The sequence below is a fragment of the Phyllobates terribilis genome, unplaced genomic scaffold, assembly GCF_046119375.1.
Source record: "Phyllobates terribilis strain yellow unplaced genomic scaffold, ASM4611937v1 Scaffold_11__3_contigs__length_659146591, whole genome shotgun sequence".
Taxonomy (NCBI): Eukaryota; Metazoa; Chordata; class Amphibia; order Anura; family Dendrobatidae; genus Phyllobates; species Phyllobates terribilis.
This window is the reverse complement of record NW_027362771.1, coordinates 153797508-153866348: the sequence shown is the minus strand read 5'-3', so window position 1 is coordinate 153866348 and position 68841 is coordinate 153797508. Positions and strand designations below refer to the sequence as shown.

The 68841-nt window shown below is 46.2% G+C and overlaps 1 protein-coding gene across 1 annotated transcript; it reads right to left on the bottom strand.

Annotated features, from left to right (window-relative positions):
- Positions 1-29954: 29954 nt before the first annotated feature.
- On the bottom strand, positions 29955-46647 carry MRPL42 (mitochondrial ribosomal protein L42). The gene is made up of 5 exons (XM_073651699.1): positions 46475-46647; positions 41285-41342; positions 34690-34774; positions 33445-33602; positions 29955-30691 (listed from the first exon to the last, which is right to left on the bottom strand). The coding sequence occupies exons 1-5, from the start codon at positions 46584-46586 to the stop codon at positions 30646-30648; spliced, it is 459 nt and encodes a 152-aa protein (XP_073507800.1). The 5' UTR covers positions 46587-46647; the 3' UTR covers positions 29955-30645.
- Between the last annotated feature and the right edge of the window lie 22194 nt (positions 46648-68841).

Here is a 68841-nt window from a genome sequence, read left to right as displayed (position 1 = left end):
GAAGATGGTGTACACAGTGGCATAGTATGAGGGGGCCACATGGACAGTTGCATACAGGGCCGGCATGACCACCCGAACAAGTGCTCGGACCCTGGGCAAACGGGGGGGGGGGGGGGTGGGCACTCGCCGTTGGGTACATCACGCCACTTGCTGGTCGCTGCACGCTGGCATCCATTTTCCGATGGGTCCTGTCCATGGGCCGTGGGAAGGGGGCCCAGGCTGCTCCCCCCAGCAGCTCTGCAGGGCCACCTGTTTCTTCTTCGGCGCTGTTTGATGGCTGTCACTTTCACAGACAGGGACGCACATAGTGCACTGTGCGGCCATGCCTGCTAGTAGTGAGTAGTGATCCGGCCGGGCCGACATACGAGCAAAATCAAAAGGTGCAGTGCCCGCCACGTCACTACTAGCAGAAACAGCCACACAATGCGCTGTGCGCGGCCATGTCTGTGCAGATCATCTCTAAATCATTCAAATTTTAAGGCAGCCGCTTGACAACTCTGAGCTTCAACTCCCTCCTTAAGTTTTCTGCGGAATTAAGGTCTGGAGACTGGCTAGGCCACTCCATGACCTTACTGTGCTTCTCTTTGAGCCACTCCTTTGTTGCCTTGGCTGTATGTTTTGGGTCATTATCTTGCTAGAAGACCCAGCCACAACCCATCTTCAACGCTCTTACTGAGGGAAGGAGGTTGTTGGCCAAAATCTCATGATAAATGACCCCCTCCATCTTCCCTTCAGTACGGTGCAGTCATCATGTCCCCTTTGCACCCCAAAGTATAATATTTCCCCCTCCATGCTTCACGGTTGGGACAATGTTCTTAGGGTTGTACTCATCCTTCTTCTTCCTCCAAACACAGCGAGTTGAGTTAATGCCAAAGAGCTCAATTTTTTTCTCATCTGACCAGAGCAACTTCTCCCAAAAACTCACAGAATCATCCAGGTGTTCATTGGCTAACTTCAGACGGGCCTGCACATGTGCCTTCTTGAGCAGGGGGACCTTGCAGGCACTGCAGGATTTTAAACCTTTAAGGAGTAATGTGTTACCAATAGTTTTCTTGGTGACTGTGGTCCCAGCTGCCTGGAGATTGTTAACAAGTTCCTCCCGTGTAGTTTTAGGCTGATCTCTCACCTTCCTCATGATCAAGGATACCCCGCGAGGTGAGATTTTGCATGGTGCCCCAGATCGATGTCGATCGACAGTCATTTTGTATTTCTTCCATTTTCTTACTATTGCACCAACAGTTGTCTCCTTCTCACCCAGCGTCTTACTTATGGTTTTGTAGCCCATTCCAGCTTTGTGCAGGTCTATGATCTTGTCCCTGACATCCTTAGAAAGCTCTTTGGTCTTGCCCATGTTGTAGAGGTTAGAGTCTGGCTGATTAATTGAGTCTGTGGACAGGAGTCTTTTATACAGGTGACTGTGAGACAGCTGTCTTTAGTGCAGGTAACAAGTTGATGATTAGGAGCGTGTAACTGGTCTGTAGAAGCCAGAATTCGTAATGGTTTGTAGGGGATCAAACACTTATTTCTCACTGCAAAAATGCAAAAAAATGTATCTAATTTATACAATGTGATTTGCTTGATTTTTCTGAGATATTCTATCAATGTTAAAATTAACCTACCCTTATGTAGGGATCTGAGGTTGTGGGTTGTAAGTTGTATTTTATTAATCACATCCATGGTAATAAAGCAATTCCAAGTAAATGGCCAAAATACAGTTCACTCAGTCCTCAAGTTCCCAATCTGGGATCAGTAGTTCCACTGACTTTGTGCCAGGTGATACTCACTGTCTCCCAACTTTTGGTTGGCCCACAGATTTCGTATCTCCAGCCAGTATAGTCTGCAGTCATTGTCCACAATCCTCTAGACGGCAGATAAAACGATGAAAGCACAAGTATCCAGTAGCAACAGTCCTTATAAGAAAGTTTAAATCCAAACGACATAATCCATAATGTTTATCCATCCATCCAAGTCCACGGTCTCCATCCTCTTCCTTCAATGTCCCGGCGTAAAAAATAAACGCTAGGGCTGGGGTTGGGGTTAGGGTTGTGCTAATGTTAGGGTTGGGGTCAGGGTTGGGCTAGGATAGAGTTAGGGTTGGGGTTGTTTACTTTTTTCAAAAGTTAAAAAAAAATAAAAAATAGATGACGATATGGCAACTAGTGTTGAACGCAAGTGCTCGCTAGTTGAGTTTGCATCGGGTGCTCGGGTATGCATTGAGTATCGCGGGTGCTCGAGTCTCCGCCCCATATGCTTCGCGGCCAAAAAAACCTCGCGGGGATTGCCTGCCATGCACGAGCGATCCCCGCATTGGTTTTTTTGGGGTGTCTAATAACCGTGAAACATGCGGGCGGGGACTCGAGCATTTCACTTGAGCACCCGTGATACATGGTGCATACCTGAGTACCCGATGTAAACTCAAGTAGCGAGCACTTGCGCTCAAGACTAATGACCACTTATTCAATATGATGACCTAATGTCATCAAATTCTGTGTCGTACCTCTGGGTTCAAAATGTTCACTATACCCCTTGATAAAATCCTTGAGGGGTGTAGTTTCCAAAATGGGGTCACTTGTGGGGGGTTTCCACTGTTTAGGCACATCAGGGGCTCCCCAAATGCAACATGGCGTCCGCTAATTATTCATGCAAATTTTACATTCAAAAAGTCAAATGGCGCTCCTTCCCTTCCGAACCCTGCCGCGCGCCCAAACAATGGTTTTCCCCCACATATGGGGTATCTGCTTACTCAGGAGAAATTGCACAACAAACTGCATGGTGCAATTTCTCCTGTTACCCTTATGAAAATGCAAAAGTGGGGGCTGAAAAACATTTTTGTGGGAAAAATGGGAAAATTTTATTTTTACGTCTCAATGTTATAAACTTCTGTGAAGCACCTGGGGGTTCAAGGTGCTCACCACACATCTAGATAAGTTCCCTGAGGGGTCTAGTTTCCAAAATGGTGTCACTTGTAGGGGGTTTCCACTGTTTAGGCACATCAAGGGCTCCCCAAATGCAACATGGCGTCCGCTAATTATTCAAGCAAATTTTACATTCAAAAAGTCAAATGGCGCTCCTTCCCTTCCGAACCCTGCCGTGCGCCCAAACAGTGGTTTTCCCCCACATATGGGGTATCTGCTTACTCAGGAGAAATTGCACAACAAATTGTGGGGTCCATTTTTTCCTGTTACCCCTGAAAAAATAAAAAAAATTGGGTCTAAAGTAACATTTTTGTGAAAAAAGTTAAATGTTAATTTTTTTCTTCCACATTCCAAAAATTCCTGTGAAGCACCTGAAGTTAATAAAGTTCTTGAATGTGGTTTTGAGCACCTTGAGGGGTGTAGTTTTTAGAATGGTGTCACTTTTGGGAATTTTCTGTCATAAAGACCCATCAAAGTGACTTTAAATATGATGTGGTCCCTAAAAAAATGGTTTTGTAAATTTTGTTGGAAAAATGAGAAATCGCTGGTCAACTTTTAACCCTTTTAGCTCCCCAATAAAAAAAAATTTTGGTTCCAAAATTGTGCTGATGTAAAGTAGACATGTGGGAAATGTTATTTATTAACTATTTTGTGTGACATATCTCTCTGATTTAAGGGCATAAAAATTCAAATTTTGAAAATTGCAAAATTTTCAAAATTTTCGCCAAATTTCCATTTTTTTCACAAATAAACGCAAGTGATATCGAAGAAATTTTACCACAATCATGAAGTACAATATGTCATGAAAAAACATTCTCAGAATCAGGGGGATCCGTTGAAGCGTTCCAGAGTAATTACCTCATAAAGTGACAGTGGTCAGAATTGTAAAAATTGGCCTGGTCATTAACGTGCAAACCAGCTTGGGTTGTAAAGGGGTTAAGAAATTAAGGTCAGTCAGTCCGAAAAATTGGGCAAACTTTGAATGTGTCCCCAAGTGCAGTTGCAAAAACCATCAAGCGCTACAAAGAAACTGGCTCACATGAGGACCGCCCCAGGAAAGGAAGACCAAGAGTCACCTCTGCTTCTGAGGATAAGTTTATCCGAGTCACCAGCCTCAGAAATCGCAGGTTAACAGCAGCTCAGATTAGAGACCAGGTCAATGCCACACAGAGTTCTAGCAGCAGACACATCTCTTCAACAACTGTTAAGAGGAGACTTTGTGCAGCAGGCCTTCATGGTAAAATACAGTTATATGAAAAATTTGGGCACCCCTATTAATCTTAAGCTTAATGTTTTATAAAAATTGGTGTTTTTGCAACAGCTATTTCAGTTTGATATATGTAATAACTGTTGGACACAGTAATATTTCTGCCTTGAAATGAGGTTTATTGTACTAACAGAAAATGTGCAATCTGCATTCAAACAAAATTTGACAGGTGCATAAGTATGGGCACCTTATCATTTTCTTGTTTTAAATACTCTTACCTACTTTTTACTGACTTACTAAAGCACTTTCTTTGGTTTTGTAACCTCATTGAGCTTTGACCTTCATAGCCAGGTGTATGCAATCATGAGAAAAGCTACTTAAAGTGGCCACTTGCAAGTTGTTCTCCTGTTTGAACCTCCTCTGAAGAGTGGCATCATGGGCTCCTCCAAACAACTGTCAAATGATCTGAAAACAAAGATTATTCAACATAGTTGTTCAGGGGAAGGATACAAAAAGCTGTCTCAGAGATTTAACCTGTCAGTTTCCACTGTGAGGAACATAGTAAGGAAATGGAAGAACACAGGGACAGTTCTTGTTAAGGCCAGAAGTGGCAGGTCAAGAAAAACATCAGAAAGGCAGAGAAGAAGAATGGTGAGATCAGTCAAGGACAATCCTCAGACCACCTCCAGAGAGCTGCAGCATCAACTTGCTGCAGATGGTGTCACTGTGCATCGGTCAACTATACAACGCACTTTGCACAAGGAGAAGCTGTATGGGAGAGTGATGCGAAAGAAGCCGTTTCTGCAAGCACGCCACAAACAGAGTCGGCTGAGGTATGCAAAAGCACATTTGGAGAAGCCAATTTCTTTTTGGAAGAAGGTCCTGTGGACTGATGAAACCAAGATTGAGTTGTTTGGTCATACAAAAAGGCGTTATGCATGGCGGCAAAAAAACACAGCATTCCAAGAAAAACACTTGCTACCCACAGTAAAATTTGGTGGAGGTTCCATCATGCTTTGGGGCTGTGTGGCCAATGCCGGCACCGGGAATCTTGTTAAAGTTGAGGGACGCATGGATTCCACTCAGTATCAGCAGATTCTTGACAATAATGTTCAAGAATCAGTGACAAAGTTGAAGTTATGCAGGGGATGGATCTTTCAGCAAGACAATGATCCAAAATACCGCTCCAAATCTACTCAGGCATTCATGCAGAGGAACAATTACAATGTTCTGGAATGGCCATCCCAGTCCCCAGACCTGAATATCATTGAACATCTGTGGGATCATTTGAAGAGGGCTGTCCATGCTCGGCGACCATCAAACTTAACTGAACTGGAATTGTTTTGTAAAGAGGAATGGTCAAAAATACCTTCATCCAGGATCCAGGAAATCATTAAAAGCTACAGGAAACGACTAGAGGCTGTTATTTTTGCAAAAGGAGGATCTACTAAATATTAATGTCACTTTTCTGGTGAGGTGCCCATACTTATGCACCTGTCAAATTTTGTTTGAATGCAGATTGCACATTTTCTGTTAGTACAATAAACCTCATTTCCAGGCAGAAACATTACTGTGTCCAACAGTTATTACATATATCAAACTGAAATAGCTGTTGCAAAAACACCAATTTTTATAAAACATTAAGCTTAAGATTAATAGGGGTGCCCAAACTTTTTCATATAACTGTAGCTGCTAGGAAACCACTGCTAAGGACAGACAACAAGCAGAAGAGACTTGTTTGGGTTAAGTAACACAAGGAATGGACATTAGACCAGTGGAAATCTGTGCTTTGGTCTGATGAGTCCAAATTTGAGATCTTTGGTTCCAACCACCGTGTCTTTGTGCGACGCAGAAAAGGTGAACGGATGGACTCTACGTGCCTGGTTATCTCCGTGAAGCATGGAGGAAGAGGTGTGATGGTGTGGGGGTGCTTTGCTGGTGACACTGTTGGGGATTTATTCAAAGTTGAAGGCATACTGAACCAGCATGGCTACCACAGCATCTTGCAGCGGCATGCTATTCCATCCGGTTTGCGTTTAGTTGGACCATTATTTATTTTTCAACAGGACAATGACCCCAAACACACCTCCAGGCTGTGTAAGGGCTATTTGACCAAGAAGGAGAGTGATGGGGTGCTACGCCAGATGACCTGGCCTCCACAGTCACCAGACCTGAACCCAATCGAGATGGTTTGGGGTGAGCTGGACCGCAGAGTGAAGGCAAAAGGGCCAACAAGTGCTAAGCATCTCTGGGAACTCCTTCAAGATTGTTGGAAGACCATTTCCGGTGACTACCTCTTGAAGCTCATCAAGAGAATGCCAAGAGTGTGCAAAGCAGTCATCAAAGCAAAAGGTGGCTACTTTGAAGAACCTAGAATATAAGACATATTTTCAGTTGTTTCACACTTTTTTGTTAAGTATATAATTCCACATGTGTTAATTCATAGTTTTGATGCCTTCAGTGTAAATGTACAATTTTCCTAGTCATGAAAATACAGAAAAATCTTTAAATGAGAAGGTGTGTCCAAACTTTTGGTCTGTACTGTATATACATATATATACCTCCGTATGGTCTCTGCAAGCTCCACAATAACAAAAAAAGGAACCACTACTATCTGCCACCCCCAATCATTTATACAGGCCGATTGGACACCCATTACAGGTAGAGTGTGGCTTCAGGGGTACAGTTTACAAAGCAAGAGGAACAGAGCTATTACATTTTATATATTTAATCCAGAAAGGTAGGCAGTGCATAACATACCTGGCGGCGTCCCTGCATAGTGGTCCATCTCCCACTGTGCAAGAGCGTGCACTTGATCTCCAGTCCAGTCTGCTAGCCTGGCTTCCCTCCATGCTGTCTGCTTGCCTCTGTTTCTGCTGCTTAAGGGCGGCGCCCGATCCCTTCCTGCTTCTTGTAGCTGCTGCAGGCACACCCCTTGTGCGTCCTCAGCCTATTGCTGTCTGTCACCTGGTATTTAACCCAGCTCCTCCCTGGAATCCATGCCTGAGCATTGTGTTCTGTCATTTGGCTTCTGTCACTGATGTGCCAGGTCCTGTCTATGTTTCCTGCCTTGCTGTATCAGTTCCCGTGTTTGAATTGTGTCCTGTCTGAACTATCTTCTAGCCTGTTGTCTTCTGCCTATCCTAGAGGCTGTATTTCCAGGCCAGTGTGAACACGCTCCTAGCCTGTTCTTTCCGCCTTCTAGGGGCCGCATACCTAGACCCGTTCCTGTATCTTGCCTGTTCCTGTCTGAACACGCTCCTAGCCTTTTCGTTCCACCTTCTAGGGGCCGCATACCTAGACCCGCTCCTGTATCTTGCTGCTGTGTCTGTTCTTGTCTGAATTCTCTCCTAGCCTGTCACCTGTTTTTCTCTATGTCCGTACCTTTTCTTTTCCTGCAGAATCTGATCCCGTACCTTACTCCTACTCGTTGTCCCTGTATTCCCGTTTGTGAGTTTAGAGTCCACTCGCTACTTCATTGCAAGTATCCTGTGTGTACCTGGTTCTGCCTTTCCCTTCTAGTCTGTTCCGTGTGAACAGAGCCCTGTTCTCTCTGCTCTGACCCTTTGCTCGCTGCTCCGGCAGTCTCGCTCTGCTCTGACCCTTTGCTCGCTGCTCCGGCAGTCTCGCTCTGCTCTGACCCTTTGCTCGCTGCTCCGGCAGTCTCGCTCTGCTCTGACCCTTTGCTCGCTGCTCCGGCAGTCTCGCTCTGCTCTGACCCTTTGCTCGCTGCTCCGGCAGTCTCGCTCTGCTCTGACCCTTTGCTCGCTGCTCCGGCAGTCTCGCTCTGCTCTGACCCTTTGCTCGCTGCTCCGGCAGTCTCGCTCTGCTCTGACCCTTTGCTCGCTGCTCCGGCAGTCTCACTCTGCTCCTCTCTCGCTCACCGCTCCAGGCGGCCTTGTCCTGCTCTTCTCTCGCTCACCGCTCCAGGCGGTCTCGTCCTGCTCTTCTCTCGCTCACCGCTCCAGGCGGTCTCGTCTTGTTCTGCTCTTGCTCGCCACTCTGGGCGGCCTCACTCTGCTGTTTGTCCACCGCATCTGCGGTTCTGTACCTGAGTCCCAGTCTGTACTGGGTCCTATCCACTCGGTGCTCCAACCTGTCGTACCTGCCAGTACCTCCCTGCCTGCATACCAGTCGTGCTTACCAGCATCCGCCAGTCTGCATACCAGCCGTGTCTGCCTATACCCAGCAGTCTGTGTGCCAGCCTAACCTGCCTGTTCCTGTATTCCCCTGTGTGGGTCAACAGCCTTGTCCGGGGTCTGTCCTGGAGTAGCACCTGGTCCCTTTGCTCGGTTCCTCCTTGGTGCACTGGCGTTGTATGCCGTCGTGCGACCCTGGTCGGATCGGGTGGATACTTAGTTACGCCCCTCCCGGCATTCACTCTCCGGCACGGTCCAGTGGAATCACTACATATACACGCACACGCCTCTCAGCCCGGGCATGTGCATTACAGCGTGTTTATAAAAATATACAAAGATGATACCAAAATGGGAACAAAACAATACTTATATACAGTTACTTAAAAAGGAATAACAAAAGAGAATTACTAAACCTGATATCGCGGAAATGGCTCAGAGCTTAGCGGACAGAAGCACTCCGATTGGGAACATGGAACACTCTCCCAGCGAACTTATGTTGTCTAGAACAAACAAAGACAGAGACCAAAAAACTAATTTTTATTAGCTCAATGCTATCCCCCTTTGATGATCTCACATGGGGCCTGGTTGTGGGATGTGCTAGGTCCTTCAAACTTCCACGAGATCCCCAACTTACAGGATATTTTTGCCCCTGGAGATCCCAGGTGGTGCACATCGTCTTGTTTCCTTTCGTAATTTTATCTTTTTATAGAAATGACACATGACATGTATAGCACCTTCCATTGGACCAATATTAAGTTGGAGAAGTTCTAATGGCCCTATGGTGATGTGAGTGAATGCGTAATGTTCGTCCCTTCGCTATGAAGCCAAAAATATATCTCAAATATCGGATCGATGCAAAACCCCAATGTTCACATCTGGACACAGGAGACAAAAAGTCCCAGAGCAGTTCCTTGATCAGAGGAAGCTCGTTCCTTGGAAAGGTTATTTCCCGGCCCCTGCTTAAATTAATCTCAGACTTACTGATTTTTTCTTCAAGTATGTTTCTGCTGTAATTACCTGAACACTGCTGGAGGTGCCTACTTCAATGGAGATGGAAGTGTCAGCTCTCTCTACTTTCTCAGTTATAATTAGTTTCTCTCTTCCCAGCTATAATTAATCCCCTATGTTCAATGTGAGGCCTTCTTCAACGGAGGTTGAAGTGTTAGTAATTAATCCCATATGTTCAATGTGAGGGTGATATATCCCCTCTTCGGAAATGTCTTATGGATTTAAATTTTTCTCTATGACACCCGAGTTTCAGGATATCTTTGCCCTGGAGGTTCCAGGTGGGAGATATTGTTGTCATGTTTTCTATCACAATTTTACCTTTCTATAGAGCTGAAACATGTCATGGATAGCATCATCCATCTGACCATTATTAAGTTTCACGGGTTCAGCTGGCTTTACGGTGATGTGAGTGAATACGTTATGTTCGTGCCTTTGCTATAAAGCCAGAAATATATCTCTCAAATATTGGATCAATGCAAAACCCCAATGTTCATATCTGGACACCGAAGACAAAAAAGTCTCAGAGTAGTTCTTTGATCAGAGGAAGCTCTTTCCTTGGGAAAGGGTATTTCTTTTTCTACACGTATATCTCTGATGCAATTACCTAGACACTGCAGGAGATGCCTACATCAATGGAGGTGGAAGTGTCAGCTTCCTCGGTTATAATTAGTTTCTCTCTTCACACTATATTTAATTCCATATATTCAATGTGAGGCCTAATTCAATGGAGGTTGAAGTGTTAGTAATCAATCCCATATGTTCAATGTGAGGGTGATATGTCCCCTTTCCGGAGATGTCTTATGGATTTTAATTTTTCGCTATGACTCCCACCTTTCAGGATATCTTCGCCCTTGAGGACCCAAGCAGGAAATATTGTTGTCTTGTTTTTTATCACGATTTTACCCTTCTATAGAGCTGAAACATGGCATGGATAGCATTATCCATCTGACCAATAATAAGTTGGAGGGGTGCAGCCAGCCTTACGGTGATGTGAGTGAATATGTTATGTTCGTGCCTTCGCTATGATGCCGAAAATATATCTCCCATAAATATGTGGCCGATGCAAACCCCAATATTCATCACTGACCAATGGTTCCAGAGAGTCTAAGATAATTCCTTTTGAACAGAGGAAGCCCTTGTACTTCTCCGCCTTTGAGTATACAAATCCTAGACTTGTTGGCTGGTTCTCAGTAGATCTCTGCTGTAATTGCCTGTTCACGGCAGGAGGTCCTACTTCAATGGAGGTTGAAGTGTCAGCTCTTTCTTACTTCCCCAGTGATAATTAATCCCATATGTTCACTGTGAAGGTGATATGTCCCCTTTCCCGAGATGTTTTTATGAATTTTACAATTTTTCTCTACGACAATCTTGTATTTTCATACTGTGCATAGATACCTCTATATATGCAAACACAGGGATTGACCATGACTATGCATGGTTGCTCTAATGTTGATATCATTCACTTCACTTAGGTATGTTTATTGGCGCTAGCTACATGATTTTGTATTTTAGGATTTCACATGGGAACTAATATATTTACATTCACATGCAACTACATTGTTTGACTACAATTATGCATGTTTGTCCTGTTTGTATTGCCATTACATATGTTATTTAGGTGTACTTGCTGGTGTAAAGAGAATAGTGGTGGAACCACTGTGCCATTGACCAAGGAGAGCATGAGGGGGCGTAACTAGGTGAACACCTTATTCTTTGCTAGAGCCCCTGATGGTGGGGTTAGACTTGACTCCAGATTGACGCCAGGTGCTACTCCAGAAAAGACCTCGGACACATGGCAGCTGACCCCCAAAGGGTCAGGTAGTTGGAATGGCCAGGAAAGGGTGAACTTTGACAAGTACACGCAGGCAAGGCAGGAGCAGACAGGTATGGCTGGTATACAGACTGGCACGGCAGGTGAGGGCAGTTACTGCTGGTATACAGACTGGCACGACAGATATGGCTGGTATACAGACTGGCACAGCAGATGCAGGCAGGTACGGCTGGTATACAGACTAGCACGGCAGTTAAGGCTGGTATACAGACTAGCATGGCAGGTGCAGGTAGATGCTGAAAGGCACAAGCTAGGATAGGCAGGAACGAACAAGAGCAAGCGGGTACTAATAGGCACAGGCAGGTACTAGCGGGAAATTGCAGGTATTGGCAAGTACGAACAGACAGGGAACCTGAGAACTAGCAAGCGTGCAGACTAACTGACAATACATGTTGCTTAGGCACCTCCCAACAGGCTGAAGTGCCTTAAATAAGTGTCTCCCAGCCATTGGCTGGGTACACTTTAGGACAGCGCGCTCTGTCCCTTTAAGAGACCGGGAGCTCTTGCACCCTAAGCACAGTGCCCGGGGATCTGCAAGCTGTGCGCAGACCCCTGGCAGCAGCAGGAGATGGAGGAAGTGCGGGACTGGGGCCGCGAGGGTGAGTGAGTCAGCGTCCCTGCCAGGGAAGGGGAGGATGGGAAGTGTGCAGGGATGCCGACGCTACAGCTGGCACTATATACAATATTTTTTTTTCAATGTGAGATGCTGTGTTTAATCTGTACAAGTTGTAACTTTTGCTATATACCTTATACATTTTAACCAATTCAGTTGATATCCCTCTTAGTGGATGATCAAATTGTTTTTTATGCAGTGTTAATCATTGTGTGATATAATAAAATAATACATTTATATTACAAATTATATTGTAGTCATAATGTTTTTCATGCAGCATTTATGACCATAAATATATAATCATTTGCGTTCATGTGGCCTAATGGCTTACTTCCAATGAGTATAGGTTTTATCCTAGGCTCTAATATTAAAGCCGTTATATGAAATATGTTTATGAGCCCAACATACAGTATGTCATCCTATATGCAGCAAACACAAGAGACCTTTCAATTACCTGAAGCAGCACTGGGAAGAGCCGGCCAGACCTTTAGGCCATGGCCCCACTATCAGTATGTAGTCAGTATTTTGTCAGTATTTGGTCAGTATTTTTTCTCAGGAGTGGGAACCAAAACCAGGAGTGGGTGATAAATGCAGAATTGGTGACTTGTTTCTATTATACCTTTTCTCTGATTGTTCCTCGCCTGGTTTTGTCTCCCACTTCTGAGAAAGAATACTGACCAAATACTGATAGTGGGGCCATTCCAGAGTTTTCTCTGAAACGCTTCAGAGAAATCATACCTGGCTGCAATCATAATGCCAGTGTCTGAATCATGCTGTCCGTGGTTTGGGCAGCACGAATCTGGTGACAGGTGCTCTTTAAATAGAATGGAGATGTGGCGACCCTACCAGACTTCATGAGTTATTTGAAGAATTATAGTTTAAAGCTAAATTTTACATATTTGGCTCCTTATAACCAAGTTGATATTTTGAATTTCAATTTAAAAGGTGACAATTGTTCAGGAATTGCTTATACAGTATTTTGCACTATATTGGATGCTAGCATTTGCCATCCTATTCACATAGTGAAATCGATCCTGTATGGGAAAAATAGTAAGAGTGAAAAGAATTTGCTTGGATGATTATATTGGGATCCCCAACGATCCCAAGAACAGGCGCTCTGATGAGCACCCTGTGATTGGAGCGGAGGACAATCATGTGCACTGCTGCTCCAGTCATTCTTAATGGGACTACCGGAGATATCTAAGCGCAGTGCTTGACTGGTATTAGGCAGGCCCATAAGAATGAATAGAGGTGCTAGAAGTGAGTGCGCATGATCCACCATCGCTCTATTCACACCAGCCTCTTCAGACCCCAGTGATCTGGAAGTTATACCCTATGTTATGGATAGGGGTTAAAGGGGTATTCCCATCTCCAAGATCCCATCCCAATATGTAGTAGGTGTAATAAAAATGATTTTAGCAAATACCTCCAATTAGAAATGTACTATAGTATTTTTGATTCGCTATGTCTCTTACTTCATGTGCAGGGCATTGCAGGACCTTAGGTATCCATGGTTACGACGACTGGCATCTAGATAACTAACTGTCATTATATCAGTGGTCGTAACCATGGATACCTAAGGCCCTGGAATGCCTGCACATGAGGAAAGAGACACAGCGAATCAGAAAAACTATACTACATTTCTAATTGAAGGTATTTGCTAATATTATTATTATTATTATTATTATTATTATTAAAAACTTACAACTACTACATATTGGGATAGGATCTTGGAGATGGAAATATCCCTTTAACTTCCAAACTTGAGACTAGCCCTTAAAAGAGATCATGAGTTAAGGTTAGGCTATGTGCCCACGATGCAGAAATGCTCCGGATTTTTCCTGAGTGTTTCTGCATCTCCCTGGCAGAAAAAAACGCATGCGGATTGTACATGCGGATTGTACATGCGGATTGTACATGCGGATTGTACATGTGGATTGTACATGCGTTTTCCTGCCAGGGACAAGCGGAACTGAAGCGTTCTTCACATGCATTTCCGCATGCGGGTTGTCAAGCGCTTTCCAAGCAATTTTAGCATCACTTGGAAAGTGCTTGACAGCTTGGTCACACTATATAAATCCATGCAAACAGCATGGATTTATATAGTGTGACCCGAGAGAATGGTAAAAAAATAAAAAATAAATCTATACTTACCTTCCGATGGCCCGCGCTGTCTTGCTTCGCTCCGTCCTGGCTGCCGGCACACTGAAGGACCTGCCGACGTCAGCATCGCGTGACCGTCACATGACTATGACGTCAGCGCAGGTCCTTCAGTCCACCGCGATCTGCCGGCATGGGAGGACGAGCGCAGCGGGGGCCATCAGAAGGTAAGTATAATATTTATTTTTTATTTTATTCTTTTTTTCACAGTTTTCTATGGTACCCGGGTCCGGAGGAAAGTCTCCTGTCCTCCACACCTGGGTACCATCCGCACATTGGAACGCATGGAATGCGCATCTACATATACAGTGATGTGGAATCCAAGAGATTCAATACAAGTCATTGGCGGCGAAAACGCAGCGCTTCCACAAAATAATTGGTAGTGCTGCGTTTTTTTCCACAATGATAATCCGCAGTGGAAATTTCCACAGCATGTGCAGAGCACATGCGGATTATCATTGGGGAACATGGCAGGCCTTCTACCATGCGTTTTTAAGTGTTTCTGCAGCGTTTTTTCCGCTGCGGAAACGCTTAAAAAACGCATCGTGGGCACACAGCCTTTCCCTTTGTGGCTAAAAAATACAAATCTCTTGCTGATATGCCATCTCCCAGCAGGTTTAGTAAAAGACAGGTTAAAAAAACCTGGTTATCAGAAAAAAGATTTCTTTTCAGATGTGGAGGAAACACGAGCAATGTACAGTCATATGAAAAAGTTTGGGCACCCCTATTAATCTTAAGCTTAATGTTTTATAAAAATTGGTGTTTTTGCAACAGCTATTTCAGTTTGATATATGTAATAACTGTTGGACACAGTAATGTTTCTGCCTTGAAATGAGGTTTATTGTACTAACAGAAAATGTGCAATCTGCATTCAAACAAAATGTGACAGGTGCATAAGTATGGGCACCCTTATCATTTTCTTGTTTTAAATACTCCTACCTACTTTTTACTGACTTACTAAAGCACTTTTTTTGGGTTTTGTAACCTCACTGAGCTTTGAACTTCATAGCCAGGTGTATGCAATCATGAGAAAAGCTTCTTAAAGTGGCCACTTGCAAGTTGTTCTCCTGTTTGAATCTCCTCTGAAGAGTGGCATCATGGGCTCCTCAAAACAACTGTCCAATGATCTGAAAACAAAGATTATTCAACATAGTTGTTCAGGGGAAGGATACTAAAGGCTGTCTCAGCGATTTAACCTGTCAGTTTCCACTGTGAGGAACATAGTAAGGAAATGGAAGAACACAGGGACAGTTCTTGTTAAGGCCAGAAGTGGCAGGCCAAGAAAAACATCAGAAAGGCAGAGAAGAAGAATGGTGAGATCAGTCAAGGACAATCCTCAGACCACCTCCAGAGAGCTGCAGCATCAACTTGCTGCAGATGGTGTCACTGTGCATCGGTCAACTATACAACGCACTTTGCACAAGGAGAAGCTGTATGGGAGAGTGAAGCGAAAGAAGCCGTTTCTGCAAGCACGCCACAAACAGAGTCGGCTGAGATATGCAAAAGCACATTTGGAGAAGCCAATTTCTTCTTGGAAGAAGGTCCTGTGGACTGATGAAACCAAGATTGAGTTGTTTGGTCATACAAAAAGGCGATATGCATGGCGGCAAAAATACACAGCATTCCAAGAAAAACACTTGCTACCCACAGTAAAATTTGGTGGAGGTTCCATCATGCTTTGGGGCTGTGTGGCTAATGCCGGCACCGGGAATCTTGTTAAAGTTGAGGGACGCATGGATTCCACTCAGTATCATCAGATTCTTGACAATAATGTTCAAGAATCAGTGACAAAGTTGAAGTTACGCAGGGGATGGATCTTTCAGCAAGACAATGATCCAAAACACCACTCCAAATCTACTCAGGCATTCATGCAGAGGAACAATTACAATGTTCTGGAATGGCCATCCCAGTCCCCAGACCTGAATATCATTGAACATCTGTGGGATCATTTGAAGAGGGCTGTCCATGCTCGGCGACCATCAAACTTAACTGAACTGGAATTTTTTGTAAAGCGGAATGGTCAAAAATACCTTCATCCAGGATCCAGGAAATCATTAAAAGCTACAGGAAGCGACTAGAGGCTGTTATTTTTGCAAAAGGAGGATCTACTAAATATTAATGTCACTTTTCTGGTGAGGTGCCCATACTTATGCACCTGTCAAATTTTGTTTGAATGCAGATTGCACAATTTCTGTTAGTACAATAAACCTCATTTCAAGGCAGAAACATTACTGTGTCCAACAGTTATTACATATATGAAACTGAAATAGCTGTTGCAAACACACCAATTTTTATAAAACATTAAGCTTAAGATTAATAGGGGTGCCCAAACTTTTTCATATAACTGTATGTGCATTTGCTGAAAGTCTGGTGAGTTTGCTGCATGGTGTGGATCCCAGAATATATGGTTTTATCATCTAATACACATCATGCCATATACTATACCTATACTCTGTGCAATATTCAGTATTATGAATATCTACCTAATATTGGTAAAAATAATAAAAGCCAATCAGAAGCAGCCAGTGTTTTGTGGAAATACATAGTGGGGAGATGAGCTGCTAGACTTTCTTTTGAGCGGAAAGAGGTAACTGTCCAATCAGGGGTGGATATTGGAAAAGAAAATAGTTAAGAAATGCTTTCTGGATAATTAATGTAATTACTATACTACTAAATGGAGGGAATTTTAAAAATAAGTTATCTTTTATTTATTGACTCACAACCACACAAAATAAAATATTTGTTATTGTTTTCAAGTTGTTAATTATAGCATGTATCAAATCTCCACCCGATTGGATGTGGATGTAAGAAAGCATTTCCCCCGATTTTGTAACTAGGCAATGGCTAAGGACGCTGTAAATGCCAGAAACGCGTCAGTACCACATGGGGGACACTATTCTACAATGGGTTTTTTAATCAGTTATTGAATAAAGAAGTAAAATAATAGTGGAAGTTTGGTAAGTTCCCTCTTTGCTTCATGTCATCCTAGAATGGTTAACCCTTTCCCAACACAGCCTATTTTCGTTTTTATGCTTTAGCCTTTTCCCTTCCTTCTTTCAAGGGACATAACTTTTTTTTATTTTTCCACCAACATAGCAATATCAGGGCTTGGTTTTTTTTGCATGACGAGTTGTAATTTTGATAAAAATAGTGTCAACTAATTACTAGGGTTTAGCGAGTATGTTCTGTCCGAGTACGCTCGGGCCGAGCTCCGAGTATTTACAGCTGCTCGGTGATATGATTGAATCGCTCCCGTGTGCATGATTTGCGACTGTTTGACAGCTTTAATACATGTGAGGAATGTCTATTTCTTACACATTCCTCACATGTATTAAAGCTGTCAAACAGTTGCAAATCATGCACATGAGAGCGATTCAACCATATCACCGAGCAGCTGTAAATACTCGGAGCTCGGCCCGAGCATACTCGGCGAAAGGGTTAATAGAACATACTCGCTCAACACTACTAATTACCCACTGTTATTTACATGTGCTGTTACTATTTATTTACTTACCGCAAGGTATTGTCACATTTCCACCAGAATCCGCGACATCAGCTTCTGTCGCCAGGCGTACCCGTATTCACTCTGTGGGCGCTGCTGGTGATAGAAATGTCAGAGCCAGAAGCTCTGGATGGCGGGCTCTGTCCAGCCACTAAGATTAGAATGGCTGGCATCTGTTGTGCCGTCCGGTCTGGAAGTGTGGGTGTGTGTGCTTCCAGCTCCCTGCCCCAGCCAAATGGAGAGCACCACACCCTACTAAGGCTTCCGGTCCCCAACCTTTCTGACCTTGAGAGCCACATCCAGCTCATGCCCCACTCGCAGTATCCAGGGTTTCCTATTTAGTAACATAGTTTTTAAGGTTGAAGGAAGACTAAGTCCATCTAGTTCAACCCATAGCCTAACATTTTGATCCAGAGGAAGGCAAAAAAAACCATGTGGCAAACACTAAGCTCCACATTGGGGAAAAAAACTCCTTCCTGACTCCACATACGGCAATCAGACTTGTTCCCTGGATCAACACCCTATCAAGGAATCTAGTATATATAACCTGTAATATTATACTTTTCAAGAAAGGCATCCATGCCCTTCTTAAATTTTAGGAGTGAATCACTCATTATAACATCATGTGGCAGAAAGCTCCGTAGTCTCACTGCTCTTACAGTAAAGAATCCGCGTCTGTGATTATGATTAAACCTTCTTTCCTCCAGACGTAGAAGATGCCCCCTTGTCCCCGTCTCAGGCCTCAGAGTAAAAAGATCAGTAGAAAGGTCTTTGTACTGTCCCCTCATATACTTGTACATAGTAATAAGATCACCCCTAAGCCTTAGTTTTTCCAAGGTAAATAACCCCAAGTGTAATAACCTGTCTTGATATTGCAAACCCCCCAGTCCTCTAATAACCTTGGTCGCTGTTCTCTGCACCCGCTCTAGTTCAGCTATGTCTTTCTTATACACCGGAGACCAGAACTGTACACAGTATTCTAAGTGTGGTCGCACTAGTGACTTGTATAGAGGTAAAATTATGTTCTCCTCATGAGCATCTATGCCTCTTTTAATGTATCCCATTATTTTATTTGCCTTTGCAGCAGCTGCCTGACACTGGCCAAATGTGACCTTGTCGTCCACCAATACACCCAGGTCTTTTTCAGAGACAGTTTTGCCCAGTGTTTTACAATTAAGCATATAATTATACATTTTATTTCCTCTGCCCAAGTGCATTACCTTACATTTATCCCCATTAAAGCTCATTTGCCATTTATCGCCCAAGCTTCTAGTTTACATAGAACCTACTGTAATATAAAATTGTCCTCCTCTGTATTGATTACCCTGCAGAGTTTAGTGTCATCTGCAAATATTGAAATATTACTCTGTATGCCCCCTACAAGGTCATTAATAAATATGTTAAAAAGAAGCGGGTCCAATACTGACCCCTGTGGTACCCCACTGTTAACCACCCTTTGTTTCCTAAAACTGAGCCAGTTCTTAACCCACTTACATATATTTTCCCCTATCCCCATTGTTCTCATTTTATGTATCAACCTTTTGTGTGGAACCGTATCAAAAGCCTTTGAAAAGTCCATATACACAACATCCACTGCATTTCATTCGTCCAGTCCGGAACTTGCCTCCTCATAAAAACTGATCAGATTAGTTTGACAGGAACGGTCCCTCGTAAACCCATGTTGATATTGGGTCATGAGGTTATTCTTCTTCAGATACTCTAGTATAGCATCTCTTAGGGGATTTGTCAACTTTAGTGATTTTTAGATGCCGCTGTACTTCCTGCTGGGTTAAGCAAGTGACATTTAACCCCTTTACCCCCCAGGGTGGTTTGCACGTTAATGACCAGGCCAATTTTTACAATTCTGACCACTGTCACTTTATGAGGTAATTACTCTGAAACGCTTCAATGGATCCCGCTGATTCTGAGATTGTTTTTTTCGTGACATATTGTACTTCATGATAGTGGTAAAATTTCTTTGATATCACTTGCGTTTATTTGTGAAAAAATTGGAAATTTGGCGAAAATTTTGAAAATTTCACAATTTTCAAAATTTGAATTTTTATTCTGTTAAATCAGAGAGATATGTTACACAAAATAGTTAATAAATAACATTTCCCACATGTCTACTTTACATCAGCACAATTTTGGAACTAAACATTTTTTTTATTAGTGCGCTATAAGGGTTAAAAGTTGATCAGCGATTTCTCATTTTTCCAACAAAATTTAAAAAACATTTTTTTAGGGACCACATCACATTTGAGGTGACTTTGAGGGGCCTTTATGACAGAAAATACCCAAAAATGACACCATTCTAAAAACTGCACCCCTCAAGGTGCTCAAAACCACATTCAATAAGTTTATTAACCCTTCACGTGCTTCACAGGAATTTTTGGAATGGGGAAGAAAAAAAATGAACATTTAACTTTTTTTCACAAAAATGGTACTTTAGACCCCAATTTTTTGTATTTTTGCAGGGGTAACAGGAAAAAATGGACCCCAAAATTTGTTGTGCAATTTCCCCTGTGTACGCAGATACCCCATACGTGGGGAAAAAACACTGCTTGGGCGCACAGCAGGGCTCAGAAGGGAAGGAGCGCCATTTGACTTTTGAATGTAAAATTTGCTTGAATAATTAGTGGATGCCATATTGCGTTTGGAGAGCCCCTGATGTGCCTAAACATTGGAAACGCCCCACAAGTGACACCATTTTGGAAACTAGACCCCTCAGGGAACTTATCTAGATGTGTGGTGAGCATCTTGAACCCCCAGGTGCTTCACAGAAGTTTATAACATGGAGCCGTGAAAATAAAATTTTCACAATTTTCCCACAAAAATGTTTTTCAGCCCCCAGTTTTGCATTTTCATAAGGGTAACAGGAGAAATTGCACCATGAAACTTGTTGTGCAATCTCTCCTGAGTAAGCCGATACCCCATATGTGGGGGAAAACCACTGTTTGGGCGCACGGCAGGGTTCGGAAGGGAAGGAGTGCCATTTGACTTTTTGAATGTAAAATCTGCTTGAATAATTAGCAGATGTGCCCATGATGTGCCTAAACAGTGGAAAACCCCCACAAGTGACACCATTTTGGAAACTAGACCCCTGAGGGAACTTATCTAGATGTGTGGTGCTTCACAGAAGTTTAGAACATGAAGCCATGAAAATAAAAAAATCTAACTTTTTCCACAAAAATGATCTTTTTGCCCCAATTTTTTTAGTTTCACAAGGGTAAGAGGAGAAAATGGAACCTAAAAACTGTTGTGCAATTTCTCCTGAGTACGCCAATACCCCATATGTGGGGAAAATACACTGTTTGGGCGCACGTCAGGGTTCAGAAGGGAAGGAGCACTGTGTGACTTTTTGAACGCAAAATTGCCTGGAATCAAAAGCGGACGCCATGTCGCATTTCGGGAGCCATTGATGTGCCGAACTAGTGGAACAAGTGACCCAATTTTGGAAACTAGACCCCTCAAGAATTTTATCAAAGGGTATAGTGTACATTTTGAACCCAAAGGTACGACAGAATTTGATAACATTAGGTCAACATATTGAATAAGTTGTCATTAGTCTTGAGCGCAAGTGCTTGCTACTTGAGTTTGCATCGGGTACTCGGGTATGCACCAAGTATCGCGGGTGCTCGAATGACATGCTCGAGTCCCCGCTTCGCATGTTTCATGGTTAGACACCCAAAAAAAAACATGCGGGGATCGCTCGTGCATGGCAGGCGATCCCAGCAACGTTTTTTTTGGCTGCGAAGCATATGGGGCAGAGACTTGAGCATGTCATTCGAGCACCCGCGATACTCAGTGCATACCCGAGTACCCGATGCAAACTCAAGTAGCGAGCACTTGCGCTCAACACTGTTCGCCATATTGTCATCATTTTTTTTCTTTACTTTTGAAAAAAACCCAACCCTAATACAACCCCAACCCTAACCCTAGCACAACCGTAACCCTAGAGTTTATTTTTTTACACCATTCCTCGCGTGGTATAAGTGATTAGACTACTTTATTCTTCGGGTCGGTGTGATTACAGCAATACCAGATTCATATCGGGTTTTTATGACTGATAGCTGTCACACACTAAAAGACGCTTTTTTTGCAAAGACTAGTGTTTGCATCACCATATTTTGAGAACTATAATTTTTCCATATTTTGGCCGACAGAGTCATGTGATGGCTTGTTTTTTGCGGGACAAGTTGACGTTTTTATTGGTACCATTTTCGGGCACGTGACATTTTTTGATCGCTTTCTATTCTGATTTTTGGGAGGCAGAATAAACAAAAACCAACAATTCAGGAATTGTTTTTTTTGTGTTTTTTTATATGCCGTTCCGCGTGTGGTAAAATTGATAATGCGTTATTCTTTGGGTCAGTGCATTTACAGCGGTACCGCATTTATATAGTTTTTTCTATGTTTTGCCGCTTTTACACAATAAAAACGATTTTCTAGAAAAAATAATTTTTTTGTATCGCTTTATTCTGAGAGCTATAACTTTTTTTTTTTTCGGACAATGGAGCTGTGTGGTGGCTTGTTTTTTGCGGGACAAGATGACGTTTTTAGCGGTACCATTTATATTTACATTCGTTTTTTTGATCGCGTGTTATTCCATTTTTTGTTTGGCGGTATGATGATAAAGCATTGTTTTTTGCTTCGTTTTTTATTTTTTTTACCGTGTTCACTAAAGGGGTTAACTAGTTGGGACAGTTTTATAGGTCAGGTCGTTCCGGATGCGGCAATACCAAATATGTGTACTTTTATTGTTTTTTTTTTCATAATAAATAAATATTATGGGTTCAATATATTTTTATTTTTTGGGGATTATTTTTTCTTTTAATATATTTATACAATTTTTTTTATTTTTTTTTTCACTTTTCTACTTTTTTTTTTTACTTTTACACATTGTCCCACAATGGGACTTTCACTTTTTGCAGCCTAATCGGCTGCATGGCATAGAGAGCAGCAGCTCTCTTTGTCATGCAGCCTGTCAGCGCTGCACACAGGGCAGACATTACTTTGGTCGCGCACTGCGCATGACCAAAGGAACGTCCTGCCTACTGGGGACCCGGATGTTGTCATGACGACATCGGGTCGTCATGGCAACATCCGGCAGCCGCCGCAGACATCGCTGGACGCCGGCAGGAGAGGTGAGTATACTCATCACCTCCCCCCTTGCCACCGCAATGCTGCGATCGACTTCGATCGCAGCATTGTGGGGGTTAATGTGCCGAGAGCGGTGCGGGACCGCTCCCAGCACATAGCACCAGGTGTCAGCTGTGACAATCAGGTGACACCCGGCGGCGATCGCCCCGCACCACTTGTGTGCGGGCACGATCGCAGCGCACATAATAATACTTAGCTGGTCCATAAGTCCCAGGGCACAGCTACGTACTATTACTGACAAGGTCGGAAAGTGGTTAATGGAGAATTTTTGTTATCACTGATCATGTTTTCTGTCATGCGATTTTCTTGTGTAAATACTGTTGAAAAAAAATCATTTAGCATATTGGCTTCTTCCTCATCCACCATTTCACCCAGACTATTTTTAATGGGGCCAACACTATCATTTTTTTAGTTTTTTACTATTTATGTAGTTAAAGAATATTTGCAGATTATTTTTACTTTCTCTGTCTGTCTTTGCTGCCTTGATTTGGTTGTTACAGAATTTATTTAATTTTCTGTATTTATTTATTGCCTCATCACTACCTATTTGCTTTTGTTCTCTAAATGCTTTCCTTTTGTCACTTATTGCGCCCCTAACAGCTCTATTTAGCCATAGTGGTTTCCTCCTATTTCTAGCATGTTTATTCCCATAGGGTATATATTGTGCACAGGTCCTATTCAGGATGCTAATAAATGTCTCCCATTTGCTTTGTGTAGTTTTATGTCTCAGGATATCGTCCCAGTTTATTGCACCAAGATCATCTCTCAACCGTTGGAAATTTGCCTTCCTGAAGTTTAGTGTCCTAGTAACCCCTCTACTACACATCTTATTAAAGGATACATGAAAACTTATTATTTTGTGATCGCTATTACCCAAATGACCCCCAACTCGTATATTTGATATGCGGTCTGGCCTGTTGGTTAATATTAGGTCTAGCAGTGCCTTCTTGTTGGGTCCTGAACCAGTTGTGAAAGGTAATTGTCTCTCATAGTTGTCAAAAACTTATTACCTTTGCTTGAACTACAGGTTTCTGTTCCCCAATGTATTTTAGGGTAGTTAAAGTCCCCCATAATAATGACTTTTCCTTGAGTCGCTGCTTCATCTATTTGCTTTATGAAGATATTCTCCGCTGCTTCCATTATTTTTGGAGACTTATAACAAACCCCTATCAGTAATTTATTATTTTTCCCCCTCCCCTTATCTCCACCCACAGGGACTCTACATTTTCATTAGATTCACGTACATTCTCACGCAAGATGTGTTTTAACCCCTTTACGACCTTGGGATTTTCCGTTTTTGCATTTTCGTTTTTTGCTCCCCTTGTTCCCAGAGCCAGAGTTTTTATTTTTTGGGCACTATGACCGTGTGAGGGCTTATTTTTTTGCGGGATGAGTTGTACTTTTAAACGCCATTACTAGTTTTACCATATCGTGTACTGGAAAACGAAAAAAAATTTGAAGTGTGGTGAAATTGCAAAACAAAATGCAATTCCACAGTTGTTTTTTTTCTTTTCACATTCACTGGATGCTAAAACTGACCTGACATCATTATTCTCCAGGTCATTACGAGTTCATAGACACCAAACATGTATAGGTTCTTTTTTATTTAAGTGGTGAAAAAAAAATCCAAAGTTTGCCATTTTCCGAGAACCGTAGCGTCTCCATTTTTCGGGATCTGGGGCCAGGTGAGAGCTTATTTTGTGCGTGCCAAGCTGACTTTTTTATTGATACCATTTTGGGGTAGATCCGATGTTTTGATCGCTGTTATTGCATTTTATTGCAATGTTGCGGCGACCAAAAAAGAAGTAATTTTGCGTTTGGAATTTTTTTCTTGTTACGCCGTTTACCGATCGGATTAATTTTTTTTTAATATTGATAGATCGGGTGAGTCTGAACGCGGCGATACCAAATATGTGTATGTGGGGTTTATTTTTTTTATTTTGAATGGGGCAAAAGGGGGGTGATTCAAACTTTAAACTTTTATATTTTTTAAAAAATATTTTATTTACACTTTTTGCTTGCTTCTATAGTATCCATAGGAGACTAGAAGCAGCAACTGTCTGATCGCCTCTGCTACATAGAGGTAATGAGCAGATCACCTCTATGTAGCAGAAATGCTCCTGTACTATACCGACCACTAGGTGGCGCTCATAGCGATCTTTACATGACAACCACTGAGGTCTGCTGCAGACCCAGGGTTGTCATGCCCACCCATCAGTGACCCGCGATCACGTGACGGGGTAAGTGACGTGCTTCCGGTGCGGCGCTGTTAAATGCCGCTGTCAGAGATTGACAGCGGCATTTAACTGGTTAACAGCCGCGAGTGGATCACGATTCCACCCGTGGCTGTTGCGGGCACATGTCAGCTGTAAGTATCAGCTGACATGTGCCCGCTTCAGGGCAGGCTCAGCGCCGGAGCCTGTGCAGAAGCGGGGGTAATGGCCTGGGGAGTACTAATACGCCCCAGGCCAGTAAGGGGTTAAGGATGATTTTACAGTTATATGAAAAAGTTTGGGCACCCCTATTAATCTTAAGGTTTTATAAAAATTGGTGTTTTTGCAACAGCTATTTCAGTTTGATATATGTAATAACTGTTGGACACCGTAATGTTTCTGCCTTGAAATGAGGTTTATTGTACTAACAGAAAATGTGCAATCTGCATTCAAACAAAATTTGACAGGTGCATAGTATGGGCACCTCACCAGAAAAGTGACATTAATATTTAGTAGATCCTCCTTTTGCAAAAATAACAGCCTCTAGTCGCTTCCTGTAGCTTTTAATGATTTCCTGGATCCTGGATGAAGGTATTTTTGACCATTCCTCTTTACAAAACAATTCCAGTTCAGTTAAGTTTGATGGTCGCCAAGCATGGACAGCCCTCTTCAAATGATCCCACAGATGTTCAATGATATTCAGGTCGGAGGACTGGGATGGCCATTCCAGAACATTGTAATTGTTCCTCTGCATGAATGCCTGAGTAGATTTGGAGCATTGTCTTGCTGAAAGATCCATCCCCTGCATAACTTCAACTTTGTCACTGATTCTTGAACATTATTGTCAAGAATCTGCTGATACTGAGTGGAATCCATGCGTCCCTCAACACTAACAAGATTCCCGGTGCCGGCATTGGCCACACAGCCCCAAAGCATGATGGAACCGCCACCAAATTTTACTGTGGGTAGCAAGTGTTTTTCTTGGAATGCTGTGTTTTTTTGCCGCCATGCATAACGCCTTTTTGTATGACCAAACAACTCAATCTTGGTTTCATCAGTCCACAGGACCTTCTTCCAAAAAGAAATTGGCTTCTCCAAATGTGCTTTTGCATACCTCAGCCGACTGTTTGTGGCGTGCTTGCAGAAACGGCTTCTTTCACATCACTCTCCCATACAGCTTCTCCTTGTGCAAAGTGCATTGTATAGTTGACCGATGCACAGTGACACCATCTGCAGCAAGTTGATGCTGCAGCTCTCTGGAGGTGGTCTGAGGATTGTCCTTGACTGATCTCACCATTCTTCTTCTCTGCCTTTCTGATGTTTTTCTTGGCCTGCCACTTCTGGCCTTAACAAGAACTGTCCCTGTGTTCTTCCATTTCCTTACTATGTTCCTCACAGTGGAAACTGACAGGTTAAATCTCTGAGACAGCTTTTTGTATCCTTCCCCTGAACAACTATGTTGAATAATCTTTGTTTTCAGATCATTTGACAGTTGTTTGGAGGAGCCCATGATGCCACTCTTCAGAGGAGATTCAAACAGGAGAACAACTTGCAAGTGGCCACTTTAAGTAGCTTTTCTCATGATTGCATACACCTGGCTATGAAGTTCAAAGCTCAATGAGGTTACAAAACCAAAAAAAGGGCTTTAGTAAGTCAGTAAAAGTAGGTAGGAGTATTTAAAACAAGAAAATAAGGGTGCCCATACTTATGCACCTGTCAAATTTTGTTTGAATGCAGATTGCACATTTTCTGTTAGTACAATAAACCTCATTTCAAGGCAGAAACATTACGGTGTCCAACAGTTATTACATATATCAAACTGAAATAGCTGTTGCAAAAACACCAATTTTTATAAAACCTTAAGATTAATAGGGGTGCCCAAACTTTTTCATATAACTGTACATATAAAACACACACACCCCCCTCGCTTGTTTGTACGGTCATTTCTGAACAGATTATAGCCCTGTAAATTAACTGCCCAGCCATGGCTCTCGTCCAGCCATGTCTCAGATATCTCCACCATGTCATGGTTATTTTCCAACAAAATTAATTCTAATTCCTCCATTTTGTTGGTGAGGCTTCTGGCATTAGTGTACATGCATTTTATGTATCTCTCTGTACCTCTATTCCTTCTTACTATATTGAGATCTTATCCCATTCAGAGATCTTATCCCATTTGTTGAAAAAAAGCAGATCACAGACATGACACAAAACTAAAGTAATTTCAAATGGAAACTTTAGGGCTTTAAGAAACACTAAAAGAAATCAAGATTAAAAATGTTGTACTCAGTAAGGGTAATTTTTTTCAGTCCAAGCAGAGGTAAAAAATTATGGAATCACCCTGTAAATTTTCATTTCCAAAACTAACACCTGCATCAAATTAGATCTGCTCGTTAGTCTGCATCTAAAAAGGAGTGATCACACCTTGGAGAGCTGTTGCACCAAGTGGACTGACATGAATCATGGCTCCAACACGAGAGATGTCAATTGAAACAAAGGAGAGGATTATCAAACTCTTAAAAGAAGGTAAATCATCATGCAATGTTGCAAACGATGTTGGTTGTTCACAGTCAGCGGTGTTTAAAATCTGGACCAAATAAAAACAACATGGGAAGGTTGTTAAAGGCAAACATACTGGTAGACCAACGAAGACATCAACGCGTCAAGACCAGAAACTTAAAGCAATATGTCTCCAAAACAGGAAATGCACAACAAAACAAATGAGGAACGAATGGGAGGAAACTGGAGTCAATGTCTGTGACCGAACTGTAAGAAACCGCCTAAAGGAAATGGGGTTTACATACAGAAAAGCTAAACATAAGCCATCATTAACACCTAAACAGAAAAAAAACAAGGTTACAATGTGCTAAGGTAAAGCAATCGTGGACTGTAAATGACTGGATGAAAGTCATATTCAGTGATGAATCGCAAATCTGCATTGGGCAAGATGATGATGCTGGAACTTTTGTTTGGTGCCGTTCCAGTGAGTTTTATAAAGATGACTCATTAAGAGAACATGCATATTTCCACAGTCATGATGATATGGGGCTGCATGTCAGGTAAAGGCACTGGGGAGATGGCTGTCATTACATCTTCAATAAATGTCCAAGTTTACATTGATATTACATTGATATTTTGGACAGTTTTCTTATCCCATCAATTGAAAGGATGTTTGGGGATGGATGATGACATCATTTTTCAAGATGATAATGCATCCTGCCATAGAGAAAAAACTGTGAAAACATTCCTTGAAAGAAGACACATAAGGTCAATGTCATGGCCTGCAAATAGTCCGGATCTCAATCCAATTGAAAATCTTTGGTGGAAGTTGCAGAAAATGGTCCATGACAAGGCTCCAACCTGCAAAGCTGATCTGGCAACAGCTATCAGAGAAAGTTGGAGCCAGATTGATGAAGAGTACTGTTTGTCACTCATTAAGTCCATGCCTCAGAGACTGCAAGCTGTTATTAAAGCCAGAGGTGGTGCAACAAAATACTAGTAATGTATTGGAGTGTTCTTTTGTGTGTTTGTTTTTCATGAGTCCATAATTTTTTCCTCACAATTGAGTGATTCCATAATTTTTTCCCTCTGCTTGGTCTGAAAAAAATTACCCTTACTGAGTACCACATTTTTAATCTGGTTTCTTTTAGTGTTTCTTAAAGCCATAAAATTTCCATTTGAAATGACTTTAGTTTTGTGTCATGTTTGTGATCTGCTTTTTTTCAACAACATTAAACAACTGAATGAACATCCTCAGAGCCCGGTGATTCCATAATTTTTGCCAGGGGTTGTAGTAGTGGGGAAGGAAGTAGCTTCCCTCTGGCATCAAAAGGGGTTAAAGAGCATGTCCCCGACGGTTAGATCTTTCTGGGCTGCAGTTAGGTCCAGTTCAGGGGATAGCTGTGATAATCCAGCCCAGTAAAGGCGAACCCAGTGCTATGGTTGGCCACAGGATGTGAATAAATGCTCTGTCCCTGATGTGTTTCCTTGTGGGCTGTAGTATTGGTAACCAACCACAAGATGCCACTGTCCCAGGTGCAGATGACAGGTTAAGTCTGCCAGTAGTATTGCAGACATGAACGACAGTGAAGGGGTTAATTGTGTGATGACCGCCCATAGAGGATGGGCACGTTAGGAAAATCTCTGGTTAGGTTCCAGAACCAGGAAGTGAGAGTTCAGTGTTGTGTAGTACCTGGGACAGCCTAGACAGGCTCCGTATACTGGCTGCTAGGGCAGACGTGGGCCCCATATCTCAGACCACGGATCACCAGAGAGCAGAATCCCTCCACAAGAGTCCCATTAGCGGGCCTGGGGAAACTCAAGAGAGTCATTAAGGACCCAGGGGCACATTCTGGCTGCAGAAGTCGTCAGGACTCAAACCTAAGATGTGGTGAGAACTAGGATCCGGATATACTGTCATTGGTGAGGAAGATTCTCTAGGGCTAGAGAATAAGGCAACAGAGATGCTTCACTTAAAGAGGGAACCAGGGCTGAAGTTGTATCAAGTACCTGTGGGAAAGATGACAACCTGTTGGGCCTCATCCATTATATCTGCCTGTAAATATTATACATATTCTTCTGGGCTATGCATCTGTGCAGTGAACTGCAGCATGGCCCACTCACTTGAATAGAGCTGTTCTATATTTCACCTTCCTAGCAGGAGGCTTCAGTACAGACTGTAAGGCCACAGCCCCACTATCAGTATTCGATCAGTATTTTTTCTCATGAGTGGGAGCCAAAACCAGGAGTGGGTGATAAATGCAGAATTGGCGCACTTGTTTCTATTATACCTTTTCTCTGATTGTTCCTCACCTGGTTTTCAGCTCCCACTCCTGAGAAAAAAAACTGACTAAATACTGATAATGGGGCCATGGCTTAATACTGTCAATGAGCACTCAGTCTTTCATCAGGATAAATAAGGGCTCCAAAGTTCGGACCCCGCCAATCATAATTCCTTGTGATTATTACATGATACAAAAATTCATGACTAATGTCTTTTGAATTATTTTCTTCATATGACTTAATGTGCACCTAGTAATCCCCACCTGGCTTTATTAATCAATAGCTTGGGAAATGTTGTACATGTATCAAACTCCTGTTTGTGGGTGTCATTATTGCGTTACCCCAACACCTGATTTTTGGCAAGCAGGAAAGTCATAGCGGAGGGTAATAAATGAGCACATGTAAAAGAACCATTGTAGAATTCTCTTAGATTTCCATTTAGGCTTAGTTTCTTGAATATCCTTTTTAAAGGGGTTATCCACTTCTAGGACAACCACTTCTCAATCTGAGTGTTTGCCCTCATTAAAATAAAAACATTTATGCTCACCTTCCATGCCAGGACTGTTCCAGCAGTGTCGGCACTCACTCGCGACTCACGTGAGGTTATTATGTCATGCAAGCCCCTGCTCTGTTAATTACTTATACCTACAAAGGCAGGGACAGTGACACCAGCGATGATTGCGTACAGGGCTCACATATCGTAACAACAGCACGTGAGTCCCAGGAAAGAGTGCCGACACCGCTGGAACGGCACCGGCAGGAGAGGTGAGCATAAGTGTTTTTATTGTATTTAACGGAACTAAACATGAGGAATCAGAAGGGGTTATCCAAGTAGTGGACAACTAATTTAAAGAGTAATTGTCATTTTAATTTTTATTTAATAAATCAATAGTACACATGAAAATAAGGAACTTTGCAATATATCTCAAAGAAATCCGCTTCTTTCTCTTCTGGATTGATCTTTCACTCTTGCTTCATGGATAAAATCTGTATTTAGTGACAGATATTCCCATTATTGAGATAGTAGATGACAAAACGTAACATTTATTGGAGATCTGATGTTTGGAATTAGGTCATTTTGTACATTCCATAGAGGAATTTTCACATCACAATTAGCGATCCTTAGGAGGGTCTTTCTTCATTCGTCTTCTATGATATCTGAAATGAAGACATCGCAAATAAATAACATAGAAATAATTGACCTTGTTTTACAACAAACCCCCCCCCCCCCAGTGAGATGAATTTCTATGCACTGGTACAGGAGCTCACGACATGAGGCTTTGCATGTGCAACCACCATTAGTTTTTAGACATGGACAGTCACCACTCTTGATATGGAGTCACAGTTGCTGGATGCTTCTTATTGGGCTTTTATACATCAAAATTTCTTTAGGGAACATACGCACTATATGTATGGGAAACAAGTACAATATCAGCATCGTATGAATGTTTGAAGGGAGAATTAGTGCTGATTTTATAATGCTAGCATCATGGCTTCCATTTGTAACAAATTCATGACTACTGTGATGGATGTGCATGGAGACTGACAGACCCCATTACAGTCAGGATTCCATCGGTTCTGCCATTTGTGAAAGCAAGAATAGTACTTGTGAAGACCCGGGGTCTTCCGTGGTCGTAACACTACTCAGAAAACGCAGAGTGATGGTAAAACAATGTGGCAATACTTTATTGAACCACAAAGAGGACAATAAACACATAGAACGGTCCCAACAAATACCCAAGATGGTACAACATTACACAGTCCTTACTCTTCCGCTGGCCCATCTGGAATAAAACAGCTGCGATTTCGGAGACTTCCAGGGCCGACTACCTTAACCAGTGCCCCCCCACGCACACTTATGGCGGGCCCCCACAGAGAGGAGGTAGCGGCAAGCTTAGGAAGCTAGCAGTCCATCGAGGTACAAGGCCAGGAGACCTAAGGGTCCCACCCTGGCCTCTCCGTGAATTTCAATGGAGCCAGATGACCAGAGGGTCCCAATCTGGCTTCTCCGAATGTCTCAATGGGCTGCAGACGACCGGTGGGTCCCTCCTGGCAAACCCAAACATATCCATGGGGCCAGGTGACTTCTTCGTTCCAACCTTGTCTCCCCAAAATGTATCCATGTCTCTCTGATGGTCAATGGAACAGATCCGAATCTTTCCAGTCAGGGCCGTACCCTTAGGCTAGAAACATATAGAATTCAAATCTGTGTCTTTTTGGATAATGCCATGCAATCCATCTGCTGTCCTGAAGGATGTCTCTCATTCTCCTTGTAAAGTCTTTCTGACTCTCTTTGATTCTCTGTCCCAAGTCTCACTGCTACAGAAGCACATGCCCTTTTTAAGTGCACATCCACAGGTCAAGGGTCATTAGTCACATGTCAGAGGTAAAGGTGCAGGGCTCAGCTATCGTTTGAGCTAATCTATTTACATAGTTGGTATCACAGGGGCTGTTGTAAATAAACATCTAGCTGGCTTTTAGTAAAATTTGTCATTAGCATAGTAAACATGATTGTTTCCCCAAGGAATAGAATTTAACATTCAGGGTTATACTCAGGGTTATACAAATACTAGTCTGTTCTTATTGACCAGACACAAATACACAAAGATAATAGGGTATTTCTCTTGGATTAACAAGTCTAAACGTCTGGCTTATTAAAGATTTTACGCTGTATCGTCACAGTACTGCAAAAGGTTTATTCTTGCTGTCCATAAATGCGGAATGTTTAATAAAGACACTGCTAAAGCAATTAGACTTAAGCGTAAACAAAGTCTTATACCATTCCTTCACTGAAGGATCCTTGTCCTGAAATTGTAACTACAAAAGATATAAAGTTGGACCCATTCTACCAAATATAGTTTTTTCTAATGTAATTATTATTGTCAGAAACTACTAAAGTGAACCTGTCATTAGATTCATGCTGACAGAAGCATGGGTAGCACGAATGAGAGCCTAGCTGCGCAACTGCAGGCATATATGTTTTACTCTGAAACGCTGCAGCGTTTAGACAGGGAGAGCCCTGTCAATCAACTAGAACACAGAGGGGAAAGGCTGAATGGGAATGGCGTGACTAGTCCCATCTTTCCCTATAGTCTCAGGCTGACTCTTCAAACACCACAGCACTAAAGCACCCATTGCTGCAATCGCACAGCCAGGCTCTGATTCATGCTGCTCAAGGCTCTAATGACGACAGGTTCCCTTTAAAGAGACAGATAATATTCTTGATGGATACTGGGGGCTTGTAATGCAGATTTTTTGCAATTATATGGAATATTTACAATGATTATTCAGATTTAAAAGGAATGTCATTCCTGACAATTCAATTAAACTGCTAGCCCAAATAAAATGCATGCCTGTACTATAGATTTTAATGTAAAAGCAAACAAACTTTTTATTTAACATGTAAATCAGGGCTCCTTGGTGCACCGTTCCACCCCCTCAATTAGCAGGGGGTTGCAATGTCCCTTAGCTTGATTGACAGTACTCGATTGCCAGAGTGAACGCTACCATAGCGGAATCATGCATACACACCATCTTTCTTCACTCCTGACTATAGCAGCCGCTTGCTGAACTGACAGGTGTATTTGTGTAGTGACTGGCTGCTACAGTCAGGAGTGAGGAAGGTGCGATTCAAGTGTCAAGTGACGGGGTGGAAAGGTGCATGGAGCCCTTGGCCATGATAAGAGTGCACCAGGGAGCCCTGATTTGCACAAAAATGTAGAAGTTTTTTTCTGGAGAGCAAAATCTATATAATGGCCCCTACAAAAATCATTGCTAAGTCACAGGTGATAAATGTGGCTGTGGGATGTGTGACAGGATTCTGTTCCCTGTGCTTTCGATTTAAGCCCATAAAATGTAAATTCGATTCTAAACAAATACAGTGATAATTGAACAAAGTAATGTTTACTTACTGTCCAACTGGATACCATCTGTGCTTAGTGGTGTAGAACATTTTGCTCAGCTCTTCCTTAGTTGGCGCTGGTTTACCCTCAGTTTGGTAAAGTCTGGCTTTTAGGACCTGCTCATGTGATTCTTCCTGGTTGTGTAACGGATCTATCCGAGGAATAGGCTAGATAGGAAAGTTAAACAGTGGATAAGATTCTGCACCTTCTACTACAGATATGACAATCAGCATGAACACAGTTATGAATGACAATACATGCAAGTACATTAAAGAGCCCTCTACCAACAAAGTGAGATCATAATGTTTAGTTTCCAAAGGTATCCAAGTATCCACTAATAATGGCTAAATCACAACCAGAGGTCCCTTGGATTTTATTTAGCGGGGTGCGCACTACGCTCAGCAGCACCATTTAAGGATATGTTCACATGTGGTGGATATGTTGCAGATTTCCTATTCTGATTTGCCAGCAAAATATCCGCAGTGTATTACAGTAGCTGCAAGGTAGATGATCTGCTGATCTTCAGTGTGGATTTTCACGGCCAATTTTACCCTTGGCATTGCACAGGGCGAAATCCGAACGTGCCGCACAAAGATAATGACAATGATTTTAATGAGCACTAAGCTCGTACATGTCAACATACCCTTAAAAAGCACAGTCAAGTACTGTAAAATGTTTAAGGGCTAATTCACACATCTGAATTTTACACGTACGAAAAAAAAAACGGACCGATTATTTTGGTCAGAGTGTAATCTGTTTTTCTTGTACGCGAATTAAAAAAAAAAAAAAAAAAAAAAGGGAAAAAAGAAAAAAAAACAAAAAGTTTCTCCACCTTCTCCATTCTGACAGTTTGTGAAAATCAAACCGCAAGCTGATATCATCCAAGTTCGGTCTGATTTTTCCATGGACCCATTGACTCGCATGGCCAATTTTCCCTCGGATCAAAATCGAACAGGTCTCTGATATTTTCTGCGGACCACTAGGTGTGAGGAAAAAAAAAACAAACAAAAAAAACAGACATGCGAAAGGCCCTATAGAATATTATGTGAGTGCTATCCCTGAAAACCAGATAGCACTCGTATGAGAAAATCAGACGTGTGAATGAGCCCTAACTCTGTTGAGACTGCAGGATCCTACTTAATCATACCATGTAACTGTATGCCAGACCGTAGTGTAAAAGCCAAAACGTGCACCACATAGGTAGTGTGAATTTATCTTATACGTTTCTGGTTATGTAAGAGAGTACATAGTTACCTTGGTGTGCTCATATGGAATATCCACTGACGGATGGTAGCAGACAATGGTTTTTCCATCTGATGTCTGGGCCAGCTTCACTTCACTACACAAGCATGGATGGTGGAGTTAAGAATTGATGGGTAAAGAACAGAGAGAATCTTTATCACTAGGAACCTGTTAGTGTTCAGGTCTAATGTGAAGACTATGTCACAAGTATGTTTAATCATGCAGGGCATTTACTATACAGAAACAATGGCACACAAATGTTTAGTGCATCCACACAATACATAAAATGCCAATTACCATGCAGTTACAGACGTTTGCGGGGAAAGAAGCATTTGGTGTTCACAGCAATCTGCTCTACTCTAAGGACCCATGTCAGTGATGTAATCCTATTGATTTGAAGAGGAAGCAGATGTGCTGTACCCTGCAGCGGCCATTATCAGAAGACGAAGCAGCCGCGCAATTGAGCAGTTCCAGCCACCGCCACCAGCGGTAGGGGTGCCTGGTGTCAGACCCTGACGGATCAGACATTGATGGATAGGATAAGGATAGGTCATCAATGATAAATGTATGGTGGTATGTGTTATATTAGTAAGTAGTGCATTACCTTTACTCTATGGTGCCATAGGCTTGTGTGAATACCATGCATTATTTTTTTTTTACGGTGTACAAATTAACAAATTTCACACTATTTTGATTTTTTTTTTACATTTTTTCCCTTTTTGTGTCCTCTAATTGGCCACAAATAGTAATTTTGTCTTAAATTAGCACCATAAAGTAATTCTGACCAACATCTTATAATATCCCCCATCCTGGTCCCCCTCTTGTAGCAATGTCCCCATCCTGTTCCCCCTCTTCCTCCAGGCCTTCGTCACCTCCAAATACTGGACTAATACCCTCTTTACATCTAGAGTGTGAAGCCTTTGTTCCTCTGAATTTCTAGGATCATGATAGAAGGAAGGGAGAGTAATTACTTGTGTCCTATGGAATTTGGAGGCTACTTTTGGAAGATAAGACCAGACCCGGCCTAAGGTTACTCTATTCATAGACACTTTAGTGAACGGAGCGCGTGCAGATCACTAACCCTAAGGGCTGACATTAGTGCTACCAGCATGACCGTTTTTAAGGTGAGAACTTTCTCCGAAACCTTCTCTAAGGGCTCAAGGGGAGAACTTGGTTAGTACCTCCAGAACCAGATTAAGGTCCCATGGAGGCATCCTTGGAGTAGGGATGGGTCTAGATCTACTGCAAGCTTTATTGAATCTAGTGATCTACCCATTTGTTGCCAAGTCGCAATTATATAGTGCCCTCAGAGCTGATACTTGTACCTTAAGGGTACTGGTGGCTAACCCCATGATTAAGCCCTTCTGAAGGAACTCCAGGATGGCCCCAATAGGAACCCTCCCTTTTGTGGACAGACCCGAGGTAGACAGAAATTTAGCCCAGGTTCTTCCATGGATTCTAGTAGTCACTGGCTTCCTACTTGTCAGTAGAGTAGCGACTAGACCTGGAGAAAACCCCTCCTGTGTTAGTAATGACCTTTCAAAATCCAGGCCGTCAAATGCAGACCCGATCTCTGGGGATGGAAGACTGGGCCCTGCCTGAGGAGATCTGGGGTGTCCGGAAGAACCCATGGTTCCGATTGGGACATCCTCTTCATCCACGTGAACCATGGTCTCTTGGGCCAAAACGGGGCGATCAATATAACCCTCACCTGTTCTTCTCGGATCTTCCTCAGGATAGTAGGAATCAGCATTAGAGGGGGAAATGCATAGGCCAGGGTAAAGTTCCAAGGAATTTGCAGCGCGTCCACAGTAAAAGGCTTCTCCTTTGGATTTAGGGAGCAAAAGACTTTGGTTTTCCGATTGCGCTTGTTCGCAAACAGATCTATCTGAGGTTGCCCCCATCGGCCGACAATCTGCTGGAATATCATTGGATTCAATTCCCATTCTCCTGGTTTCAAAATGTGACTGAGAAAATCGGCTCTTACATTCTCTTCTACTCTTATATGCAGCGCCGAGAGCATAAATAGATGATTCTCCGCAAAATGGAGGATCTGTTCTGTCACTAACATCAGAGGAAGGGATCTTGTTCCCCCCCTGACAATTAATATAGGCGACTGTTCGGTTGTCCGACATTATCCAGATGTGTTGACCCCCGAAGTTGAGAACTGAACTCTGCTACTGCATTTGACTGCCAACAGCTCCCTCATGTTGGAGGAGAGTCTCGTCTCGCTGTCTGACCAGAGGCCCTGTATTGAATGGTCTCTCAGGTGAGCTCCCCAGCCTTCTGCGCTTGCGTCTGTTGTAATCATATCTGTTACCTGGAATGACCAAGGAACCCCCAGAGATAGATTTACCGGATTCATCCACCAATCCAGCGAGTTGATTACCGAACTTGAAAGGGATATTCTTCCATCCAGGTGACCTCTGAGCTGTTTGTCCGCTGTCAGGATCTCCTGCTGTAGACGTCTGGAATGAAATTGGGCCCACTGTACTGCTGGGATACAAGATGTCATCGTACCCAATAGAGACATTGCATTTCTCAGGGTCATGGATGGATTGTTGATTACGCGCGAGATGAGGGAATTGATCCTCAATTTCTTGTCCTCTGGCAGAAGACAAGTCTGGTTCTCGGAGTCTAAAATGAGACCCAAAAAGGACTGAACCTTCTTTGGTTCTAGTTTAGATTTTTCTAAATTTAGGATCCATCCCAAACCATTTAGACTGCCCATGACTTTCGCCAGAGCCAGTGCACAGAGTTCTTTTGATCTGCCCACCACCAAAAAATCATCCAGGTAAGGGATGACTAGAATATCCTTCTCCCTTAGATGTGCCGAGACTTCCAAGATAATCTTTGTGAAAACCCTTGGAGCTATGGAGATGCCAAAGGGAAGAGCTGCAAACTGAAAATGCTTTATGTGCTTGCCGAAATGTACAGCTTCCCCCAGATACTGTTGGTGTGCAGGAAGATTGGGCCATGGTAGTAGGCGTCCTTCAAATCGAGGACGCACATGTAACACTCTGGAAAGAACATCTTTATGGCCGATCTTATTGATTCCATCTTGAATGGCCTGTAAATTAAATGGTCGTTCAGCTTTTTCAAGTTGACAATGGTTCTGAAGCAGCCATAAGGTTTCTTTATTAGGAAGAGAGTTGAGTAAAACCCTCTCCCTTGCTGGGGTACTGGTGTTTCTACTAAAACCCCCTTCACGACCAGAGTGAGTACTTCCTGCTGTAGGGCCATCTGTTCTCTTAGGCCTCTGGGGCCTGAAATCCTGACGGTGTCTCTGGGAATGGTTTTGAATTCCAACTTCAGCCCCTTTCCGATTATCCCTAAAATCCAAGCGCTGGATGAGATCTTTTCTCAGGCGGGAAGGAAGCGGGACAACCTTCCTCCTACTTGGGGAGGACCGTCAATTAGGGTTTTTTTTTTACTCTCGGAGGATGGACCCCCGGACATGAAGCCTCTGTTATTCGGCTTCTTGTCTCTCCAACTACCTTGGTCTCGGGAAAATTTGCTCAGATTATATTTCCTTTTCCGAAAGGAGGTCTTATACCGGGGAAGAGATATACTAGGAAACCCATGTTTCTTGTCCGCGGCCTTATCCAGGATGTCATCTAAGGCTTTTCCGAAAAGAAAGTCTCTTTCACATGGGATTGAGCAGAGCTTTGATTTAGACTGTACATCTCCTGGCCAACTCTTGAGCCATAATGCCCTATGGGCTGCATTGGAAAGGTTTGCTGACCTGGCAGCCAACCTAACTGAATCGGCAGATGCATCAGCAAGAAATGCAGCCGCCCCCTTCATAAGAGGAAGACCCGACAGAATCTTATCCCTAGGGACATTCCCTTTAATCTGGTCCTCTAACTGCTGTAGCCAGATCATCATAGACCTGGCAGTGCAGGTGGCCGCCACTGCCGGTTTCAGAGCCCCTGCTGAGGACTCCCAGGCCTGTTTTAGAAAAGACTCTGCGTTTTTATCGAGCGGATCTTTGAGGGCCCCCAAATCCTCAAAAGGCAGTGTGGATCTTTTCGAGGATTTCGAGATGGCCACATCAATTTTAGGGGTTTTGTCCCATTTAGCTGCGTCCTCCTCTTCAAAAGGCTTAGAAGAAGGCGGCAGCTGGCCCTTCCTTTCTGGATTTTTCCACTCCCTATCTATAAGAGTCTTGATCCTCTCATTAACTGGGAATGTGCGTCTTTTCTTCTGATATCCTTAACTGTTCTGGGAGCCTTGGCATCGGCAATACCCATGGTCACTCTAATAGCCTTGACTAATCTTTCCGTATTGTCAACCGAAAAACAAGGCCTACCCCCTCCATCCTCATCTGAAGACTCTGATGAAGACGATGACGAGAGGTCAGAGAGGGAAGGGGATTCTTTCGCGATACGAGATTCTAGTGATTCCTCTGAGTCAGAGGTAACCCGTCTCTGCTTCCTCTTCTTACGTGAGGTCAAGTTCTTTAAGGAATCCCTGACTTCCATCTGGATTAAGGTTTTTAAATCCATAGAAAAGCTAGGGGACTCCTCAGCTATAGTGTTCTGGATACAATCAGAGCAAAGGTTCTTAGCGTAGGAGCTGGGATGGCTAACTTTACATAAAGAATGTGCGTTATTGTTATTTTTAGAACTACTCTTTTTAGGTTCCTACCCCAGAAAGAAACAAAAAGAGAAAAAACAGAGAAGAGCACATTACTAAGGTGAACTTCCACGAAGATCACTCACCACACTGCTGTTCACACTAGGGTGGCGGAGGTTGCCATTCACATGAACGATCCCATCTGGCAGAGGTGGACTCTCGAGATGATTTTTTCTGACCGCTTCTGCCGGCACTTGTACGGCCCCCACTGCTGTGGCTCTGATGATGGGAAGACTCCCGACGTTGCTCAGGTTGTTTTACATTCTGCTTGAGCTGTTTACGCTGCTTAGGCGGCTGTGGCTGCTGCTGTTCTTCCTGCTGCGGTAGTGACAGCTGCTGCCCAGGTGACTGCGGCTCTTCACTCATGATGAAGGGGATGCAGACACCGCTATCTTGTCAGCTTCCCATCTTCATAAAGCATATGGGGGGCTCCACCTCCTTTGGGCCCCTCCCCTTCTGGCAGAAGCGGGCTCTCTCCCTTTTTTTTTTTTTATTTATATATCAGCCAGCTGGCACGCTTCGCTGCAGAATCCCTCATGCGCGTGCTCAGACCCAGTGGCTCCCGGCGCGCTTGCGAAAGGGGATGAGTCATGCTGAATCGCACCCCGCGCATGTGCAGACCCGGGCTGCCGAAGCACTCGCACCAGGGCGAGACGTGACCCCGCGCAGTCCGGAGCGCTACGTCACAGGGCGCGATGTGATCCTGCACGTGCGCAGACCCGGAAGGACCTTCGTGCGTGCACAGCCCGGCGCACGCGGGAGAGGACCCCGGAAGGCGCCGAGCACGCAGACCCAGGTGCCAGCAAGATGGGGCTGAAAATAGAGGTCCCATCTGCTGCCTCTTCACGGCCTTCAGGCCGCATCGATCCCGGGATCCACGCTCCAGACCCCACAATCAGGTATGCGAGGCACCACCTAGAGAGGCTCCCATCAAGGACAGGAACCAAATTGATGCGGAAAAGAGGTACCGCCTTTTTATTCAGTAGGTTCCTGTCCTTGGTGGGCAGATACCCTCTCTCAGGTGGTGCTGTCATGGGAGAAGGGGAAAAAAAATCCTTCTCACCTGACCTCTGCTCCCTCGGCAAACAGCTTCCTCTTCACTGCCGCAGTCTGGACGGTGCATGACAGTGACGTCACACGCTGCCCAACGGCTCGTATTGGTATTGCGGCACAGAGAGGTAATGTCTGCACCGCGAAACATTTCAATTAAATATGTGAGGTTAGATCAGGCTGTCTGACATTATATGTCTCACAGACTAAGAAACATGCTCTACGCTATAGTGCGGGGTGTTCTTCTTTCCGTTGAGTGTTGCTGCCTGCTTATGATTGGTCAGGATCACACTGACCATTGTAAACTATTTGATAAAACCCACTTGGACTTAACAAAAGTTAACTCATTAGGAGCCAAATACAGTGACTGCTAATATCTCTGCAATGGAGAGGCAAAAAAATAAATTAATGTTTTATTCCTTTTTAAGTCTGTAAATTACAAATAAGGCTGTGCTGACAGTCATTTATGTAGACATCAAGAGAATTTCCTAATGTTCTTTTCAATGCATGCCATTGTATGGGCAGTGGAACAATGAAAATTGCCATCCATTGACTCCCAAGGTACAGCACACTTTATTTGTGCCTATACAGTGAAAAAAAGGTATGCTAAGGCATAAAGGCCCAGAATATGTCAGAGGTACACTTTTGGTATATATGCTGGGTGCTTAGGCATCTATGAACACGTTTTGCACGTATGCCAGGACATACCAACCAAACATGTATCCAGCACATTCTCCGCTCCAAGTCCCTCGAGCGCTGGGAAGTGGAGTCTTTGCAGGATCATATAGATCTCTCATAACTACATGGGTTAAGATTTATGAAGTATACTTATTTTACAAGATTTTTCCTTTTTGACCAGAGCATATTTGGGTAGATCACAATTTCAATAGACATCATAGCGTGATGTCAGGTCACATACCAATTATAATCATCAGGGAGGGCAGAGTAGGAAGAATCTTGATGTAGTTGGCACTGGTCTGTAAGAGAAATCCATTATGTCAAATGATCGTTAATCAGACGTTATATCCACAGTGTCTTATAAATCATATGATATTGCTTTATCTGGGTTGTGTGTGTTTATTTCCTTGAGTGATAGCAGGAAAAAAATAAGCAATGTTGTATCCAATAGTGGTGAGCTGGTATGATCATTATTTACATGCAGAGCAGATAGTCTTTTCACTATGTCATTAGTGATTATAGCTACAATCTGTCACATTGTAAAAGTAATTATAGGGACACTAATAACACTTGTGTAACAATTAATGTGAGTGTATAATAATTATCCCATATTCACCACTGTGTATTACTGCTATACCTGTTATTTGTGGCATCTCATGGTTTCCATTTACCTCTGTGTACTGCATCCTATGCTCACTGTCTATTCAGAATATACTCGAGGCATTGCTATACTCCTTGCGTCTTACTTCACACTGCTCTCCTACAGTATACCTGTCAGTGTAGATTTAAAGGAATCTGTCTCTAGGTTTTTGCTACCGAATGTGAGAATCCTAATGTAAAGACAGAGACACTGATTACAGTGATGTATCACTTACTGGGCATCTTGCTGTAGCTTTGATAATATCACGGTTTTATTAGTAGGAGATGATCACTAGAAAACTAGTCAACTATGTTCATGAGCTCGGTATAACTCCTCCCCCACCACTGATTGGCAGCTTTCTGCCTATGCACAGTGTAACATAGAGAGCTGCCAATCAGTGGTGTGGGCGGGGTTATACAGTGCTCAGCATTTGGAGAACTGGTAGATCTTCAGCAGAGAAAATAGGGATTTGATTAAAAAAAAATATTTTAACATGCAGCCTAGTAAATGATACATCACAGCAATCGGGGTCTCTACATTATGCTTCACTGAGATGGGATAGAGAAACCTGGTGACAGATTCTCTTTAACTATTTATTCATTGTGTATTACTATTTATCCATGCAGTTTGCATTTCTTGTCATACAGTGTGCAATATTTCTAGACGTTGGAACATATATATTGAACATAGTGCTACTTAATCAGAACCTGTCATTTCCCAAAACGCTATTAACCTGCATATTTTGGTCCATTTTACAGACCAGAATAATGCATGTAATTTACAGGCAACTCCAGCATCTATCTGCGATGTATAGGAGCATACGGAGCATGACTGGCCCAATTTTCAATAAGGCTGTCTGAATCGAGACATAATTTCAGGACCCCAATTCTAGTGATCAGCGGGGTTCTCAGAGATTACATCTTTATTCCCTATACTGTGGGTGGATGATTAATGTGTATCACTGTACAATCCCTTTAAGTGGTGGTAGTCTTGGCATTCAAGAGACCTAGAATGCTGGATGAAAAGCCCGATGGGAGATGCGGACACCAATGTTCTCAGTCTCATAGATATTACAACTTTCAATAAAGGGGTGGTCCGACATACAAAGTAATTTTCATCCTAAATTCCTATCCAATTAAAGCCATAATATAAACTATTTTCTAATATACTTGAATTAAAAATTCCCTATCCGTCGCTAACTACACTAACTGCTTTTCTAATTTTTTTTCCACTTCTTTTTTTTTTTTATGACGCTTTGTTTGAGAATTCCAGTGCATGCTGGGATACTCAAAGGGGAGTAGAGGCTGCGGTCACTGTCACAGCCTCTGCCTCCTCCCTGAAATAAAACGTCATCAGTGATGCTCGTTTCAGAGGCTGGGCTAGTCCCTGCGCGATGTGCACAATGACAGCGCGCTCTCTGCTGCCCGCTCTGATCGGCAGTAACAAGCCAGCAACAGAGCGTGATGTCAATATCAGGCGCGTAGAGACCAGTGACATCACTTGCAGGGGTGGCGCTGGTTTGTGCATGCCGTGTATTCTGACAACACTCTTTGTTGCCCGATCATAACTAGTGATCTGAGACGGCAACAGAGTGAGCTTTCATTGTGCACGGAATAGCCCAGCACCTGAAATGGAGGTCACTGATGACACTTCGTTTCAAGGAGGGGGCAGAGGCTGCAGTAGTGACAGCTGCCTCTTCATTTGAATATCCCACCATACACAGGGATTCTCAAACGAAGCATCATCAAAAAAGGACTTAGTTAACATAAAGTAAAGCAGTTAGACAGTGTAGTTAGGGAAATTTTAATTCAAGTATATTAGAAAATGATTTACATTAAGGAACCAAATAGATAGGGATTTAGGAGCAAAATTAATTTGGACTTGAGACCACCCCTTTCATGAAGTGATACCAGATTGTGAGCCTCAATGGGGACAGTGCCCATAATGTCTGTAAAGTGCTGTGAAATTAATAGCGCTATATAATTGAGTAAAATAAATAAATATCTGGCTGCACATTCAACAGTGACAATGGCTCGCTCATGTTTTATAATTCATATAATTCAGCAGTAAGTCCTATGTCTATGTGTGACATGACAGGCAGGGGGCGCGCTCTATACAGCGCGCGTCCCGCGTACATGACAGGCAGGGGGCGCGCTCTATACAGCGCGCGTCCCGCGTACATGACAGGCAGGGGGCGCGCTCTATACAGCGCGCGTCCCGCGTACATGACAGGCAGGGGGCGCGCTCTATACAGCGCGCGTCCCGCGTACATGACAGGCAGGGGGCGCGCTCTATACAGCGCGCGTCCCGCGTACATGACAGGCAGGGGGCGCGCTCTATACAGCGCGCGTCCCGCGTCCATGACAGGCAGGGGACGCGCTCTATACAGCGCGCGTCCCGCGTCCATGACAGGCAGGGGACGCGCTCTATACAGCGCGCGTCCCGCGTCCATGACAGGCAGGGGACGCGCTCTATACAGCAAGTCCCGCGTACATGACAGGCAGGGGACGCGCTCTATACAGCGCGCGTCCATGACAGGCAGGGGACGCGCTCTATACAGCAAGTCCCGCGTACATGACAGGCAGGGGACGCGCTCTATACAGCAAGTCCCGCGTACATGACAGGCAGGGGACGCGCTCTATACAGCAAGTCCCGCGTACATGACAGGCAGGGGACGCGCTCTATACAGCAAGTCCCGCGTACATGACAGGCAGGGGACGCGCTCTATACAGCAAGTCCCGCGTACATGACAGGCAGGGGACGCGCTCTATACAGCAAGTCCCGCGTACATGACAGGCAGGGGACGCGCTCTATACAGCAAGTCCCGCGTACATGACAGGCAGGGGACGCGCTCTATACAGCAAGTCCCGCGTACATGACAGGCAGGGGACGCGCTCTATACAGCAAGTCCCGCGTACATGACAGGCAGGGGACGCGCTCTATACAGCAAGTCCCGCGTACATGACAGGCAGGGGACGCGCTCTATACAGCAAGTCCCGCGTACATGACAGGCAGGGGACGCGCTCTATACAGCAAGTCCCGCGTACATGACAGGCAGGGGACGCGCTCTATACAGCAAGTCCCGCGTACATGACAGGCAGGGGACGCGCTCTATACAGCAAGTCCCGCGTACATGACAGGCAGGGGACGCGCTCTATACAGCAAGTCCCGCGTACATGACAGGCAGGGGACGCGCTCTATACAGCAAGTCCCGCGTACATGACAGGCAGGGGACGCGCTCTATACAGCAAGTCCCGCGTACATGACAGGCAGGGGACGCGCTCTATACAGCAAGTCCCGCGTACATGACAGGCAGGGGACGCGCTCTATACAGCAAGTCCCGCGTACATGACAGGCAGGGGACGCGCTCTATACAGCAAGTCCCGCGTACATGACAGGCAGGGGACGCGCTCTATACAGCAAGTCCCGCGTACATGACAGGCAGGGGACGCGCTCTATACAGCAAGTCCCGCGTACATGACAGGCAGGGGACGCGCTCTATACAGCAAGTCCCGCGTACATGACAGGCAGGGGACGCGCTCTATACAGCAAGTCCCGCGTACATGACAGGCAGGGGACGCGCTCTATACAGCAAGTCCCGCGTACATGACAGGCAGGGGACGCGCTCTATACAGCAAGTCCCGCGTACATGACAGGCAGGGGACGCGCTCTATACAGCAAGTCCCGCGTACATGACAGGCAGGGGACGCGCTCTATACAGCAAGTCCCGCGTACATGACAGGCAGGGGACGCGCTCTATACAGCAAGTCCCGCGTACATGACAGGCAGGGGACGCGCTCTATACAGCAAGTCCCGCGTACATGACAGGCAGGGGACGCGCTCTATACAGCATGTCCCGCGTACATGACAGGCAGGGGACGCGCTCTATACAGCATGTCCCGCGTACATGACAGGCAGGGGACGCGCTCTATACAGCATGTCCCGCGTACATGACAGGCAGGGGACGCGCTCTATACAGCATGTCCCGCGTACATGACAGGCAGGGGACGCGCTCTATACAGCATGTCCCGCGTACATGACAGGCAGGGGACGCGCTCTATACAGCATGTCCCGCGTACATGACAGGCAGGGGACGCGCTCTATACAGCATGTCCCGCGTACATGACAGGCAGGGGACGCGCTCTATACAGCATGTCCCGCGTACATGACAGGCAGGGGACGCGCTCTATACAGCATGTCCCGCGTACATGACAGGCAGGGGACGCGCTCTATACAGCATGTCCCGCGTACATGACAGGCAGGGGACGCGCTCTATACAGCATGTCCCGCGTACATGACAGGCAGGGGACGCGCTCTATACAGCATGTCCCGCGTACATGACAGGCAGGGGACGCGCTCTATACAGCATGTCCCGCGTACATGACAGGCAGGGGACGCGCTCTATACAGCAAGTCCCGCGTACATGACAGGCAGGGGACGCGCTCTATACAGCATGTCCCGCGTACATGACAGGCAGGGGACGCGCTCTATACAGCATGTCCCGCGTACATGACAGGCAGGGGACGCGCTCTATACAGCATGTCCCGCGTACATGACAGGCAGGGGACGCGCTCTATACAGCATGTCCCGCGTACATGACAGGCAGGGGACGCGCTCTATACAGCAAGTCCCGCGTACATGACAGGCAGGGGACGCGCTCTATACAGCATGTCCTAGAGCCGCTGGACACTGTACACACAGGACTGCACGCAGTGAGTACAGGCCGCAGTACCCGCGCAGACAGCGAAGGTCACACACAGGCACAGGACGCCACTGCCGACCATGTCTTACCTCTTATTTGCCATCTGCTGTTTCGGCCAGAAATCCCACCTAGAACCGAGCAGCGGAGAGTCCGGCAGATAACGAGAGCCGCCCTGCACCTGCTCAGCACGGAGGCCGCCATGATGTGAGGAGGCGGGAGACAGGAAGCTGTGCGGGTGGAGGAGGTGTGTCCGGTAGTGCTGCTGTCACTGTCACGTCTCTGTTCAAGAGGTTGTTACTATATCAGCGATCAGAGCGGCTGTAGCTACCTGTACATCACAGGTGTGACGGGGAAGAGACCACCTACACCGAGGGAAAGGGGAGCGGTGTCATAGCAACATCATAGTTACCTGGCCACGCCCACACCGTGCCCCAGAACTAGTGGCTGCCAGAGTGCCCCCCTGTGTAGTGTTACCTACAGTGCCCCCTGTGTAGTGTTACCTACAGTGCCCCCTGTGCAGTGTTACCAACAGTGCCCCCTGTGTAGTGTTACCCACAGTGCCCCCCTGTGTAGTGTTACCTACAGTGCCCCTTGTGTAGTGCTACCTACAGTGCCCCCCTGTGTAGTGTTACCTACAGTGCCCCCCTGTGTAGTGTTACCTACAGTGCCTCCCTGTGTAGTGTTACCTACAGTGCCCCCCCGTGTAGTGTTACCTACAGTGCCCCCCCGTGTAGTGTTACCTACAGTGCCCCCCTGTGTAGTGTTACCTACAGTGCCTCCCTGTGTAGTGTTACCTACAGTGCCCCCCCGTGTAGTGTTACTTACTGTGCCCCCCTGTGTAGTGTTACCTACTGTGCCCCCCCGTGTAGTGTTACCTACAGTGCCCCCCTGTGTAGTGTTACCTACAGTGCCCCTTGTGTAGTGCTACCTACAGTGCCCCTTGTGTAGTGTTACCTACAGTGCCCCCCCGTGTAGTGTTACCTACAGTGCCCCCCTGTGTAGTGTTACCTACAGTGCCCCCCTGTGTAGTGTTACCTACAGTGCCCCCCTGTGTAGTGTTACTTACTGTGCCCCCCTGTGTAGTGTTACCTACTGTGCCCCCCCGTGTAGTGTTACCTACAGTGCCCCCCTGTGTAGTGTTACCTACAGTGCCCCTTGTGTAGTGCTACCTACAGTGCCCCTTGTGTAGTGTTACCTACAGTGCCCCCCCGTGTAGTGTTACCTACAGTGCCCCCCCGTGTAGTGTTACCTACAGTGCCCCCCTGTGTAGTGTTACCTACAGTGCCCCCCCGTGTAGTGTTACCTACAGTGCCCCCCTGTGTAGTGTTACCTACAGTGCCCCCCTGTGTAGTGTTACCTACAGTGCCTCCCTGTGTAGTGTTACCTACAGTGCCCCCCCGTGTAGTGTTACCTACTGTGCCCCCCTGTGTAGTGTTACCTACTGTGCCCCCCCGTGTAGTGTTACCTACAGTGCCCCCTGTGTAGTGTTACCTACAGTGCCCCCCCGTGTAGTGTTACCTACTGTGCCCCCCCGTGTAGTGTTACCTACAGTGCCCCCTGTGTAGTGTTACCTACAGTGCCCCCCGTGTAGTGTTACCTACAGTGCCCCCCCGTGTAGTGTTACCCACAGTGCCCCCCGTGTAGTGTTACCTACAGTGCCCCTTGTGTAGTGTTACCTACAGTGCCCCCCTGTGTAGTGTTACCTACTGTGCCCCCCCGTGTAGTGTTACCTACAGTGCCCCCCCGTGTAGTGTTACCTACAGTGCCCCCCCGTGTAGTGTTACCCACAGTGCCCCCCGTGTAGTGTTACCTACAGTGCCCCCCGTATAGTGTTACCTACAGTGCCCCTTGTGTAGTGTTACCTACAGTGCCCCTTGTGTAGTGTTACCTACAGTGCCCCCCTGTGTAGTGTTACCCACAGTGCCCCCCTGTGTAGTGTTACCTACAGTGCCCCCTGTGTAGTGTTAACTACAGTGCCCCCCTGTGTAGTGTTACCTACAGTGCCCCCCTGTGTAGTGTTACCTACAGTGCCCCCCTGTGTAGTGCTACCTACAGTGCCCCCCTGTGTAGTGTTACCTACAGTGCCCCCCTGTGTAGTGTTACCTACAGTGCCTCCCCGTGTAGTGTTACCTACAGTGCCCCCCCGTGTAGTGTTACCTACTGTGCCCCCCCGTGTAGTGTTACCTACAGTGCCCCCTGTGTAGTGTTACCTACAGTGCCCCCCCGTGTAGTGTTACCTACTGTGCCCCCCCGTGTAGTGTTACCTACAGTGCCCCTTGTGTAGTGTTACCTACAGTGCCCCCCTGTGTAGTGTTACCCACAGTGCCCCCTGTGTAGTGTTACCTACAGTGCCCCCCGTATAGTGTTACCTACAGTGCCCCTTGTGTAGTGTTACCTACAGTGCCCCTTGTGTAGTGTTACCTACAGTGCCCCCCTGTGTAGTGTTACCCACAGTGCCCCCCTGTGTAGTGTTACCTACAGTGCCCCCTGTGTAGTGTTAACTACAGTGCCCCCCTGTGTAGTGTTACCTACAGTGCCCCCCTGTGTAGTGTTACCTACAGTGCCCCCCTGTGTAGTGCTACCTACAGTGCCCCCCTGTGTAGTGTTACCTACAGTGCCCCCCTGTGTAGTGTTACCTACAGTGCCTCCCCGTGTAGTGTTACCTACAGTGCCCCCCCGTGTAGTGTTACCTACTGTGCCCCCCCGTGTAGTGTTACCTACAGTGCCCCCTGTGTAGTGTTACCTACAGTGCCCCCCCGTGTAGTGTTACCTACTGTGCCCCCCCGTGTAGTGTTACCTACAGTGCCCCTTGTGTAGTGTTACCTACAGTGCCCCCCTGTGTAGTGTTACCCACAGTGCCCCCTGTGTAGTGTTAACTACAGTGCCCCCCTGTGTAGTGTTACCTACAGTGCCCCCTGTGTAGTGTTACCTACAGTGCCCCCCCGTGTAGTGTTACCTACAGTGCCCCCCTGTGTAGTGTTACCTACAGTGCCTCCCTGTGTAGTGTTACCTACAGTGCCCCCCTGTGTAGTGCTACCTACAGTGCCCCTTGTGTAGTGTTACCTACAGTGCCCCCCTGTGTAGTGTTACCCACAGTGCCCCCCTGTGTAGTGTTACCCACAGTGCCCCCTGTGTAGTGTTACCTACAGTGCCCCCCTGTGTAGTGTTACCTACTGTGCCCCCCCGTGTAGTGTTACCTACAGTGCCCCCTATGTAGTGTTACCTACAGTGCCCCCCCGTGTAGTGTTACCTACAGTGCCCCCCCGTGTAGTGTTACCTACTGTGCCCCCCCGTGTAGTGTTTACTACAGTGCCCCCTGTGTAGTGTTACCTACAGTGCCCCCCCGTGTAGTGTTACCTACAGTGCCCCCTGTGTAGTGTTACCTACAGTGCCCCCCCGTGTAGTGTTACCTACAGTGCCCCCCCGTGTAGTGTTACCCACAGTGCCCCCCGTGTAGTGTTACCTACAGTGCCCCTTGTGTAGTGTTACCTACAGTGCCCCCCTGTGTAGTGTTACCTACTGTGCCCCCCCGTGTAGTGTTACCTACAGTGCCCCCCCGTGTAGTGTTACCTACAGTGCCCCCCGTGTAGTGTTACCCACAGTGCCCCCCGTGTAGTGTTACCTACAGTGCCCCCCGTATAGTGTTACCTACAGTGCCCCTTGTGTAGTGTTACCTACAGTGCCCCTTGTGTAGTGTTACCTACAGTGCCCCCCTGTGTAGTGTTACCCACAGTACCCCCCTGTGTAGTGTTACCCACAGTGCCCCCCCGTGTAGTGTTACCAACAGTGCCCCTCCTGTGTAGTGTTACCTACAGTGCCCCTCCTGTGTAGTGTTACCTGCAGTGCGCCCTGTGTAGTATTACCTGCAGTGCCTCCTGTCTAGTGTTACCTACAGTGCCCCTTGTGTAGTGTTACCTACAGTGCCCCTTGTGTAGTGTTACCTACAGTGCCCTCCTGTGTAGTGTTATACACAGTGCCCCCCTGTGTAGTGTTACCCATAGTGCCCCCTGTGTAGTGTTAACTACAGTGCCCCCCTGTGTAGTGTTACCTACAGTGCCCCCTGTGTAGTGTTACCTACAGTGCCCCCCCGTGTAGTGTTACCTACAGTGCCCCCCTGTGTAGTGTTACCTACAGTGCCCCCTTTGTAGTGTTGCCTACAGTGCCCCCCCGTGTAGTGTTACCAACAGTGCCCCTCCTGTGTAGTGTTACCTACAGTGCCCCTCCTGTGTAGTGTTACCTGCAGTGCGCCCTGTGTAGTATTACCTGCAGTGCCTCCTGTGTAGTGTTACCTACAGTGCCCCCCGTGTAGTGTTACCCACAGTGCCCCCCGTGTAGTGTTACCCACAGTGCCCCCCGTGTAGTGTTACCCACAGTGCCCCCCGTGTAGTGTTACCTACAGTGCCCCTTGTGTAGTGTTACCTACAGTGCCTCTTGTGTAGTGTTACCCACAGTGCCCCCCTGTGTAGTGTTACCCACAGTGCCCCCCTGTGTAGTGTTACCCACAGTGCCCCCTGTGTAGTGTTCCCTACAGTGCCCCCCTGTGTAGTCTTCCCTACAGTGCCCCCTGTGTAGTGTTACCTACAGTGCCCACTGTGTAGTGTTACCTGCAGTGCCTCCTGTGTAGTGTTACCTACAGTGCCCCCCCCGTGTAGTGTTACCTGCAGTGCCCCCCTGTGTAGTGTTACCTGCAGTGCCCCCCTGTGTAGTGTTACCCACAGTGCCCCCCTGTGTAGTGTTACCTGCAGTGCCCCTGTGTAGTGTTACCTGCTTACCTGCAGTGCCCCCTGTGTAGTATTACCTGCAGTGCCCCCTGTGTAGTGTTACCTACAGTGCCCCCTTTGTAGTGTTACCTACAGTGCCCCCCCTTGTAGTGTTGCCTACAGTGCCCCCCCGTGTAGTGTTACCTACAGTGCCCCTCCTGTGTAGTGTTACCTGCAGTGCGCCCTGTGTAGTATTACCTGCAGTGCCTCCTGTGTAGTGTTACCTACAGTGCCCCCGTGTAGTGTTACCCGCAGTGCCCCCCGTGTAGTGTTACCCACAGTGCCCCCCGTGTAGTGTTACCTACAGTGCCCCTTGTGTAGTGTTACCTACAGTGCCTCTTGTGTAGTGTTACCCACAGTGCCCCCCTGTGTAGTGTTACCCACAGTGCCCCCCTGTGTAGTGTTACCCACAGTGCCCCCCTGTGTAGTCTTCCCTACAGTGCCCCCTGTGTAGTGTTACCTACAGTGCCCACTGTGTAGTGTTACCTGCAGTGCCTCCTGTGTAGTGTTACCTACAGTGCCCCCCCGTGTAGTGTTACCTGCAGTGCCCCCCTGTGTAGTGTTACCTGCAGTGCCCCCCTGTGTAGTGTTACCCACAGTGCCCCCCTGTGTAGTGTTACCTGCAGTGCCCCTGTGTAGTGTTACCTGCTTACCTGCAGTGCCCCCTGTGTAGTATTACCTGCAGTGCCCCCTGTGTAGTGTTACCTGCAGTGCCCCCTGTGTAGTATTACCTGCAGTGCCTCCTGTGTAGTGTTACCTACAGTGCCCCCCCCGTGTAGTGTTACCTGCAGTGCCCCCCTGTGTAGTGTTACCCACAGTGCCCCCCTGTGTAGTGTTACCTGCAGTGCCCCTGTGTAGTGTTACCTGCAGTGCCCCCTGTTTAGTATTACCTGCAGTGCCCCCTGTGTAGTGTTACCTACAGTGCCCCCCCTGTGTAGTGTTTTTCCTGCAGTGCCCCCTGTGTAGTGTTACCTGCAGTGCCCCCTGTGTAGTGTTACCTGCAGTGCCTCCTGTGTAGTGTTACCTACAGTGCCCCCCCTGTGTAGTGTTACCTGCAGTGCCCCCTGTGTAGTGTTACCTGCAGTGCCCCCTGTGTAGTGTTACCTGCAGTGCCTCCTGTGTAGTGTTACCTACAGTGCCCCCCCTGTGTAGTGTTACCTGCAGTGCCCCCTGTGTAGTGTTACCTGCAATGCCCCCTGTGTAGTGTTACCTGCAGTGCCTCCTGTGTAGTGTTACCTATAGTGCCTCCCATACAGTGACTTACAGATATAGTGCCCATATTACTATTACCAGCCAGAGAGTGCCCCATGTGTAGTGTAACCTACAGTGCCTCCCATACAGTGCCTCCTATATAGTGCCTCCCATACAGTGCTTGCTCTCTCTACACCAGGGGTGTAAAACCTCAGACCTTTTCTTCTGCCCTAGGGCAGATTCCCGGGGACCGCAGTGCTTGGGCTGGCAGCTGCGTTTTGACGGCTGCTGGCCTACTAAATTCTTCTTGCTCTGCAAGCACACGCACACAAAGATCACTACTGAATGCTGTAGCACGTGCAATGAAAAATTACGTCTTGACGCTGGTCAGTGCCAGGATGTATGTTGTGGGCTGAATTAGCGCAAGGCACTCCCATCCCACAGAAGACCGCAGCGGTGCAATGAAAAATTACGTCTTGACGCTGGTAAGTACCAGGATGTATGTCGTGGGCTGAATTAGCGCAAGGCACTCCCATCCCACAGAAGACCGCAGCGGTGCAATGAAAAATTACGTCTTGACGCTGGTAAGTGCCAGGATGTATGTCGTGGGCTGAATTAGCGCAAGGCACTCCCATCCCACAGAAGACCGCAGCGGTAGCCCCCGTGTCTACTCCTGTGATGTATATACCGCTGCCCCGTGTCTCCTGTGATGTATATACCGCCGCCCCATGTCTCCTCCTGTGATGTATATACCACAGTCGTTCTCCTCCTATAATGTATATACCTCAGCCCCGTGTCTCCTACTATGATGTATATACAGCAGCCCCTGTGTCTCTTGTGATGTATATACTGCTGCCCGATGTCTCCTGTGATGAATATACCACAGTCCCATGTCTCCTCCTGTGATGTATATACCGCAGCCCCCCATGTCTCCTCCAGTGATGTATATACCGCAGCCCCCCGTGTCTCCTCCTGTGATGTATATACCTCAGTCAAATGTCTCCTCCCGTGATGTATATACCTCAGCCCAATGTCTCATATAATGTATATACCTCAGCCCCAGTGTCTCCTGTGATGTATATACTACAGCCACCGTGACTCCTCCTGTGATGTATATACCGCTTCACATGTCTCCTCCTGTGATGTATATACCTCAGCCCAGTGTCTTCTCCTGTCATGTATATACTGTACCGCAGCCCCTGTGTCTCGTGTGATGTAAATGCCACAGCAGCCCCACGTCTCCTCCTGTGATGTCTATACCGCAGCTGTTATGTTCTGCTACCAAAGCTAAGGAAAGAGAGGAGATCTGTCCCTACTATAGGACTCAGCTGAATCCCTACGATGTAACAGGGAACCTGATCCTGCGATCAGACCTGCTAAAGTCCTAATCTAGTCTGTACGGAGACCTATAGATGTGGGGAGGGAATCCCTACAAGTACTAAGGACTGGGAGGAATATGGGACACCTCCTAACAGAAATAGTAGCAGACAGACGAACAAACAAAATAGATAGAACATAGAGGTCCGTAGACCAAGCAAACTAACAGAGCTAGATACAGAGCACAGGCTAGCTAGAAAGTAGATATACAATGAAGTCCAGCAAAGCCAGAAGGGCGGAGCAGGATTAAATAGGCCAACAAGGTCATGTGACCAGCAAAGGAAAAAAAACCTAACAGCAAGGTTCTAACAGTACCCCCCCTTCTAAGAGGATCCTCCGGATCCCCTAGGACCAGGCTTATCAGGAAATCTCCTGTGAAACGCTCTGATAAGTCTGGACGCGGAAACATCATCTGACCTCACCCAAGAGTTATCCTCGGGTCCGAAACCTTTCCAGGCCACAAGATACTGCAAACTACCTCTATACCGTCTAGAGTCAAGGATGCGAGAAATTTCATATTCCCCGTCCTCCACCACCGGAGGAACAGAGGCAGAGGCGTCACCATCCGACACAACAGCTTTTTTTAACAGAGAGACATGAAAGACCGGATTAATTCTCCAGGAGGTAGGAACCTCCAACCTAACAGCAGATTGGTTGACAACCTGAAGCACCTTAAAGGGCCCTACAAACTTGGGACCCAATTTCTTAGAAGGAATCCTCAACCGCAGATTCCTAGAGGGCAACCAAACCATGTCACCAACAGCGAACAAAACCTCCTGTCGTTTCCTATCAAAGTAGTCTTTAGATTTTCTGTTGGCCTCCTGAAGATTACCACGCACATCCGTCCAAACTCTTTCCAAATCACCGGAAAAATTCTCCTCCTCAGGCACGGCAGATCCCAACTTGGAGAACGACCCAAACGACGGATGTCTCCCAGAACAACAAAAAAAAGGCGAACAACCAGCAGAAGAAGATGTATGATTGTTCAGAGCAAATTCGGCAAGTGGCAGAAACTCAGACCACCCCTCTTGATTGTCTGCCACAAAACAACGCAAGAACTGCTCAACATCCTGGTTTTTCCTTTCTGTCTGGCCATTAGATTCAGGATGATATCCGGACGAAAACGACAAATGAATTCCCAACCTGTCACAAAAGGCACGCCAAAAACGAGCCACGAACTGAGGACCCCTATCAGAAACAATGTCAGTAGGAACGCCATGAAGTCTGACAATTTCCTTGACAAAGGCCTTAGCGAGAGTTTTAGCGCAGGGCAGTTTGACGAAGGGAACCAAGTGACACATCTTGCTAAAACGGTCCACGACCACCCAGATGACAGTAAAACCCTCAGAGGGGGGAAGGTCAGTTATAAAGTCCATAGCCAAATGTGTCCAAGGAGCACTGGGGACCTCCAAAGGACAAAGTAACCCCGCAGCAGGAGTATGTGAGGACTTAGATCTAGCACATATAGTACATTGGCGCACCCACTTAATGACTTCCTTCTGCCATCCAGGCCACCAAAAACTGCGACCCACCAGTCTCTTGGTCTCAGAGATTCCGGGATGACCTGCCAACCGAGATTCGTGACACTCAACAAACAAATCTCTCCTAAAGGTCCCAGGCACAAACAACCTCCCATGAGGAGTGTTAGATGGGGCATTCTCCTGAGCTTTAAGAATCTCATCTTCCAAAACGGAGTCTAAAGCAGCTATCCCAACACCTTCTTGTAAAATGTTTTCCTCTTTCTCAGCACCGACTATGGGAGAAAAACTGCGAGACAAGGCATCCGCCTTAACATTCTTAGTACCAGGGATGTAAGTAACGGAGCAATTAAACCGCGAGAAAAACAGTGCCCACCTAGCCTGACGGGCATTCAGGCGCTTGGCAGCATCAAGATATATCAGATTTTTATGATCCGTAAGAACCTGAACGGGAAATTCCGCACCTTCCAAGAAGTGGCGCCAGTGTTCAAATGCGAGTTTAATAGCCAATAATTCCCGATTACCAATATCGTAATTCAATTCAGTCTCCGAAAATTTTTTTGAAAAAAAGGCACAGGGATGTAATCCTTCCCCGTTATCCTGAGACAATACTGCGCCAACCCCCACAGAGGAAGCATCAACCTCAACCAAAAACGGCCTAGTAACATCAGGCTGCATAAGGATGGGAGCAGAGGTGAACCTCTCCTTGAGATACACAAAAGCTTCAATGGCCTCAGAAGACCACTGAACCGCATCAGCACCTTTCCTGGTGAGATCAGTCAGAGGTTTGACAATACTAGAAAAATTTTTTATGAATTTTCTATAGTAATTGGCGAAACCCAAAAACCTCTGTATCGATTTCAAACCAATAGGCCTAGGCCATTCCTGCACAGCCTGAACCTTAACCGGATCCATCTCAAAACCTTTGCTGGAGATAATGTAGCCCAAAAAACTAATTCTCTGTACAGCGAACTCACATTTCTCCAGCTTAGCAAAAAGCGAATTGTCCATTAATAACTGTAATACCTCACGCACGCTCCGCCAATGAGACTCCAGATCTGGCGAATAAATCAAAATGTCATCCAAATACACAACCACATTTTTACCGATCAAAGGTCTAAGGATGTCATTAATCAGATTCTGAAAAAATGCAGGAGCATTAGTAAGACCAAAAGGCATAACCAGATTCTCAAAATGACCCACAGGAGTGTTAAAAGCAGTCTTCCATTCATCACCCTCCTTCATGCGCAACAGATTGTATGCCCCCTTAAGGTCAATTTTAGAGAACCACTTGGCCCCCAATAACTGGTTAAACAGATCAGGAATCAATGGCAGTGGGTAAGGATTGCGTACCGTAATTTTGTTAATCTCACGAAAATCCAGACAAGGACGTAAACCGCCGTCCTTTTTTTTTACAAAAAAAAATCCAACCGCCACAGGAGACTTAGAGGGCCTAATGTGACCGGCGGCCAAACTTGTCTGTATGTATTCCTCCAAAGCCTTCCTCTCAGGAATAGTAAGGTTAAATAAACGACTTTTAGGAAGAGTCGCTCCAGGGACAAATTCAATAGAACAATCATAGTCTCTATGGGGAGGCAAAACCTGCGATTCTTTCTCAGAAAAAACTCTCCAAAAATCCTGAATAGGAACAGGCAATTCTTCCCTATCCAAAGCTGCAATACGCCCGTTACAACACTTGTCATAACATTTATGGCTCCAGGATTTAATTTCACTGGTAGACCAATCCAGTACAGGATTGTGAAATTTTAACCAGGGCAAACCCAATATTACTGGAGAAGGCAAGTTATTCAACACTACCAAATCCAATTTCTCATGGTGAACACCATTAATAGTGAGAGGAAATTCACTGACCTTGAGAGTAATATTCTTCAAAGGGGAGCCATCCACAGAAACCACAGCAATGGGGGATGATAAAGGTTCCGGTTTTAAATTGAGTTTTTCCACGAATCCCCCATCAATTACATTCAGTGTAGACCCGCAATCAACAAACACCCGAAATTCCATTAATTTTTCCTGAGCAATCGTGGAAGCAGCTAAAAATATACCCTTGGAATTTAAACAGGCAATACGGGCGTGACTGACCATTTTTTTTTCTTTCTTCATACGAAGCTCACAGCCTTTAATCAAATGACCAGATTTTCCGCAATAGAAACACAAGCCTTCCGAAAAACGACGGTCTTTTTCTTGAGAGCGAGGTGCCACCGATCCAATCTCCATCGGTTCACCACTGTTAGTACACACATTATCATAACCAGAAACTGACATAGCAGAGGATTTGCTCTCATTAACCCTAGCACGCAGTCTTCTATCCACCCGTATAGCTAATTGCATAGCCTGTTGCAAATCCTCAGGTGTAGGATAAGCAATTAGCAGGTCTTTAACCCTTTCACTGAGCCCAGCAAGAAATAGACTTTTCAGAGCAGAATCGTTCCACCCTGTTTGAGTGGACCAACGACGAAAATGAGTACAATATTTTTCCACATTACCTGATCCTTGTTTTAAACGTCTCAACTCAGTCTCAGCTGATGCCACACGGTCAGGATCATCATATAATAATCCTAAAGCAGAAAAAAAACTATCCACTGATCTGAAGCATGTATCACTAGGTTGCAAAGAAAAGGCCCACTCCTGAGGCTCTTTGCGCAAAAGTGACATTATGAACCCTACGCGCTGGGATTCATCCCCAGAGGACTTGGGTCTCAAACGAAAATACAATAAGCAAGCATTTTTAAATGAAAAAAATTCTCGATGTTCACCAAAAAATAAATCCGGCAAACATACCTTAGGCTCCAAGAAATATGCTCCAGGACAGTTACTCACGTGCTGACGGAGCTCGGCCACTTCCAGAGAGAGTCCCTGCAGGTGTTTAGCCAAATCCTGAACCGACACCATGATGGAACAAAAAAAAAAAAAATCTTTCCTTAGAGAATTTGCAGGCTGGACTTACTGTTATGTTCTGCTACCAAAGCTAAGGAAAGAGAGGAGATCTGTCCCTACTATAGGACTCAGCTGAATCCCTACGATGTAACAGGGAACCTGATCCTGCGATCAGACCTGCTAAAGTCCTAATCTAGTCTGTACGGAGACCTATAGATGTGGGGAGGGAATCCCTACAAGTACTAAGGACTGGGAGGAATATGGGACACCTCCTAACAGAAATAGTAGCAGACAGACGAACAAACAAAATAGATAGAACATAGAGGTCCGTAGACCAAGCAAACTAACAGAGCTAGATACAGAGCACAGGCTAGCTAGAAAGTAGATATACAATGAAGTCCAGCAAAGCCAGAAGGGCGGAGCAGGATTAAATAGGCCAACAAGGTCATGTGACCAGCAAAGGAAAAAAAACCTAACAGCAAGGTTCTAACAGCAGCGACATGTCTCCTCCTGTGATGTATATACCGCAGCCCCGTGACTCCTGTGATTTATATACCACAGCCCTATGCTTCCTCCTCTGATGTATATACCGCAGTCACATGTCTCTGTCACGCAAGGTGTGGGAAAGACCAAGTGCAACACGAAGGGGAAGAGGGGGAGAAAGCCCAAACACTAGGGAAATGGGTAGTGGAGACCCCTAGGCAGATCTAATATCACCCTGTCTACCCTACTGTCCCTATATAGGTTCCACACCTATCGCCGAGCAGGACCCTAAGCCCTGAATGTCCCTAAAGCTTGGCCCTAGATAGGGAGGGGTGAGCACTGGTCAGACCCCACTACAAACTAAAGACAACACGAAATACAAACAAAGGGGATAAACTTAGCTTGAGCAGACACCAGAGGAGTAACGCCAACTGTCCTCCAAGGACACCAGAGAAGAATCTAGCCGACTGCTAGTGCTCCAAGCCTTCACAAAGGTACATAGAAGTATCACCGGCGATTCCCTGGAGCAAACAGAGTGTTTTTAACTCCCAGGCAAAGGGTTGTCAATCAGCAGCAGGAGGGAGATCGCCGCTGGATCCTAAAGGAAGAAGGAGTAAGAAGGCGTCTGTAATGCCAAGCGCATTGACCTTCTACAGCCAGATCCAGAACAAATGTCTATTACACCTGACACACCCGTGACAGTCTTCTCCTGTGATGTATATATTGCAGCCATGTGTCTCCTCCTGTGATGTATATATCGCAGCCATGTGTCTTCTCCCGTGATGTATATACCTCAGCCCTGTGTCTCCTTCTGTGATGTATATACCGCAGCCCCATGTCTCCTCCTGTGATGTTTATACCGCAGCCCCATGTCTCCTCCTGTGATGTATATGTAGCACCCTGAGGATTCGGCTGCTACAGGGGTATTGCACCTCAACCCAGAGGTGTGATATTCCACTCCCGGGTAAGGATGGAGTGTGGACCTGAGCTCGGTAGGCTGCATGCACTACACACATCCCATTTCCGAGGAGCAGGCCGACGGTACTCCCACTTAGAAATGTGCAGGTACGACCGAGTCTGTTCCTGGCTGGAGTGGGAGGGGGGTGGTACATCCCAAGTAGTGTAGGGGCAGATAGGGGGAGCAGCCTGGGTAAAGATAGGAGCTCATTGGGTGCTGGTCACCTGAGCTCACACATAGAGGGAGTATATAAGGTGGGCACCATCAAAGATCAGGGTCAGTCTGTCAGAGTCAGTAAGAAGCAGAGGTCCAGATGAGCCTGCAGAGAGAGAGTGGAGCAGAGAAGGAAAGACCCAGAGAGGGAAAAAGAAAGGACTCTGAGAACCCAAATTCAATCCCCGGGTGAAGAGTCGGCAATAGGGTACCGGATCCCAAACTGGTGGGGGCAAAAGCACACCCTAGCCAGAGACCGGAGGCCGTGGGCAGCGTCTGCCACGGCCACCCACCACATCCACCCCGAAGGCAAACCACGTGGAGGGTCAGGGAACCCAAGGCCAAGGGTCTCCCAACAGAAGGCCCGAGGGAGCTGGACCTGGGTGGATCACTAGTGGGGACGGCCAGAGGAAAGGACAGAAGGAGAGCTCAGGGTCACGCTCCGGACTTGTTTGGGGGTTTGCTGAGTCCAGGACCTGGTGGACGCAGCACGGCTCGGGTGGTCACTTGAAGCTGGAGTGACCGGAACATCAGCAGTGAGTAAATACCCTAAACTGCACAACCCGACTCTGTCTTCACTTAACATCTATGCTGCACCACCACAACCCCCATCCTCTGCACCTGACCCCCTGAGGCTATACCCCACCCGTTGGGGGTTATACTATCAAAAGCTGCACCAACACCATCAGCCTCAGCGGACCCTGCTGCAGCGGCGGCCGTAGTGACCGCAATACAACGGGTGGCGTAGTCGACATAAAGAACTTTATAACATCTGTAGGACTGCCACATACTCTGAGCTTGACACCCTGGGCACGGACCGGGTCACTGCCACTCGGCGACTACAACTCCCATCTGATCCGGCTCCGGGTATTCCCCTAAAGAATATGGCCCAGGGGGTGCGTCAACTTTGGCGTAGTCGGCAGGATTACGTGCCCACAACAACCGGGTACTGCGTGCCTGAAGAAAAGAACGAGTTTACCTCAAAAAGAAGTCTCCTGCCGGTTCCGGAGGGTCCCCGCCATCGGACCCCATCACAGGTCGTCTCCCGCCGGTTGTCCGCCATTAACAGCTTTTTCCCGCCATCTGCAGAGTTTCCCGCCACTGGGAGACGATTCCCGCCATTTCCAAAGGTTTCCCGCCTTGGAAGAGCGGACGCCATTATGGGCGTGCCAGAGGATGGCAAGAGGCCACCTCCCATCGTGGGCCAGGACCGAAAATGGCGCCAAAAGTGGAAACCGCCCCCACCAACAGAGACTGTGATGCTAGAGGTGTCTGTCAGCGTGAAAGAACTGCCCCTGGAGCTGACAATCACCAAGTGGCCCCGGGACCGCCCTCGAAGTGGGAGGACTGAGAAGAAGAGAGCAAAGATGGGTGTCGCTTGGAGCAGTCTGGAGCGAGCGCACCCGGAGGCAAGAAGCCTGGAGAAGAGTTTCGGAGGAGCTTACCCGGAGATGGCGAGAAAGCAGAGCAGCACCGGCCCGCTGGCCAGGAGCCTGCTCGAGACAACAGAAGGAGAGCAGAGCAGCACCGACCCGTTGGTCAGGAGCCTGCTGGAAGCAGCGACCCCGCTGGGCCTGGTGGGGGTCCTGGCGCAGCTCCCCCGGGACCGGGAGTGTGCACAGACCGCTCTGGAGGGCCTCGCAAGGAGGATGGCCCGGGTGCAGCGAGAGACGTTGGCGGAGTGGAGCCGTGAGATGGCCCAGCAGACCGAGACCCGTCAGCGGAGCACGCCACCCGAGACGAGGAGACAGACCGCCTCTGAGGATGGCGCAGGAGGACTCAAGGCCGGAGACGGCGCTGAGAAGGGAGCCGAACGAAAGGAGGCAGGTAAAGGGGACGTCTCTACCCCAAACCGGGAAACCGCGTACCTGCCCCAGCTCCCCGTCGCAGAGCCCGAAGTATCCCCTGCCGTGCCCGTCGCTGCAACGTCACCGCCGCAGACTAGGCCTCAAACGGGAGCCGCGACCCCTGTGACGTCACACGCCTCGACCCTGAGCGTGACCAAGCAGGAAGTACCACCAGCCTGGTCGCAAGGCCTAGTACCCCCGGGCGCCGCAACACCAACAGCGCCCCCTACCTCCGCGGAGCCCCCGGCCTGGTCGCAGGGCCAAGTAGCCCAGGGTGCCGCCGTCCTTACGGTGCCCTTCACCTTCCAGATACCCCAGGCCTGGCCGCAAGGCCCGGGCAACCCGGGCGCTAACACCACCGCGCCCATAAGACCAAGAGTGCCGCATCTGGGAGAGGACCTGTTTACCCAACACACGTGCCCGGATGGGCAGCCTTTCATCTGGCCCCAGGAATATCATGAACTGGAACGGCAGAGGAAGGCTGGGGCCATGTGTGCACCCCTGATCCCGGCTCCAAAGCCCGTAAAGAGGATCTCGCCCCCGCTAGAAGAGGCCCAATTTGAGTGGGACCCCACAGGAGAAGATCTCATGGGGTTCACTCAGGAGACTCGGGCAGCTGCAGCGGAGCGTGCTGAGTGCTGCCGCCAACAGCTCGAGGTCTTCGAGAGGGAGCGGAGAGAGAGGCGGGTCCGGGAACAGCAAGCTCAAATAAGGAGCGCGGAGCAGAAGAGCCGGGCCAGGAGAGACCCCCTTGCAGCGCATAGTCCCCGCACCACCGGGACTGTGATCAAGTTTAACATGCAGCATGGGTGGGGCTTCATCCGAGACCACCGCACCCCAGGCGACGTCTTCGTGACCAGGAGAGACGTTGAATCCCACCTACCGGAGGGACACAGAGGTCGTGACCTTTACATCGGGGATGAGGTCACCTTTACCCGGCACAAGTGTGCCAAAGGACCCTACGCCCTCCATGTGCATCGCCTGACGGAGGAAGAGCTGCGGTGTGAGGAGGAAGAACAAGAGGACCCGGACGGGTCTGAAGCTAAAGGTAACCACAAAGAAAGAGCAGGAGGACGCCGTCGTTAAGTACAGCAGAGTACAAGCTGTATATAGTTGCCCGTCGGGGCACAGTGAACTGTTGCTAATATATAGTCCCCGTTGGGACCAGCAAGTGTGAACTGTTTACCCGTTTATCCCTTAAATCCCACTGACCGAGGACTGAGAGCGGTCATTCCTCCCTAATACCTGGCCGAGGACTGAGAGCGGCCATATCCCTGTATATAGTTGCGCGTCCTAAAGCGCCCCCTACTGGTTTTACAGGAAAGCCACGAGTTTTTCAAGAAAAGACTGTCGCACTTTACCCGGTCACACGTTGCACAGTGACCGGAGGAGGAGCAGAGGCGACGAGAATGTTATTTATATGAAAAGTTTTCTGATATATATATGATATTTTATAAGTTTTTACTATGTTGTTTATATGAAAAAAATTTGTATGTTTTGTGGTGTTTTGTTCTTACAGCCCGAGGACGTGCTGTGATTTACCAGGGGGGAATGTAGCACCCTGAGGATTCGGCTGCTACAGGGGTATTGCACCTCAACCCAGAGGTGTGATATTCCACTCCCGGGTAAGGATGGAGTGTGGACCTGAGCTCGGTAGGCTGCATGCACTACACACATCCCATTTCCGAGGAGCAGGCCGACGGTACTCCCACTTAGAAATGTGCAGGTACGACCGAGTCTGTTCCTGGCTGGAGTGGGAGGGGGGTGGTACATCCCAAGTAGTGTAGGGGCAGATAGGGGGAGCAGCCTGGGTAAAGATAGGAGCTCATTGGGTGCTGGTCACCTGAGCTCACACATAGAGGGAGTATATAAGGTGGGCACCATCAAAGATCAGGGTCAGTCTGTCAGAGTCAGTAAGAAGCAGAGGTCCAGATGAGCCTGCAGAGAGAGAGTGGAGCAGAGAAGGAAAGACCCAGAGAGGGAAAAAGAAAGGACTCTGAGAACCCAAATTCAATCCCCGGGTGAAGAGTCGGCAATAGGGTACCGGATCCCAAACTGGTGGGGGCAAAAGCACACCCTAGCCAGAGACCGGAGGCCGTGGGCAGCGTCTGCCACGGCCACCCACCACATCCACCCCGAAGGCAAACCACGTGGAGGGTCAGGGAACCCAAGGCCAAGGGTCTCCCAACAGAAGGCCCGAGGGAGCTGGACCTGGGTGGATCACTAGTGGGGACGGCCAGAGGAAAGGACAGAAGGAGAGCTCAGGGTCACGCTCCGGACTTGTTTGGGGGTTTGCTGAGTCCAGGACCTGGTGGACGCAGCACGGCTCGGGTGGTCACTTGAAGCTGGAGTGACCGGAACATCAGCAGTGAGTAAATACCCTAAACTGCACAACCCGACTCTGTCTTCACTTAACATCTACGCTGCACCACCACAACCCCCATCCTCTGCACCTGACCCCCTGAGGCTATACCCCACCCGTTGGGGGTTATACTATCAAAAGCTGCACCAACACCATCAGCCTCAGCGGACCCTGCTGCAGCGGCGGCCGTAGTGACCGCAATACAACGGGTGGCGTAGTCGACATAAAGAACTTTATAACATCTGTAGGACTGCCAAATACTCTGAGCTTGACACCCTGGGCACGGACCGGGTCACTGCCACTCGGCGACTACAACTCCCATCTGATCCGGCTCCGGGTATTCCCCTAAAGAATATGGCCCAGGGGGTGCGTCATATATACTACAGTCCTGTGTCTCCTCCTGTGATGTATATACCGCAGCCCCGTGTCTTTTCCTGTGATGTATATACCACAGCCCCGTGTCTCCTCCTGTGATATATATACCGCAGCCGATGTCTCCTGTGATGTACAGTCAGTTAGGTCCAGAAGTATTTGGACAGTGACCGAATTTTCGTCATTTGGGCTCTGTATGTCACCAATTTTGTTTGAAAATGAAACAACGGAGATACAATTGAAGTGTAGACTTTCATGTGTAATTAAATGGGTTGAACAAAAATATCCTGTGAAACTTTTAGGAATTGCAAACCATTTTTATACAAAGCCTCGGCATTTCAGGGGCTCAAAAGTAATTGGACAAATTAACTTTGTCATAAACAAAATGTACATTTTTAATTCTTTGTAGATAATCCTTTGTAGGCAATGATTGCCTAAAGTGTGGAAGCCATGGACGTCACCAACCGCTGGGTTTCCTCCTTTGTGATGCTTTGCAGGTCTTTACTGCAGCTGACTTCAGTTTTTGCTTGTCTGTGGATCTTTCTGTCTTACGTTTTGTCTTAGGCATGTAATGCTGCTCGATGGGGTTGAGATCTGGTGACTGACTACACTACAGAATATTCCACTTCTTTGCCTTAAAGGGAATCTGTCACCCCCTGGAACATACATAACCTGTTAATATGAGCATACAGGTGATAGGATTGTTAAGCTAGTCCTACCTATATGCCTCATATTAGCGGTCTTTTTGAGAAATCTTATTTTATTTCTTTATGCTAATGATTTGCTCCATACTCCAGGGCATAGGGTGCCTGGAAGAAATCCCTGCCTCCTGTCTTCATTATAATACCACCCACTCCCCTGCACGTCACAGTGGCCTGTGATGTGCAGGTGTGTCGCCAGAATCCCGCTTCTGTGTCCTGCACTCCCTCCACAAGCCGTACCTGTTCCTCCCTTTAATGGGCAGTGTATTCGCGCACGCCAGAGGTCACTAGAGCGGAAGTCGCAGTGACACGCCAGCGCCTGCACTGAAGATCCCTGAATACACTGCCCATAGAAGGGAGGAAAAGATACAAATTGCGGAGGGAGTTCAGGGCGCAGGAGCGGGATTCCGGTGACACAACTGCATGGCACAGGGCACTGTGACATGCAGGGGAGGGGGATGGTACGCTAATAAAGAGAGGAGGCAGGGATTTCTTCCGGGCACCTTACACCCCAGAGCCTGAAAGAAATCATTAGCATAAGGGTCATTCCATGTCAAGTGAACCAGTGAATTTTCCCACTATATTTTTAATTCTTTTGAGAATTTGTTCTTTGGTAATACTGTGTTAGAGGAAAAAAATGTGAAGAAAAAAAAATCTATACATTTTTGGTTTTTTTAAATTAATTTTCAAAGTGAAAATGAAAAAATGCGTATTTCTGTGCTGCATGCCTTTACGTTTCTCGTCATAATTCAGGCAAGAAACAAGATAGAGAAATGGGAAAAATACCATTCAACTCAGAACAGTACAGGCTTTCAACATATATCTCACAAGAGTATCTTTACTATTTTACCCGTGCTTAATCAAACACATAATTTGAAAACGCATTTCCGAAAAATCAATATGATATTACTTTTACAAAAAAAAATCACATGTGCCTCCTATGCTCCTAGCCACATCTGTACCACAATTCAAGTTGGGCTCTCAATGGGATCATACTTAAAAATAACAAAAAAAAAAAACCCTATATAAATAGTGTCAATGCGAAAATCTTGAATTCAGATCTGTTCAGCCTGTGGTCTAAAAGTGAAGGGTCTATGTTTTCCACATAAAAAACTTTTTTTTTAGATATTGGGAGGGTGGAGGGATGCTTCTGCGGCTTCTTAACACAGCGAACAGCTGACTGGACTGTGAGATGAGCTTAAGGCTATGTGCCCACGATGCGGAAATACTCCGGATTTTTCCTGAGCGTTTCTGCATCTCCCCTGGCAGAAAAAACACATGCGGATTGTACATGCGGGTTGTACATGTGTTTTTCCTGCTAGGGACATGCGGATATGAAGCGTTTTTTCACATGCATTTCCGCATGCGGGTTGTCAAGCGCTTTCCAAGCGATTTTAGCATCACTTGGAAAGTACTTGACAACTTGGTCACACTATATAAATCCATGCAACCGGCATATATAGTGTGACCTCAAAGAATGTAAAACAATAAATCTATACTTGCCTTCTGATGGCCCCCGGAGTCTTGCTTCGCTCCGTCCTGGCTTGCCGGCAGCTCGCAGTACACTGAAGGACCTGCCGTCACATGACTATGACGTCAGCGCAGGTCCTTCAGTCCACCGCGAGCTGCCGGCAAGCGAAGACAAGGAGACCGCGGGCCATCAGAAGGTAAGTATAATATTTATTTTTTATTTTATTCTTTTCTTTACAGATTGTCCTCCAGACCCGGGTACCATCCGCACATTGAATCCGCATGGAATCCGCATCTACATATTCAGTGATGCGGAATCCATGCGTTCCAATGCAAATCAATGACGGCGAAGACGCAGCGCTTCCTCAAAATAATTGGTAGTGCTGCGTTTTTTTCCGCAATGATAATCCGCAGCGGAAATTTCCGCAGCATGTGCACAGCACATGTGGATTATCATTGGGGAACATGGCAGGTCTTCTACCATGCGTTTTTTAAGCGTTTCTGCAGCGTTTTTGCCGCTTCGGAAACGCTTAAAAAACGCATCATGGGCACACAGCCTTATGCACTCAAATCTTCCCGCTCAGACTGCTGTCCACCAACCCAGTCACATCTCCCAGATCTGCCCAGTAACACAGACAACCTGCAGGATTCTAGAAAGGCGAGTACCCCAAGCACACCCCAGAAGGGCTGTGGAATCTAGCAATAATTACAATAAAAAAGGAACAAATGAGGGGTTAAAAGTAAACAAAAATCAGATATTAACTCAGGTGGACCCAAACACCATAACAGTACATACTGACACAAAAAGAATTGGCCATTGCTAGTAAGAGATTGTGGACAAGATTACATCTCGCCTAGTAGAAGGGACAAATTGATGATAAAAGCTCAGTTTAAAGATTTACTATTAATTGTTCAGACTAGTTCATTTTGTTTTATTTTAACTCTGGCGTAGCTGTAATGACCAGTTATGTATTATTACGTCTCATTGATCACGCCCACACAGAGGCTGTGCGGGCTCGATCGCCGCCGGGTGTCAGCTGATTCTGACAGCTAACACCCAGCACTCAGTGCCAGGAGCGGTGCCCGCACGGCTTCCGGCACTTTAACCCCCTAAATGCTGCGATTGCAGCATTTAGCGAGCGAGCAGAGGGACAAAAGCCCTTCTGCTCTTGGATCGGAGACCCCGCAACATCATCGCGGGGTCCTGATCATTGCCGTGCTGACCCGATGTCGTCATGGCCCGCATCAGTGTCACCAGGCACTAGCAAGGTAGTTTGATCATGTGCAGTGCATGATCAAACTATCTTGTGTCTGCAGGGCTGACAGGTTATAAGTAGTGATGAGCGAGTATGTTCTATTAACCCTTTCGCCGAGTAAGCTCGGGCCGTGCACTGAGTATTTATAGCTGCTCGGTGATATGCTTGAATCACTCCCGTGTGCATGATTTGCGACTGTTTGACAGTTTTATTACATGGGAGGAATGTCTATTTCTTACACATTCCTCACATGTAATAAAGCTGTCAAACAGTTGCAAATCATGCACACGGGAGCGATTCAACCATATCACCGAGCAGCTGTAAATACTGGGTGCTCGGCCTGAGCATACTCGGAACAGAACATACTCGCTCAACACTAGTTATAAGGTATAGCAGTGATCCTGCACTGTTATACCTTATAACTGTGATCAGACTGCAGAAAGTGAAAGTCCCATTGTGGGACTAAGTAAAAAAAGTGAAAAAAAAAGTTGTAAAAATATTTTTTTTAAAATAAAAAAATAAATAATAATAATAAACATAATATATATTGTACCCATAAATAAATAATAATTATGAAAAAAATAACCAATAAAATTTCACATATTTGGTATCGCCGAGTCCGGAATGACCTGACCGCCGAACAAAAAGTGGAATAATCAAAAAGATTAATGTAAATAAAAATAGTATTGCTGAAAACGTCATCTTTTACCGCAAAAAACAAGCCACCACACAGCTGCATCAGCCAAAAAATTAAAAAGTTATAGCTCTCAGAATAAAGCGATGCAAAAAAATATTTTTTTCCATGAAATAGTTTTCATTGTGTAAAGCGCCAAAACATAAAAAAACAATATAAATGCGGTACCGCTGTAAACGTACTGACCCGAAGAATAAAGCTGCCTTATCAATTTTACCACACGTGGAATGGCAAAAAAAAATCCTGAATTGTTGGTTTTTGTTTATTCTGCCTCCCTAAAAACGTCAACTCAAAAAACATGCCGTCACATGACTGTCAGCCGAAATACAGAAAAATGATAGCTCTCAAAATATGATGATGCAAAAACTAGTCTCAGCAAAAAAAACAAACGTTTTT

What these genes read in the sequence shown, in the direction of transcription:
- MRPL42 (XM_073651699.1), bottom strand. Translation starts at nt 46,586, where the DNA reads ATGGCGGCCTCCGTGCTGAGCAGGTGCAGGGCGGCTCTCGTTATCTGC. An exon ending in CAGCAGATGGCAAATAAGAG is followed by an intron (nt 41,343 to 46,474) that starts GTAAGACATGGT and finishes TTTCTCTTACAG; the next exon opens with ACCAGTGCCAACTACATCAA. An exon ending in AGATGGTATCCAGTTGGACA is followed by an intron (nt 30,692 to 33,444) that starts GTAAGTAAACAT and finishes TCTTCATTTCAG; the next exon opens with ATATCATAGAAGACGAATGA.